Source organism: Lactuca sativa, chromosome 4 (assembly GCF_002870075.4).
Source record: "Lactuca sativa cultivar Salinas chromosome 4, Lsat_Salinas_v11, whole genome shotgun sequence".
Lineage (NCBI taxonomy): Eukaryota > Viridiplantae > Streptophyta > Magnoliopsida > Asterales > Asteraceae > Lactuca > Lactuca sativa.
In genome coordinates this window covers 39,336,797-39,408,885 of record NC_056626.2, presented here as the reverse complement: position 1 = coordinate 39,408,885, position 72,089 = coordinate 39,336,797, and the positions used below count along the sequence as shown (strand labels likewise).

The window sequence follows — 72,089 nt, the reverse complement described above, 5'->3', positions numbered from 1 at the left end:
ATGATTTACTAAAGGTTTAGTAAATATGATTATACTTATAAGATTAAGTGTAATTCTGAATTGATTGAAAAGGTTTAAATCAATAGCAGAACGAATAAGAAGAATCAAGTAGGCCGAAAGATAAAAGTTTCTCTATTCTAAGAAGAAGGGAGAGTACCTTTTATTATGTTTTATGATAGGTATTAATGATTAAGAACATATCTCAATTGATCCTCTAAGTGAGTCTTAGTACAATTGTATGTTTGAGAAGAGGAATCAAGAATTAAAGAAATGGTTAAATCAAAAGGTCAATCATACTTCGTTCCAAAACAAGTCTTATAGTTAAGATTGTGACATTGAGTGACAAGTCTTAAGAAGGTTTATAACATTCATCAAATGTAGAATTTGGAAAAAGGTTTCTTATTCTTGCACATTTGAAATTGGTAAGTTGTGATGTCTTGGATTAGACAAAGACCAACGAGGACCAATTTGTGAAGTGTTTCATCTTGATAAAAGCTACACTAACTCTTGAATATTTGTTTGTCAAGAAATGTTTATTGACAAGAGAATCTTATATGTCAAGGAGTTAGTGCGAGTCTTAATGGTCTCGAAAAGTTTCAAGAACTAATCAAGAATAAACCTTATCAATCATCACTAGCACACGACTTGAGGTTTACAACCCATCGTGTTGACACTATTTTTTTGTGCCGTTCCAATTGAGTTAATTATGCATGTGAGTTCTATGAGTTCTCACTTGAACGCATAAAAGGCAAGCACCTTGATCAATGGAAAGTACATTGATAGGAAAGGATGAGCTGCTTAACTGCTTGGAAGACATGGTGAGCACTCGTGTTACCATAAGGCAAGAAATCAAGATTGAGAAGGTTCGGTCCATATGAGTTTGAATTTGTCGTAAACTTTGGCTTTGACAAATTCACATGGATAGGAACACATACACCATTAAAATCTAAGTGTCATAAGATTCCCTCCTTCATGAAAATGACTGTGAGGAAATGCTTTCACTAAGAGAGATTTTAAGAAGGTAGTGATTGTGAAAATTGGATTCTCAAATTCGATTATGGTTACGGTATCCCTTTCCATGATTCGAATTGTGAGATTTGGTAATTAGTCTGAATTGTTTAGACACACATCTAAACTATCTAAGGCAAAGGTGTATAAGTTTGAGAAGCTTAGATAAAGGATTATCAAAGCATTAGAAATATGAACTTAAGAAATTCAATAGGAATTGTTTTCTGGAAGTTAAGCTGTTTCTGAATACATGTCAAAGCTAGTAAGAGCATAAGAGTTATGCTTATGTGATAATAATCATGATAGTGGGAGCATAAATGTTGTACTTGTATGATTATTATGGCAAGTATTGCAAGTTAGCAATATTAATTATAGAAAAGAAGAGTTACACCTTGCAAAGTCGTAATGGTTGAATAGTTGTTTTGCTATAATTAAGGGAGAGAATATTATGCTTCATTTCAAATCTAAAGGCTTAGGTTGTGGAATGTTAATAAATTTAGTCAAGGATACATAGTGCGTTCTCAAGTTTCGATTATGATTATGGCATCCCTCTTCATAGTTCGAACTGTGAGAACGTGACACATAAAATATTATGGCAAAATATTGATAAAGTATCGTATCTTTATGTAAGACATTATGCATCGTGTTCCATATGCTTCGAGTATAGGATCAATTGCAAGGGCTGTAATATTTAACCATTCTAAAATTTTCCAAATGTTTAACGCATTTAGAGGGAAAAAGGACAAGAATCGGTTTTGACTAAGATAATTAAACAACTATCAAAGGACGATCCAAAGCTCGTTGAGGATTGGTCGCTTGTGAGTAGCTAGAAGTATAGTATTGGATGGACCATATTGACATTATTATGAATAGAAAAGATTCTATTAAGAATGAGTTGTCATATAGCAAATATGGAAATGGTTCCATATTGGGAGTTGGATATTGAGAGTCTATGTCTAGATTAGAAAATTTTATGCAAAAGGATGTTCCAAGGAATGTACTTTGAGTGAGAGACATCACGTCTATGGAATTGTATTGTAACAATCTCAAATAGAGGACTTTGTAATTTCATTGGCAATAATCATTGTGACTTTTGCGCTATGACGTTATGAAAGGATCATTGCATAAAATGTTAGAATCTACCATATTCTATAAGTGGCAAGAATTTGATATTCTTTCACTTGTGAAAAGGATTGGGAGTTGTGAAATGAGTATGATTGGAAATGTATTCATTTGATCTATTTCACAAAGTAAGAACTGTAGGTAAACATTGTGTGCATGCTAAGAGCATGGGACAAGTGTAGTAATAATTCAAGTAAGAAGTTGATTACCCGAAACAACAAATAATGAGTAATCGATATGGTGATAAATAAAAGGTGTTTTATTTATATTCAAAGGTTTGAGGCCATATGGGATTAGTATTATTCTTGTGTTTCACTTTGCAAGTTTTGACTTTCTGAATAATTTAATTGGTTCAGAACTGTCAAATTATTTGAACGGGCCACAGTCGTTCATATGTTGGAAGTAGATATGAATGAAGACTGTTGTGAATTGGTGTGTGGATTTTCTAAAGAGTATTAGACATAAGCAAGTGTTTGCTGCAACGTTCATGAGTGCTTATGAATATGATTTGAGCATTGGATTAAACCCACGCTCACTTGGATCACTTCATGGATTTTATCACGAGTGATTGGTGAGACGATAACATCTTATATTCTTGAAACCAAGATGTGCCAGTTGTATCTTGCGAGGCGGTTACACATTGATAATATGTAAACGCACTAGTAACTTGGTGTCATAAAACATATTGTTGTGTGTGATTCGGTGAGTGAGTGCAAGCGAGCATTGAGTCAATGTTTAGCCGTTCCTTTTATCCAAAGTAGGATAAAAGCGATATCTTTGGGCCCCTCGATGATTTAGTGATGGCACCTAAGCGCTTGGCCAAGCCGAGACTAATTTGATGTGTTCAATTGTAGTCTGTTGTCATTCATCATAAATCGGAAGTCGGGAAATAGTATAAAGAGAATGATTAAGTTCATGTCTCATATCTATACGATACCTAGAATGGAGGAATATATGATCCCTTATCTAAAGGACACGCGTATCTGATAAGATCAGAGTTGACAGTGGCTTTGGAAAGCTACAATTGCAGATTAGGATCTGAAGTTATACGCAGAATAGTTGTTAGACTTATCTAAGTGGGAGACTGTTGGATTAGTGTCTAAGTCCATAACTATTTTGGTATGTACTTGACCCGATGGTGCATGGTCCTTTTGGGTTGCATTCACCAAAGCAACTTGATAGGATGAATTATGGAGTTGGAGGATTAATTATGATTTATTAATATATTCTGAGAATAATATATTAAAGGTGAAATCATATTGTTTAATTAATATTAGTCAAGAATTAATAAGAATTAAGTTTGTGGCTAAAAGACATTAATTAAACTTAAGGGGCTAGAACTGTCAATTGTGTGATAGTTGAATACTGGGCTAATGGACTCCCTATTAGAGGGGTGGACGAATTCTATGGGGGAAACCCATTAGAAATCGTCCTAGGCCTCTAAGGAAGGAGTCCATGGGTTGCTTAGTGCCTAAGCATCCAAATTAGGGTTTCCTTGTTAGATAACCCTAATAGCCTCACTATTTAAAGGACCATTGAGACTCAAAAACGTGGTGAACTTGTTCCTTAGGGTTTTTCACACGTTTTGGACAGCGTCCTTTCTCCTTATTCTTCATCCTCTTGCTCTTGGTGTTTGTGAACCATTAGAGGAGTGACATTTGTGACTCTAAGCTTTCTAAAGTCATTACAAGGAGGGTTTGAGATTGTTATTGCTACATAACAATCAAGGTAAGATCTAAACCCTATTCATAAGTTAATTTGATTAATTATATGCTAGATCTAGGGTTTAAAGTATTGGATGAATTGCATGTACAATAGAGAAACCTAGATCCAAGCATTAGGGTTTGTATGAGCACATAGGATGTTCTTATGGCCAAAACCCAACAACAAACATATTCCAAAGACGCAGTAACATCTGGTATGAACCAGTTGAAACATTGGAAAGAAACCAAGGTTGAAAAGAATCACCCTGTGTGCTATAAAAGGCCTCAAGTTTATGGAAGTAACACCTTTAAGCCCAAGAAATCCAAGAAGGCCCATATTGATGGATCTTGTTTCTACTATAGAGAAACCGGACACTGGAAGAGGATCTACTCCTCTTATCTGGAAAGAAAGTCTGGAAGAGACTAGTACTTCAGGTTTCTACTAGATAAAAATCTTACTTTTCATATAACATCAAAGTACTTGGTACTTAAATGTTAATCTAATATTTGTAAATGTCTTGCAGATATTTATTGAAGAGTAAGCGGTTGAGCGCAATCAAGTTGGAACTACACTCTCAGATTTTAGTTTATTAATTATGATAGGAACATGATGTACCTGTAATATGAAACAATATTTGTTTTGGAACAATGTATGTTTTAATTTTGCTTGTCTAAATATATGTCTCAATTATTTTAATTTATGATTGATTGACTATTTACATAAATCGTTTCTCATAACCATCAACTTCATATACAGAATTGATGAAAATTCTTTTTATGAGACTAGATCTCTTAATAAGAATTATGAAGTAAATATCAATGTTTTAAAAATAACAAGTTATATATTCAAAATACTTTTGACTTAAACTTGTTTTAAATCAAACTCATCTTTGACATTGTTATCTTTATTATATTAATAACATTCACATATTCCAAACTTCAAGAAAGGGATATTTGAAGGCAAATAATGTAATTTATTTGACATATGTAAATCTTGTATATATATATATATATATATATATATATATATATATATATATATATATATAAGATTCCTAATGATATTTTCACGAAGTAGTAGAGAAAATAAATTATTGAGGAACTATACATTGTGATGTATGACTTCCTTTCTAATAAATGTCTAAGATTAAACATAATATACAAAATCAACTTTATTAACAACTATAGTAGTTATAATTATATTTTATATGATAAAGGATAATTATGAAATCTTGGGTAAAGCTTTCAAATATAAAGTTAAGACATAAACCGATAAGAATTATCTAAGACCTTAATGATAATAAAGGATGAATTATATCTTACTTGGTTTGATTTACTTTCTAATCGGTAGAAACGTCCACCTTTTATTTCATTGGGATAAAACCTAGAACACTATCAATTATACCTTGAGTACAAATACCAACTAATAAGTAAATATAACATTTTGTTTATAAGATTTTGTATGTAAAGGCTTCATCCCTATCTTATTAAATGTTTTGTGGATTTGAAGCTTATGTTGGACTAAAGCTTCTAAACCTAAAATCTACCAAATACATATTTATATATAATACTCTAAATGTGGCTTAGATTATTATATGCAAACACACCAGGAATAAGTTTTCTTATTCCTTTGATATCTGAGTTAGTAGAAAGCAAGCTTCTAATGAAAAAGCAAGTGAGAGGTATATGGAACTTGAAGCGGCTCAAGAACCCTAACCTGATTTAGTTATAGTTGGCACTAGTTTTAACAAGGATTGTTAAACTTGAATAATAGCTATTCACAAACACAAATTGTTCGCATTAGTGGTAGAAATCATCAATGACTTCAGAAATGTGGAATCTCTCATTAATAAGCTTTTATTGATGGTTTCTGGCAAATCCATCAAATACGAAGTTGCTATGTTAGATCTCGAATCTGATAAATGACTTGGAGTCATGAACATGAGATGTAATCCATGTATAATAATCAAGTATGGTCTTGATTAACGTCCCTTTCACAAGTAGCTATAATTAGATCAACAAGGATATTATTTATTACAAATCATATTCTTAATATGACATATAACAAATAGATTCAAGAAAAACTGCTTTTATTAATAAACATCTAATTGAAGATATCTAGATAGATTAGCCTGGAGGTTTTCTTAATCCATGATTATCCTGGCGAAATTTGTAAAGCTTGAGATCCACTTGTGGATATAAAGCAAACATCTTAAGGTTACAATCACAATTTAATATAAAACCACAAGGTATGCTTTTATATGAAAATAAATAGAACATGTGTGTTTACTAAGAACTAGTGGGAGCATAGTGACATTCATAATCTTGTGCGAATGAGACATATTGAATCATGAGAAATTACATTTTGACCATGCCAGGCCTTTTCACATTGACATGGAATGTATTTCTAAAATGAAAGACTTAGGAAGAACAAGAAACATTATTGAAATGTAAAATCTATAGAAATAGATAAAATGAATTTTAAAAGTTTTATATCTTTATGCATGTATTGACAATGTCTTGAAAGAGATCAAGATAGAAGATTCCTTTGGAGGAATCTTGGCTTTGTCACATGGCACTAAGTTTGATCTAGCCTCAAAAGGGACCTAGCTCATAGGTTTGAACTAGCTGAAATGATTTATATTCGATTTGCTTGGCAAATGAATCCATCATTTATTACATAATATACATAAGACCTTGTATATGATCATGTGCTGTGAGCATATCATAATATACCAATTAGATACATGGTTAAGTCAGTGGATGATTGTAGGAACATTCTAAGAGTATTTTAGAAGAACCAAGAGAATGTATATGAGATAATTAGTTTAGAATAGAATCTTCATGTAAAGAGATACAAAAGCTTCTGATTTCTAAACAAATATATAAAATTACGAATTATAACTGGATTATGACTTCATAGTGGGATGAAGAGTAAGTTTAGTTGGAATTAGGTACAACAAAAACATAATGAAACAATATACTACAACATACTAATACACTATTTTAGAAGTAGAAATCTAATATGATTGGATTTATGAGTTCATTGAAAAACTATGTTGATTTCTACGATTCAAGGATCACATAGAAATCTTTATGACTTCGAGAGTATGCTTAATCGAGCTAAGAGACTCTATGTCATGAAAGAACACCAATCATATACTCCAAGATATATTACAACAAAGCTCCATCCTGAAGTCCTTAGATACATGGGGGAAAGAGGATGGTATCATGAAGTTAGTTCAAAATATATTAGACAATCCCGAGGTTGGGGCCATGGGACAGGGTGGAGGTATCCTTTAGAAGGAGTCTACATCAAGTAACACCAATATCAGGTAGTGTCTCCATAAGGTTGCAGATGGGCATTTTACCGTAGCTGTTAAAGTGTTATGCTCATCGGGTGTTGCGCCATATAATGGAGATACTATTAAAGCTTTGGAGGACAAACACCTTTTCAGGCCACCCCATCCATGCCGAGCCCCATAATTTCTGAACCTCCCCTTGTTGCAGACTTTGACTGTGTATTTGGTTGCATCAAATCCTTCCCTAAAGGAATTCTTGCGGGAAAGATGGCTTGAGGGCTTAACACTTACTGGATGCCCTTTGTGGAGAAGGGTCTGCTATAGCCACATATCTCATACGTGCTATCACTTCAATGGTTAATTTATGGTTAGTGGGAAGATGCCCAACCATTTTGGCAGAGTTGTTGCATCTGCTCCTCTCACGCCTATGCTTAAACCTGACACCGGGATTTGTCCAATTGCAGTAGGCACTATATGGAGACGTCTGGTTTCCAAGGTTACCATGAAAGGTGTGGGTAAAGAAATGGACAAGTACCTTAATAATTTTCAGTTCGGGGTTGGTGTGTTTGGGGGTGCTGAGGTTATGTTACACAATGCCAATAGGGTGTTGAGTGAACCCCATGTTGATGGGTCTCTTGTAGTGCTGACAGTAGATTTCTCGAACGCATTTAACCTGCTGGATAGATTAGCATTGCTCCACGAGGTTACGAGGATGTGCCCTTCCATTTCTTTGTGGGTGAATTTCTTGTACGGGCAAGCAGCGAGACTTTATATCGGAGACCAACATATATGGTCTGCCACTGGGGTGCAGCAAGGCGACCCCTTGGTCCCTCTTCTTTTTTCCCTCGTTTTGCACCCATTTATGCACAATATTAGAGACAATTGTAAGCTCCTTCTCCATGCTTGGTATCTGGATGATGGGACTGTCATTGAGGATTCAGAGGAGGTGGCTAGAGCGTTGAACATTATTCGGTTGAATGGTCCAGGCATGGGTCTTGAGTTGAACATCAAGAAAATGGATAGTTTTTTCCTTCCTGTGATGGTAGGAAGCTTCGTGCCAATTTATTCCCAACGGATATAGGGAGACCTTCTTTAGGGGTGAAGCTCCTTGGGGGGGGGGGGGGGGGGGGCTGTTAGTAGAGACACAAGGTTTATTAGCGGGTTGGCCATGAAGAGAGCGGTCAATGCTGTTGATTTGATGGGTGTTCTTCCACAACTATGTGACTCGCAGAGTGAGCTCCTTTTGCTTCGATCATATATGGGCATTGCAAAAATTTTCTTTGGTTTAAGGACTTACCAGCTGGTGGACATTGAAGAAGCAAGTTTGTTCTTTGACAAAGGATTGCACAAGTCTATCGAGGATATGGTGGTATGTGGAGGCCCCTTCTTTTGGAGACATTTAATGGCATCTGGCTTCCTTATCTATTCGTTTCGATGGTTTGGGTTTGTACTCAGCATATGAGGTTTCCTCCTATGCATTTGTTGCCTCAAGGGACCAATCTTAGGCATTACAAGACCACATCTTACGTGACGGTGACATGTGTGGTATGGAATCTGATTACCTATGTGCTATGACTCGTCTTTGCGATACGATTTCGGGATTCGACTGTAGTGGTTTCACTAATAAGGACACCGCCCCCTAAATCCAAAAAAGCATTGGCGTGTGCCCTTTCTAGAAAAATTGTCAAAGATATGGAAGTCGACCTCGTTATGACTGTTAGATAGAAAGAAATTTTTGAGTGTCTTTGGGCACCTCATGCTTAGGATTTTCTACTAACTATCCCCATTTATGGCCTTGACCAGCATATGTCTCCTGTGGAGTATCGAACCATCATTCGTTACCGCCTCATGATTCCTCTATTACCAATTGACGAGACATGGCCAGTTTGCCGCAAGGCATGTTTGGATACCTTTGGGGAACATGTGGTTCATTGTAGAGAGCTCCCTGGTTTCAAGTACAGACATGATGTGGTTAGGGATGTTCTCTTTGATGCTTTTCGGCATGCTAGTTTTTCTGCGAAGAAAGAAGCGCCAATGATTTTTTTGACGGACCCGCAGGATGGAAGATCCACACTTAGACCGGATGACATTTTACTGGGGTCTCTCCTCTCGTCGGTTTGAGGAGCAGGGATTTCACAGCAGGGCATGCCGCAGCGTGCAAAGTGGCAAAGCACGATAATGCATGTATATAAAATCAACATGTGTTTGTACCTTTTGCATTTGATACATTTGGTTTTCTCGCACCAGAGGTCGTGGGGCTCCTCAACAGAGTCCAATAGGTCATGCACTCTAATGTCATATCTCCTAGATCCACATATGTTATTTTTAAAAGGATTAGTTTTGCCATCCAGAAAGGGCTAGCGGTGTAGCTTGTTGCCTGTTTTCCTTCCATCTATATGTATTAAACTATATTATGCTTACCAAAAAAATAGTGAAATTGAATATATAATCTTAAGAAATTATTTTAATATGGAGATGATAGCATTCACAAAATTCACACAAATTAAGTTTAGTCAAACCCATTAATAAAGTCCTTTTGAGCTAAGTATGAATGGTCACACTTTGGCTATAAGACTTTATTATTCTAGAAATGAGATTTTGATTTGGATTTGGTATTTGGATATTGGAACATTGTGACAAAAACTATTATATAATGTTTTGATATATTGGGGTATGATCATAACATCAATACTTCTTGTGTTCTATATTAACATGTTTAATCCATGAATAATCTTATTATTCTAAAAGTTCATAGTTAGTTATAATTATGGGAGCAATTATAAAGTAAGACTAATATGAATTGGATTGGTTGGCTTTCACCAGATGAAGGTAGGCAATGGGTTGTAACCAAGTTTCATAGGTACTTGTTAGAGAACTAGTATTGAACTGAACCACATCAAGATCATCTCATGGATCACTATCATGAATGATACTTGATTAAAAGGTACTATCTTTGTATCCTTAACACCCGAGATACATAGTGGGACTTAAGTGTAAGGAGTGTTGTGTTTTGATATGGTTAAATGTTGGTCCTTAACCAAACAATTATAAAAGTCATTATATTGTATGGTGTGAACTATGCAAGAGGTTTATGTAGTCAAGATGAGATTTGTTCCTCTTATGTGTTGAGAGTTAGACATTTAAGGCACCTTACAAAAAGTTGAACACCTAATGAGATTGATCGCGATCCATATCTCGTGTTCAACATGATGTCCGTGACAAAGGGATAAATGATAAACTTACTTATACACCAATTGTAGCTTTAAGCTTATGGGGAATTGGGAGCTAAGCAGTTATCGCAGTCGAAATTTCAATAGCGGTCACATGCTGCTATTTGAAATTGCGGTTATTGCGGTGGTATAGCAGTGGTACAGCGGTTTTATAATATTATGTATAATTTATATTATATATTTATACAAAATTTATATATTAGATTATTAATACTATATAGAATTAATATCATAAATAATCATATAAAAACATAACATAATCTATATATAATATTCTCATATAGTAATATAGAAACTAAAAAGTGTCAAAATGTCATCGCAGCTCAAGTCATTCTTGGTTTCTATATACTAAAACAAATGATAAAGGGAAGTTGTCATTTGTTGCTTTGTAGTTTATAATTAATTATATTTATTATTTGGATTTATTAAGACAAAAAGTTTAGTGTACTAGTTAAAAACTAAAGATTTAATATTGAAATAACACACAATTGTTTTTTTCTTTGTCAAAGTAGCCTAATATGTACGAAATTGTAAAAGCGGATGTAACGTCGTTATAGCGCTGATGAGATTTGCAGTAAATAGCGGTCAATAGCGCCGCTAATAGCGCCACCACTATTTGTAAATGCTATTTCAAATTAGCGGTTCAGTAACACCGCAAAACGCTATAGCGAGCTATTGATAGCATAGATTGGGAGTTGATAGAATGACACAAAGTCAGATGTTGTTGGGGGTAATGAAATGTTGCTAGACATGTACCACCATTTATATCATTCTAATATGAGTTTTGTACAAGTGGGACATTGAAAGATCTAGTATACTCAAGAGTCATATTAAAGTGATGTTGGTAATTAACATATGATATTAATGGGTCACACTAACAACTTGATACAATTGATTATTTATTAGAAAGTGATTTTAATAAATATTCAATAAACTCTTATAATTAATTGGAAATTATTTATTTCATGGAAATATTAATCTTCATTAGCAAGTAACATAATATATCATATGGTATGATTTATTAAGTCATGTGCATTATTATGGAGTAGAAAGACACATTTTTCTTTTAGATAAAAGTTAAAGTTTATATCCTATATAGAGTTATAAGTATTTTATAAACTTCTTTTATGTTTTTATATAAAAAAGTGAGCTAGTTTCTAGAAAACAAGACATGGTCTTTTGAATATAATAAGGGAAAGTAAGCATGGATTAGGAGACATGGGAGACAAGTAGGTCTTAGGGTATGTGTAATATCCCGATGTCAAGGTAATTTCAATTTCAACCCTATGTTTGAATAATATTGCATTTTGACCCTTGGGTTTTAGGAAGATTGCTAGATTGGCCCATAGTGCCAATATAATAATTTTGACCTAGATTCGTATGCCGAGCGTACGTTGTGTATGCTAGGCGTACTAGAGAGCACACTAGTACGTTTGGCATACACCTTGTACACGGGACGCACATGAAGAAAGTGAAAAACCTAATTTTTAGGGTTTGCTCCATATATAAACACCATTATAGCCTCATTTCCCATTACTTCATTAGCCTCCTCTGTGAAAAAAACGACCCCACGCTAACCCTAAGTGAGAAGAATGCATTTTGAGCCAATTAGAGTTTTTTGGAGGTGTTGTTGAAGAAGAAAAAGGTGGTGATAAGTGCTTGGAGCTTGGAAGCATCTTGGATATGAGATTATCTTCTTGTTAGCAACCTCCAGGAGGTATAAAGTTCACAACTTGATCACTCCATCTTGTAGATCTAGACATTTCTCCCTTTAAGACAATTTTTGTCCCAAATATGGTGATTCTTGAGCATGACATGTTCTTGACCCAATAATTCGTCCTTTCAGACCTTAGGAGGGGTCTTATGTCATAAAAATGTGGTCTTGATGGTTAATTTTGCTCCATGCATGCTATAGAAGGTCTTAAGGTATTAAGATGTTGAGATTTTGTGTATTAAGCACTTAATGGGCATGCTAAGGTCATAAAGTTGGAAACTTTGTGACTTTTGAGGGTATTTTGGCTTTAAATCTGACTTTGGACGTAAAGATTGGAGTATTAAGCTCTTAACGAGGAAAGGGCAGAACAGGGCGCGTACGCTGGGCGTACCAAGTGCTATGTTGCGCATACGCGGTCAGCGTCTTGTAGTCTAGTCAACTACTGATTATGCCCCACATATAGAGGAGTATGCCCAGTATACTCGGTTGGTTCGACTCAGTCAGGTTTGCTCGATTGGGTGACTCGACTAGGTGTTGACTTGACTTCTGACATTAACCAAGAGCATTTTGGGGAAAATGTTATTGATGGATAATGTTTTGACATTTAGGATTTGGGTTGAGCTAGTATTTGGGAGCAGAATATTGATTAGCTATTATTCAGATTGTGAGGTGAGTTTTCCTCAATGTACTTACGGGTCGAAGACACCAAGGCTGGCCCATTGGATTGATATCATGTTATACATTGATTTATGATATGCTGAGTATAGGATAAATATGTATGATTATATGATAGTTGCAGATATACGTAGACCGGTAGATCTGTAGGACTACCTGTGATTTCTGGCAGCATGATTGTCTGCCTGTTGAATATGTTTGTCATTTGTTATATGTCGACATATTGTGTTGGGTTGAGACTTTACTGCTATGTGCTTGAGTCAATAGACCGGGGGTATTCCAGTCCGACGATTGAATGGACCTGAGGGTATTCTAGTCCGATGAATGAGTGGACCTGTTGTATGTTGGCATTCCAGTCCGATGACTGATTGGGCCAGGGGTAATCCAGCCCGATGGCTATGTACCCGTGGGTATTCTAGTCCGATGACTGATTGGACCCAACATGTTTGTTTGTATATGATATGGGTATTGTGTGGTGGTACTTTTGGGGAAACTCACTAAGCTTTGGCTTATAGTTTTTGGTTATGGTTCCAAGTACTTCAGAGGACCGTGGCAAGGCGAAGGTATGACCATACACATCTTGATTGTATGTTGTTGACTTAGGAGACTCTGATTTTGAATAATATTTTGGAAACAATGGTTTTGCAAACACTTTTATTTGTAAATGGGTTGTTTTGAGAAGTTTAAATTACTTGTATTTTTGAGATGTTACACGTTGGTATCAGAGCCTTGGTTTGAGCGAATTGGAGGAACATCCATGTGAATCCACTCTCAAAATAAGGAACTGCAAAAGTTTTAAAAATGATTTTCAAAATTGTTTTCGAAAAAAATAATCAAGAAAGGATGTGATGTGTACGACCAGCCGGAGCTAGTAAGTAGACCCCAAGTTACCATGTTGTTATTTGATATTATGTTATGTTAGAACATCATGCTAGTGATAAGCCATGGATATTCAGGAATTGTGTGATAGAATTCCCTGATTATATGATGCCTAATAGCCTAGGGTTCTTCCTTATATGAAATTGACATAATTACTCTAGTTGCTTAGTGTATGCATTAAAATTGTAGATAACTAAGATTTTATAGTCTGAGAATGTTTGATTTGGCCTTGTTTCCTGTTCCTTGTTTGGTTGTGGGCTTAAGGTAGAGTCAAGTATTCGACTATCTATAGGATCTAGTGTTATGTATGATTCGCATACACGAGTGTTGTAGGGTTGGTGGAAGTTTAATGGACGAGTTATGTGGGGCCAGTCGACCATTCGAGGGATATCTAGCCTTTCTCTAGGAAGTGAGAATAAGGTATATGTGTATTCTAGTGAGTGTTGTTAGGGTTGTTGTGATGATCTTATGAGACAAATACGGGTAGGTGCGAAAGGTAGTATGGGTTCGTACTACTGGAAGCACAGGATCCGTATGCATAGCAGAGAAGTTACAACCCCTAGGGTTTTGTTGGGGAATGGTTTCTATGGTAGGATATGCATTTTATCTGGTATCTCTCTGGTTTATTTTCACTATGGTGTTCACTAGGGGATCTGGATTAGAAGCGACTGGCCAGGATAGGCTAGGGTTAGCCGAGGATCAGGTAATGGAGATGATTCATGCTGAGGCTGTTTCTATTGTCCGGGGTAGATACCAGAGTTGTTTCGGTCTATCAAGACTGTCATGATGGATTTATTTGATGACCTATATGTTGCACTTTCAAAGGCTGTTGCTGTTGCAGCCGCCACGACCATTGCTGCTGTGGGGATTGGAGGGGGAGAGCCTTCCGGTATCGGGACTTCGACAATACGAAGCCCCGAGTGTTTGATGGGGTTTAGGATTTGATCATTTCCATGAGTTGGCTGTCAGATATTGAGGGATGTTTCTTTACTTGCTCCTGTCGAGCTGATTAGAGGATCAAGTGCACTCTAAAACTTCTTAGGTCCGGAGCAAAGGATTGGTGGAGACTGATTACTAGTTCTTACAGTTTAGAGCAGAGAGCTTCAATATCATGGGAGCAATTTTATGAGATGTTCTGCTCGAGATATGTTCTATTGCTGGAGCGAGAGATGTTGGCTCAGGAGTATTTATATTTGAAGTAGGGGACCGAGTCGGTGATGAAGATCACCAAGATGTTTACAGTGAGAGCTATGTTTTTCCCTGAGTTTGCTGCCTCTGAGCAAGATCAGATGACCCAGTACTTGAGCATGCTCAAGACAAAAATTCGCTAGTTTTTATCCACGCAGGTCTATGGTACACTGGTGGAGTTTCAGGAGGCCGCTAGGTGGCGGGAGATCAAGATGGAGCTCTAGAAGAGGGAGAAGAGGTAGACCCCGGTGTAGCCGCAGCTTGCGTCGAAGCAGTTTAAGGCCGCTGATGTGAGATCTGGGAGTCATAGGGGCCACACTTATGGCAAGTGCTTTGGGGTTCATTATGGTGCTTACTGATCTTCTTCTGGATGTCACAAATGTGGCAAGCAGGTGCATATTAAGAGGGAATGCCGTCAGTAGGCTCCAACACCCAACACTAGGATTTGCTATCACTGTAACCAGGTGGCCCATATGAAGGCGAACTGTCCTTTGCTTGATGCTACATCTGCGCCGGCTACTCTAAGGATCACTGATGGGAGCCAGGGCAGGGCGGAGCCACGAGGGCTCGAGGTCGCGCTTTTCAGCTCATGGCATAGGAGGCCAGGGCAGAGCCAGACTTCGTCACTGGTATGTTTCTATTTATATTTTCTTAAGTTCTTTATGATATGATTATGGTTGGTACCTTCCTAGTGAACTCTTTGCCTACTCTTGTGCTTTTTGACTCGGGTGCAAGTCGGTCTTTTGTATCCCAGACGTTCAGTAGGGAGTTTGATATGCCTATTGGGGAGTTAGAGTGTCTGTTGTGGTTTTCTATCGCCAACAAACATGAGGTTTCTACATCCAGAGTATATCAGGGTTGTGTATCGGAGATCTTCAGGGTGCCTTATCTGATAGATTTGATCTCTATCCCTATGAGGGATGCATGCGTGATAGTAGGGATGGATTGGATGAGTAGGTTTGGAGTCATGATTGATTGCAAGGGTCAGCGAGTGATAGTTCGAACACCAAGTGGGCGAGAACTGATTATCAATGGAGAGGGTACCAGGGTTGGATCAGGGTTTTGTTCGGAAACCAGGGCCCGACGGTATATTCAACATGGGTATGCGAGTTATCTTGCCTATGTGGTTGATATTCGGGTGGGGGAGCAGGTCTCAGTTTTAGATGTGCCAGTTGTTAGGGAGTTTGCCGATGTATTCCGGAGGAGTTACCCAGTGTGCCTCCCAAAAGGCAGGTTGAGTTCAGGATTGATCAAGTGACATGTTCCACTCTAATTGCCAAGGCACCACCCGAGATGCAAGATTTGTCCTCTCAGCTTTAGGAGCTGTTAGGCAAGCAGTTTATCAGACCGAGTAGTTGTTCATGGGGAGTGCCGATACTGTTTGTAAAGAAGAAGGATGGTTCACACCAGATTTACATTGATTACTGAGAGTTAAACAAGCTAGCGGTGATGAACCGTTATCCCTTTCTGTGGATTGATGATCTCTTTGATCAGTTGCAGGGTGCATCTTGGTTCTCCAAGATCGATCCGAGGTCTGGATATCATCAGGAAAGAATGGGAGGAGAGAATGTGGAGAATAGAACATTCTAGAATTTTTATGGACATTATGAGTTCGTGGTGATGCTATTTGGGCTCACCAATGAGCATGCGGTGTATATGGAGTTGATGAATTAGGTCTGCAGGCTGATGCTCGACCGATCTGTTATTGTGTTCATTGATGATATCTTGGTGTATTCCAAGACTAGAGAGCGGCACGAGGAGCACCTTTGAGAGCTTTTGTGAATATTGAGGCAGGAATGGTTGTATTCCTAGTTCTCAAAGTGTGAGTTTTGGTTGTGAGAGGTCTAGTTCCTGGGACATCTCATCAACCAAGATGGGATTTTGGTCGATCCGGCCAAGATCTTGGACGTGATGCAGTGCAAGGTTCCAAAATCTCCCTCAGAGATCAGGAGTTTCTTGGGTTTGGTGGGATATTATCATATATTTATCCAAGCGTTTAAACAATACATTCCTTCCATATCTCAAGTTTTACGCATTGAATTTAAAATTGTTTGGTTGGAATAATTGTGAATCCGTTCTTGTGCTTCATATAATTGTTCATTCGTGCTTGTCTAGTTGTGTTATCATTTTTTGGGCACCACCTGTTTGTCATAAATTCGGTTTGTCATCATGCCAAAACAAAAAAACCCACAACCAAAAGAACAATGGGAATCCAAATATGGTGTCACCACCATTATTCTCAACTCTCTTGAGCACCGTGAGCGATTTCTTCACCTCAAGGACCGCGAATATTCTCAACAACGGTTTGTAGATATTCCCACTCTCCAAGAACTAGGAGTTTATGATGGCGTCCATAGATTGTTTAGCAACATCAGTTGGGAGAGACTTCTCACTTTGGCACCAATGGAATCATATAAAAACACAACCATTGAATTCTTACAATCTTTGGAATTCAATGACAATGCCAAATGTCTCTCTTTCCGTCTCACGCGTTTGCAATTTAAACCGAGTCTAGACGATCTTAGTGGGTTTGTTGGGATTTCTAAATTCAATACATATGGTCCTAAATTAGGCTACATGCAAGAGAAGAATAATCGTTTTAAAGCCCAAGCCAAAGCCTATTGGAAGGAAATCACAGGACTTGATGTGTATGAGGCTCGATCCGCCAAAGCATCTCATATCATCCATCCAGTCTTAAGGGTGGCTCTCCGAATTATTGCTAACCTTGTCTTCCCCCAAGAAGACGTTAGCAGAGCCGGTAAGATGAAAAAAAAATATTTTTGTACATAATGAGGTTAATTGGATCGAATATGTTCGTTTGTTTTGTTCATTGCATTAATGAAAAAAAAATATTTTTGTACATATGTTGTTTTCATTAGTTCTTCTTTTATTGCATGCATGCACTCTTAATTCCATTTAGTCCTTTTCGTTCCTTCCATTCTTTTCATCTTAGTTTCTTTTTAGTCGCCTATCGTCTTCTCTAGGTTGATTCTTAATTTTGATCTTTCTTGAGGACAAGAAAGGTCTAAGCTTGGGGAGGTTTGATAGGTGCATTTTATGCACCTATTTTGCATGTTTATTTCCGTCTTTTTATAGCATTCCACTTCATAATTCTTGCATTTAGTTGATTATTAGGGTAATTGCATATTTCATTAAGAATGCCTGGTATTTCACTATTTTTGATTTATTTTGTAGTCATTATGGAGCATGGAACGTGGAGCTTGGATGCATGGATGCTTGGATGCTTGGAGCATAGAGCTTTGGAACATGAAGAGAAGATGAACCGGTCATTCCATGGCAGAAAACATGAAGATTGAGCCAACAGTGAAGACTTTTTTGGAATTTTAGCAAAAAGCAAGGGCCATGCCAAAAACACATGGTCAAGACAAATGGTCATTCCAAAAACACATGGGCAAAAGGCATGGCCATGCCAAAAACGCATGGCCTTATGGCAAGTCACGTGAACTTTAATTAAAAGAGCAGAAGAACGTCATTTGAAGGCAGAACGGTTTTGGGAGCAGTTTCTGGCGATCTAGGGCGATTTTGGGAGAATTCTTGGAGCTTTTGAGGAGACTTAATCATTGCAAACATTTGGATTTCATTTTTGTAAGGATTAAACATTCCAATTCCATCTTTATTCTTGTTTGATTTGTCTTAGCCATGTGTGGCTAAGAAACCCTAGTTTCTAGTTCTTGTTCAAAACATGTTGATTGCTTGACTTGAAGTATATGATTTGATGTTTGATTTGTGATTCTATTCTAGTGATTATGTTTTTGTTTAAACTAGAATCCTTGAATTTGATTTGTGTTTGATTGGCCACTTTCATGAATTGAATTTTTGTGCAGTTAATTAACTTTTAGGGCACCTAATTGTTCTATTGAGTTAATAATTGGTAACAAGCAATAAGTTTTCTTATTGTAAAACATACATCACATGTTTTCACACTTCCGAGCGTATGAGAAGAAATGAACACTGTTGGGAAGCTTGTACAAAACTTAATGCAGTTTTTCAATACAATCTAAGAGCATGTTTAGATTGAATTAGTAAAGCTAGGTCTAATCAAAGAGCGTGTTTTGGTTAGATAATTTGGCAAGCGAGAGGTATTAGAGCGTGTTAATATCTTTCAGTACCAACATAGAATAGCAATCTTGAATTACATCAAGTCATAATCAAGTTGAACAACATCATTGAGAACTAGAACTAGAACCATTCAATCAATTTGTTTACAAATCTATTTCATTTTGTGCATGCTTTTAAAGTAGATTGTTATTTAGTTATTTACTTTTGCAAACAACCCCCCCCCCCCCCTTTGTGACCAAAATACCTTGCGCAAAGAGGTATAGACTTTTGTCCCATGTCTCTGTGGTTCGACCCTGCTTGCCTTGTACTACTTTTTAGTGCATTAAAGCAGTGTATTTTGGAGTATATCGTACCCCTATTATTTGTTGGGTCTGACACGCCTAACAAATTGGCGCCGTTGCCGGGGACACGGTGTTACTAATTGTTTATGCCTAGATCTTTTTGTACAGGTACACCACTGCCAATTGACTCGGAGATAGAGAAGACTGCAAAGAAGTTAAGGAAGCAAGCCAAGCTTCGTAAGAGGCAACCGGTTTCCGGTACGTATTTACATCCAATCCCCCGATCATTAACATTTGGGAGGATATTCCCCTCTCAAGTGTGTCCGCATCCGAAACAGAAAGTCCATCACCTTCACCTCAACCATCCTCATCCAGAAATACCACCCCACCCTCTTCACCTACTCATTACAGCCCAAACACTACACCCATAGAAACTTCAACCACTACTCATACCATGGGAGACAACCATGGAGGGAATCCACCTCCAAATCCACCACCCGAACAAACCCTTCGCCAATGGGCGAGGCAAGAGGTTACTCAACAACCTCTTTGCATCACCTATCCGGCAGCCACAAACCTTGAATTGAAATCCGGTCTCATTCACTTACTCCCAACCTTTAGAGGCTTAGAAAATGAAGACCCCCACAAGTTCCTCACGGAGTTCCATGTTGTGTGTGTTGGCATTAAACTGCACAATGTCACTGAAGACCAAATCAAGCTTAGGGCATTCCCCTTTGCAGTGCAAGACTCAGCAAAAGATTGGCTTTATGACCTTCCACCCGGGACGGTCAACACATGGGTAGATCTTGCACGCCTCTTCTTAGACAAATACTTCCCATAAATGAAAGCCTCAGCCCTAAGAATAGAGATAATTAGGATCAAACAACACAAGAGACAAGCCTTTCATACATATTGGGAGAGGTTCAAAAAGCTTTGTGCCCGTTGCCCAAAGCATGGTATTAGTGAGTATCAAATCCTTCAATACTTCATTGAAGGCATGACTCCTTGGGAAAGAAGACTTCTTAATGCTTCAAGTGGAGGATCTTTGACTGACAAGACCCCAACGGAGATTCGGGATCTCATAAAAAACATGGCGGAGGATTCAAAGCATACTAGTCAAGATGAAGATTGGTACACAGATGCACCTCGAGGTGTAAAAGAGGTGCACACTCCTCAAATTGAAGCTTAACTATCTGAGTTGACTAAGGTGGTAATGATGCTTGCTAAGGACAAAGGTGTGCAATCCACACCCCGTCCCTGTGGCATTTGTACTCAAGTGGGACACCCGACTGATATGTGTCCTCAATTGCAAGAAGAAGAATATGAAGAAGCAAATGTTATAGGAGGCTATTCCGGGCAAAATCAAAGAACTTATGATCAGCCCCGAGGTAATCAAGGGTGGAACAACAACCAACACATGGGTTATCAACAAAGACCCCCACCCCATTACCAAGCAAGGCCTCCATTCCCACAAGAAAATTACTAACCGAGGCAACTACAACCTCCTCCTCAACAAGCCGGATCCTCAAGTATGTCCTTAGAAGACATAGTCAAAAGCCTTGCCACCAGTACCCAAAGTTTTCAGCAAGAGACCAAGGCAAGCATCAAGAATCTTGAGCAACAAATGGCACAACTTGCTCAATCGGTGAGCAAAATGGAGAATCAAGGAAAGCTACCTCCTCAAACTGAAAAGAACCCAAAGCACAATGCTTGTGCAATTAGCTTGAGGAGTGGAAAGAAATATGACGGCCCGAAGATGCCCGAAGAAGAAGAAGAGGAGTTGGTGATAGAAGAACCACCAAAGAAGGATCAAAAGAAAGAAGAAATGATGGAGAAAAAGAAGCCGGAAGAGAAAGAAGAAAAGATCACACCACCACCTTTTCCATCAAGATTGAGCAGCAACAAAAAAGAGAGAGAAGATAGTGAAATCATGGCAATGTTCCGGAAAGTTGAAGTCAACATCCCTCTATTAGATGCGATCAAACAGGTACCTAGATACGCTAAGTTCCTTAAGGAACTTTGCACATCTAAAAAGAAGCTGCGAGGTAATGAGACAGTGAAAGTAAGTGAAAATGTGTCTGCAGTTTTGTAGAAAAGGATGCCCCCAAAGTGCAAGGATCCAGGTGTTTTCACCGTTCCTTGCAAATTGGGAAACTTATATGTCCCCCATGCTATGCTAGATTTAGGAGCTTCAATTAATGTTTTACCATATTCTGTTTATAAATCTATTGGCATAGGCACTTTAACAAAAACAGGGGTGATCATCCAACTTGCAGATCGTTCTATAGTACACCCAAAAGGTGTATTAGAGGATGTTTTGGTGCAAGTTAATGAGATTGTCTTTCCTGCAGATTTTTATGTGCTTGATATAGGAGATGATGACCATCCATCCTCGAGTTCCATACTTTTAGGTAGACCATTCTTGAAAACAGCAAGAACAAAAATTGATGTCTACAATGGTACATTGTCCATGGAATTCGATGGGGAGGTCATCAACTTCAATATCTATGAAGTAATGAGGTACCAAAGTGATGTTCATTGCATAAATTTTGTTGATATAATCCAACCTTTGACTGAAAAGTGTTTTGAGTTGACTAACCATGATTTGTTGGAGTTAGTTTTGAGTAGGAATTTGATAGCAATTCAGTCAAAGAGATTGCAGAAAATTTCAAGTTAGATGAAGAGTTGTTGGAAATTGTGGAGAGCATGGAAGAAAAGAAGAAAATAAGGTATGATAATAGCAATGTGAAATTGCCCATTTCTGACACAAAACTTCTTCCTTCCGTTGTACGGGCACCTAAGCTAGAATTGAAGACTCTTCCAGACCATTTGAAGTATGCGTACCTTGGGGAAGAGAAGACTTTGCCTGTCATTATCTCCAACAAGCTGTCCATTGTAGAAGAAGATGAGTTGGTGACTTTGCTGAAAAAGTATAAGAAAGCTATTGGGTGGACAATTGCTGACATAAAAGGGTTAAGCCCTTCCTTGTGCATGCATAAGATCCTCATGTAGGAGGATTTCAAACCAACTCGAGAGGCACAAAGAAGACTGAATCCACCCATGATGGAGGTGGTAAAGAAAGAAATCATGAAGCTTTTGGATGCAGGTATGATTTACCCTATCTCAGATAGTAAATGGGTGAGCCCCGTTCAGGTAGTCCCGAAAAAAGCAGGGGTCACAGTTGTCAAGAATTCTGAGGGAGATTTGGTGCCAACCCGTGTGCAAAACAGGTGGAGGGTTTGTATTGACTATAGAAAGTTGAATGCCTCAATGAGAAAAGACCATTTTCCCTTGCCATTTATTCACCAAATGCTAGAGAGATTGGCGGGTAAATCTCATTACTGTTGCTTGGATGGTTTCTCGGGTTTTCATCAAATTCCGGTAGCCCCGGAAGACCAAGAGAAAACCACCTTCACTTGTCCTTTTGGCACATTTGCTTATAGGTGTATGCCTTTTGGTCTATGCAATGCGCCTGCAACATTTCAGAGATGCATGATGAGCATTTTTCTGAATATGTTGAAAATATCATTGAAGTTTTCATGGATGACTTCACAGTCTATGGAAACTCCTTTGATGAATGCTTGAGCAATCTAACAAAAATTTTGCAAAGGTGCATTGACACAGATCTTGTGCTTAACTATGAAAAATGCCATTTCATGGTGGACAAAGGATTGATTCTAGGTCATATTGTGTCCTGAAAAGGCTTGGAAGTTTACAAAGCCAAGATAGATGTTATCAAAAGTCTTCCTTACCCGACAAATGTTCGGGAAGTTCATTCGTTTCTTGGCCATGCAGGTTTCTATCGGCGGTTCATTAAAGATTTCTCAAAGATTACAGTGCCGATGTGTCAACTACTCCAAAAAGATGCTAAATTTGAGTTCACTCAGCCATGCAAGGATGCCTTCGATTGTTTGAAGGATTTACTCACCTCTGATCCAATCATCCAACCACCTAATTGGGATCTCCCATTCAAGATCATGTGTGATGCGAGCAACATGGCTGTAGGGGCAGTATTGGGTCAAAAGGTGGGTCGAGCACACCATGTCATCTACTATGCATCAAAGACCTTTGATAGTGCACAATGCAACTATACCACAACAGAAAAAGAGTTTCTCGCTATTGTTTTTGCACTAGAGAAGTTCCGGCAATACCTCCTTGGAACTAAAGTAATCATCTATTCGGACCATGCAGCCATAAAGCACTTACTTACCAAGAAATATTTGAAGCCAAGGTTAATACGGTGGATGTTTCTTTTGCAAGAGTTCGATATTGAGATCAAAGATAAGAGCGGGAAAGAGAACCTATCCGTCGACCATTTGAGCCGAATAGTTCAACCCGAAGATGCGACTCCCATCCATGACACATTCCCGGACGAGCATTTGTTTGCTATCCAAACACCACCTTGGTATGCGGATATATGCAACTTCATGGTCACGGGAAAGTTCCCACCCGACCTCACGAGGTCACAGAGAGATAAGATCAAGAAAGATGCGAGAAGGTACATTTGGGATGAACCGTACCTTTGGAAACATTGTGTAGATAAGGTAATAAGAAGATGTGTTAAAGAACATGAGGTACAATCTATTCTCAACTTTTGTCATAGTTATGCTTGTGGAGGGCATTTTGGTCCTCAAAGAACTGCCAGGAAAATTTTAGACTGTGGATTTTATTGGCCCCGACTTTTTCATGACTCTTACACTTTTTGTAAAAGTTGTGAGAGATGTCAAATGACCGGTTCTTTGAGTTCCCGAAACCAAATGCCCTTGACCCCCATCTTGGTTTGTGAAATATTTGATATATGGGGTATTGACTTTATGGGTCCTTTTCCTTCATCCTTTGGGAATTTATACATCCATTTGGCTGTTGACTATGTTTCCAAATGGGTAGAAGCAAAGGCAACAAGAACTGACGATGCAAAAGTTGTTGTAGATTTTGTCAAGGCTAACATTTTATGTAGGTTTGGAACTCCAAAAGCCTTGATCAGTGACAGGGGCACACACTTCTGCAACAAAACTCTTGGATCAGTTCTCAAGAAGTATGGAGTCCAACATCGGGTGTCCTCAACTTATCACCCGCAAACAAATGGACAAGTTGAAGTGTCAAACAGAGAAATCAAGTCCATACTTGAGAAAACAGTGAACACAAACCGCAAAGATTGGAGTTTTAGATTAGAAGATGCACTTTGGGCATACCGAACTACATATAAAACTCCAATTGGGATGTCACCTTATAGACTTGTGTTTGGCAAAGCTTGCCACCTCCCTGTTGAACTGGAACACAAAGCTTTCTAGGCTGTCAAAAAGCTAAACATGAAGATGGATGAAGAGGGTGTTCAACGAAAGTTAGAGATCCAAGAGCTGGAGGAGATAAGAAATGAAGCATTCGAGAGTTCACGCATTTACAAAGACAAGACCAAAGCATTCCATGATAAGTACCTCTCTCGTAAGACCTTTGAGATTGGTCAAAAGGTATTACTCTATGACTCTCGACTTAAATGGTTTTCTGGTAAGTTACGGTCCCAGTGGGTGGGACCGTTCAATGTTACTAATATATTTGATCATGGTGCAGTTGAGATTAAGAGTAATAAAACTGGAAAAGTATTTAAAGTTAATGGTCACAGGTTAAAGGTCTTCTATGAAGGTTTCCAAGAGAAAGACGTGGAGGTTGACAGCTTGGAATGCCCGGACTACATTGAGTAAATCTAAAGGGCAAAGTCGAGCCAAAGACTTGCAACAAGGGCGGCTAACCGAGAGGCAACTCGGGAGTATCTCTCTCTATCTTCTTAATTTTGATTTATTTCGTCCGTGTTGCAATGTTTTTGTGTTTTTTCGAGGTTTACATCCCAATAATTCTCCTATCTAATAGTTAAAGAAAATTTGGTTTTGAAAAAAAAAATCGTGAATTTCATGTTAACAGAAAGAAAACGCATGGGGTAAGCCAAAAACACACGGGCTCATGCTAAAACGCATGGTCATAATTTTTTGTCCGTGCTGCCACTTCGAGGTTTTTAATAAAAAAAAAGATTTTGGCATGGGCTGGCTTGAAATCGCATGGGTAAAGGACCAAAACGCATGGCCTAGGTTCTAGACCGTGCGTGTCATCGAGGATTGTAGCAAATAGAAAAAAACGCACAGACTCAACCCAAATCGCACGGTGCGTTTAAAACAAACACATGGTCCGTGCCTTCTTGGGAGCTTGTAATAGATACACATGGGTTAAGAGAAAAACTCACGGCCTACACAAGGCCCGTGCGTGTCATCGAGATTCCAAGCGAACAATTAGAAAACGCACGGCCTAAACACATGGCCCGTGCGAATTGATCAAGATCCTTAGAAAATGCACAACCTTCATTAGAAATTAGAAAAGGGCACGGCTAAAAAATCACAAACTCACGGACGCATATCACATCCTCGATCGACAGCTTGGGTCTGCGACTCGGTAAACATACGCTAATCGAATTCCACCTAGCCGTCCGTTACTCCTTCCTTCTTTCTTCTCACGATCGTGCTTGCTTCCCCTCCTCATCATTCTTGGCCGATACCACAAACCCTAGACTAGGGTTTGAATTTTTCTCCAATTAATCCAAAATTGAGGCACAAAGGATTCAAGACCAAGCTTGGGGAGGTGCTTTTGGAAGGAAGATTAGAAGCTTTCATCTCCAATTAGACATTCCACCATTGAAGAGTTCAAGCCTTCTTGGGGTTGAAGATGAAGTGAATAATACAAGCCAACACCTCAAATCCAAGCGTTTAAACGGTACATTCCTTCTATATCTCAAGTTTTACACATTGAATTTAAAATTGTTTGGTTGGAATAATTGTGAATCCGTTCTTGTGCTTCATATGTGAATCCGTTCGTGCTTGTCTAGTTGTGTTATCATTTTTTTGGCACCACTCGTTTGTCATAAATTCGGTTTGTCATCATGCCAAAACGAAAAAACCCACAACCAAAAGAACAATGGGAATCCAAATATGGTGTCACCACCATTATTCACAACTCTCTTGAGCACCGTGAGCGATTCCTTCACCTCAAGGACCGCGAATATTCTCAACAACGGTTTGTAGATATTCTCACTCTCCAAGAACTAGGAGTTTATGATGGCGTCCATAGATTGTTTAGCAACATCGGTTGGGAGAGACTTCTCACTTTGGCACCAATGGAATCGTATAAAAACACAACCATTGAATTCTTAAAATCTTTGGAATTCAATGACAATGCCAAATGTCTCTCTTTCCATCTCATGCGTTTGGAATTTAAACCGAGTCTAGACGATCTTAGTGGGTTTGTTGGGATTTCTAAATTCAATACATATGGGCCTAAATTAGGCTACATGCGAGAGAAGAATAATCTTTTTAAAGACCATGCCAAAGCCTTTTGGAAGGAAATCACAGGACTTGATGTGTATGAGGCTCGATCCGCCAAAGCATCTCATATCATCCATCCAGTCTTAAGGGTGGCTCTCCGAATTATTGCTAACCTTGTCTTCCCCCAAGAAGAAGTTAGCAGAGCCGGTAAGATGGAGTTAGAAATTCTTTGGTGCTTGGTCACCGGCTTGAAGAGACCTCATTTTGGCGCCTTCCTTGCTTCCAAACTTATTAAGGTCTCTACTAGCGATTCGGGCCCTATTCATTGTGGTGGGATTATCTCCTATCTTGCCACCCGCCTCGCTTGTGCCGAGCTTTTTGAGAGCAAGCGCCCGGACCTCGAGAAAATCACACAAGGCACTAATACCATCACCTCCAATGTCCTTGTAGCCTCATCTTTCTTCCATAAAGAAGGTGATGGTAGTATCACATGGTTGGTGCAAGGTGAGCCACACCTCCGAGTTCCTGCTGGGGATTTCAGCTCTCTCCAACTCCAGCAGGACATCACTCAGACTCGGTGGTGTCTACTAAAGAACACTTCTGCAAATTCCATCCCACGCGCTCCCGCGCCCATCCTGAGAGCTCCTGAGCGGCCAGTCGTCGACCATGAAGACGACATCCCTATTCCTCCCGCTCACTCCATTGCTCCCACTGCGAGGGGGTCCACTTCTGCTGCCCCAGTAGAGACTGCACGTTATTTCTACACCCGGCGGGCAACTTAGTACCACGACATATACATGAGGCGTTTTGATCACCTTGATCAAGCTGTTGCTGACATTTGCGCTAACGTTCAACAATTGACACAAACTGTACAACAAGCCATGCAGTTCATGCAGCGTTGGGCCCCTCGCAGCAAGTAGATTGCCCTACCCTCTCCAAGCATCGAGGACGATGCTAAATCTTAAGCTTGGAGAGGGGTCTTTGTACATTAGGTTTTAGTTTCAACATGCATTAAAAAAATAAATAGATAAATAATACGTATATATATAAAGATTTTACTTTTCTTATTTTTATTTTATTTTCTTTTTTATTTTCTTTTCATGCATTCATTTAAAAGCATTAAAAAAAACAAAAAAAATAAAAAGATTTTATGTTTTTAGCATTCTTATCTTTCCGCATCACAAAAAAAATCAATCTAAAGGAACCTAATCTTCTTAAATAAGTTGAAGTGGTAAATTTGTCGTGACTTGAGATTAGAACTTGTTTGTTTTTCAGTTAAAAGCTTGAAGCAACCCAATCTCACACGAACACGTCTCCCGAAGCTACCCGCGCAAAACAAAAACTGATAAGGTTATCAACACCGAATCATAAAGACAGATATAGTTTAGCCCTTGGAACGCACGATCGGTCTTATGAGTTATTGCTCATTCATATCCAAACTCCAATTTCAAAGAGTCATAAAATGAATATAAAATTTCAGTGACTCGAATTCCCCAGCGCTCTAAAAAGTCTATTCTACCTATTCCCTTCTAAATACCCTGCTTGGGGACATTGTTTCCGACTATACTTACGGGTCTTTGCGCGTTTACATCAGTCCCCCCTAAAAGAGTCATAATAAAAAAAATAAAAAATAAAAAAATAAAAATAATAATAATAATAAATAAATAAATAATAAAATAATAAAATAAAAAAAAATTAAATAAATAAAAATATTATTAAGTTAATCTGTGACCTTTATGATTCGAACAAGTAAACTCCGAGGGGTGTTTTACACCTAATTACCTAAAGCAAAATTGTTTGGGACTGATTGGGTTGAAAGTTTGCTACACGGGTTCCATAGAAAGTCATGAACTTAATAATAACAAATAAAGCTAATCTGTGGCCTTTGAGGTTCTGGCAAGTAAACCCAAGGGATCTCTTTAAATCTAGCACACTAAGGTCATCTGATTTGGATGTGTTGGTTGGAAGCCCATTACACGGATTTCAAAGGAAGCCATGAGCTTTATTTGCAGAAAAATATAATTAGATAGTTTGTATATATTTATGTTTATAGTTTAATTGAATAATGTGTTTGAAAAATTTTTGGTTGTAAACATTGGAACTGACTGTAAACTACTTTGACTGGTGTAAGTGGTTTGAAACATGTAACCAATCTGGGTAAATATTAGAGAATTTTTAGAAAATACTTTTTAGAAAAAGATTGTTGTTAGTCAACAAATAGCTGGAGTCGGTCATTGTCATGTTTTGAAAAATGAAAATGAGCATATTTTGCATCACATGTTTTCACGAGAGTAAGACCATAATTTGTTCCATGTGCTAACCCAATACCCATAAAAGTGAACAAGTGTTGTAACTTTTGATTTTGTTGAGCCGCGTTAGGGAATGGCTAAAAACCTTGTTTTACATGTTATATATCTTCGCATGGTTAATGTCAAGTTATCTCAAGGCTCGACATGTACACCTTCAACTGTATGACATAATGAGGTTAATTGGATCGAATATGTTCGTTTGTTTTGTTCATTGCATTAATGAAAAAAAATCTTTTTGTACATATGTTATTTTCATTAGTTCTTCTTTTATTGCATGCATGCACTCTTAATTCCATTTAGTCCTTTTCGTTCCTTCCATTCTTTTCATCTTAGTTTCTTTTTAGTCGCCTATCGTCTTCTCTAGGTTGATTCTTAATTTTGATCTTTCTTGAGGACAAGAAAGGTCTAAGCTTGGGGAGGTTTGATAGGTGCATTTTATGCACCTATTTTGCATGTTTATTTCCGTCTTTTTATAGCATTCCACTTCATAATTCTTGCATTTAGTTGATTATTAGGGTAATTGCATATTTCATTAAGAATGCCTGGTATTTCACTATTTTTGATTTATTTTGTAGTCATTATGGAGCATGGAACGTGGAGCTTGGATGCATGGATGCTTGGATGCTTGGAGCATAGAGCTTTGGAACATGAAGAGAAGATGAACCGGTCATTCCATGGCAGAAAACATGAAGATTGAGCCAACAGTGAAGACTTTTTTGGAATTTTAGCAAAAAGCAAGGGCCATGCCAAAAACACATGGTCAAGACAAATGGTCATTCCAAAAACACATGGGCAAAAGGCATGGCCATGCCAAAAACGCATGGCCTTATGGCAAGTCACGTGAACTTTAATTAAAAGAGCAGAAGAACGTCATTTGAAGGCAGAACGGTTTTGGGAGCAGTTTCTGGCGATCTAGGGCGATTTTGGGAGAATTCTTGGAGCTTTTGAGGAGACTTAATCATTGCAAACATTTGGATTTCATTTTTGTAAGGATTAAACATTCCAATTCCATCTTTATTCTTGTTTGATTTGTCTTAGCCATGTGTGGCTAAGAAACCCTAGTTTCTAGTTCTTGTTCAAAACATGTTGATTGCTTGACTTGAAGTATATGATTTGATGTTTGATTTGTGATTCTATTCTAGTGATTATGTTTTTGTTTAAACTAGAATCCTTGAATTTGATTTGTGTTTGATTGGCCACTTTCATGAATTGAATTTTTGTGCAGTTAATTAACTTTTAGGGCACCTAATTGTTCTATTGAGTTAATAATTGGTAACAAGCAATAAGTTTTCTTATTGTAAAACATACATCACATGTTTTCACACTTCCGAGCGTATGAGAAGAAATGAACACTGTTGGGAAGCTTGTACAAAACTTAATGCAGTTTTTCAATACAATCTAAGAGCGTGTTTAGATTGAATTAGTAAAGCTAGGTCTAATCAAAGAGCGTGTTTTGGTTAGATAATTTGGCAAGCGAGAGGTATTAGAGCGTGTTAATATCTTTCAGTACCAACATAGAATAGCAATCTTGAATTACATCAAGTCATAATCAAGTTGAACAACATCATTGAGAACTAGAACTAGAACCATTCAATCAATTTGTTTACAAATCTATTTCATTTTGTGCATGCTTTTAAAGTAGATTGTTATTTAGTTATTTACTTTTGCAAACAACCCCCCCCCCCCTTTTGTGACCAAAATACCCTGCGCAAAGAGGTATAAACTTTTGTCCCGTGTGTCTGTGGTTTGACCCTGCTTGCCTTGTACTACTTTTTAGTGCATTAAAACAGTGTATTTTGGAGTATATTGTACCCCTATTATTTGTTGGGTCTGACACACCTAACAGGGGCATACGTGAAGAAAGTGCAAACCCTAATTTTTAGGGTTTGGTCCATATATAAACACCATTATAGCCTCATTTCTCATAACTTCATCAACCTCCCTCTGTGAAAAACGAACCCAATCTAACCCTAAGTAAGAAGAGTGCATTTTGGGCCTATTGGAGTGTTTTGGAGGTGTTCTTGAAGAAGAAAAAGGTGGTGAGAAGAGCTTGGATCTTGGAATCATCTTGGATATGAGATTATCTTCTTGTTAGCTACCCCCAGGAAGTATAAAGTTCACAACTTGATCACTCCATCTTGTAGTTCTAGACATTTCTTCCTTTAAGACACTTTTTGTCCCAAATATGGTGATTCTTGATCATGGCATGTTCTTGACCCAATAAGTCATCCTTTTAGACCGTAGGAGGGGTCTTAAGTCACAAAATGTGGTTTCGATGGTTAATTTTTCTCCATATATGTTATAGAACGTCTTAAGGCCTTAAGATGTTGAGATTTTGTGCATTAACTACTTAATGGGCATGCAAAGTCATAAAGTTGGAAACTTTATGACTCTTGAGGGTATTTTGGTTTTGGATCTGACTTTGGACAGGAAGATTTGGAGTATTAAGCTCTTAATTGGGAAAAGGTTGAATAGGGCGCGTACGTTGGGTGTACAACATCCCGTAGTCTGGTCAACCACTGAGTACGCCCGGTGTACTCGGCTGGGTCGACTTGGTCAGGTTGGCTCGACTAGGTGTTGACTTGACTTCTAAACGTTGACCAAGTTGACCAAAGGGCATTTTGGGGAAAATATTATTAATGGATAATGTTTTGACATTTAGGATTTGGGTTGAGCTGGTATTTGGGAGCAGAGTAAATATCAGCTATTCGTCAGATTGTGAGGTGAGTTTTCCTCACTGTACTTACAGGTCATAGGAATTAAGGCCGGCCCATTGGATTGATATCTTGTTATACATTGATTTATGATATTCTGAGTATGGGATAGATCTATATGATTATATGATAGTTGCTGATATGCGTAGACCGGTAGATCTGTAGAACTACCTGTGATTTCTGGCTGCATGATTGTCTGTCTGTTGAATATGTCTGTTATCTATCATATGTCGACATACTATGTTGGGTTGAGACTTTACTACTATGTACATGAGTAAACAACCAGGGGTATTCCAGTCCTATGACCGAGTGGACCCGAGGGTATTCTAGTTCGATGAATGAGTAGGCCCACTGTGTAATTGTATTCCAGTCCGGTGACTGAGTGGACCTGTTGTATGTTGGCATTCCACTTCGATGAATGATTAGGACAGGGGTAATCCAACCCGATGGTTGTGGACCCGTGGGTATTCATGTCTGATGACTGATTAGACCCATCATGCTTGTTTGTATTGTGTGGTGGTACTTTGGGGGAAACTCACTAAGCTTTTGCTTACAGTTTTTGGTTATGGTTTCAGGTACTTTAGAGGACCTTGGCAAGGTGAAGGCGTGACTGTACACATCCTGATTTTATGTTGTTGATCTTAGGAGATTGTGATTTTGAATAATCTTTTGGAAATAATGGTTTTGTAAACACTTTTATTAGTAAATGGGTTGTTTTGAAAAGTTTAAATTGGTTGTAATTTTAGAGATGTTACATTGTGGAGTGCTTAAAGTGTTCGGAACTCTTGGGTAAAGTTTTAGCTTTATGAATGCTTTCATCCCTTCATTTTTTAATGAAAAAAATTGTAGCTTGCATGCCCTCCCTCATTTTCTCTAGTTTTTGTTAAACACTTGAAGTTACATGCTTGCATTTTGCTCTTTTTAAGTCATACTTTTATTATGCACTTAAAGCTTAAGAGCTTAAGAGTTTTATACAAAGAACTAGCATTCTACATCAAGTTGAGTCATTGTTGGTGTCTCTAAAGTTCCACATTCTTCATCAACTTCCAAGCCTCCCAAGAGGTCCCAAAGAACTACAAAGGTTATTATTTCTTCATATCTTCTTAGTTGGTGATTTAATCTTTCTATAACTTGCAACATGATCATTGGTGGATGTAATTTGTTATGTTATTTTCAAAATTCATAAGTCTTCTGTTTTCCATTTTACTAGTTTGTGAACTATTTTTGAAATAAAAACCCAATAGTGGCTATTCTTCTTAGGCATCACACTCCTTTCCCATCTCTTTTGGAGGCACGATCTATCTTGCTTTTGGAAGAACCACAACTTGTTTCAAATCATCCGGGTAATGCCTTATCTCCTACTGTTCTTGTTTGTTAACAAACTGGAAATTCTACTCCTTTTCGTGGTAGTTAATCAGGTCAAAATAACAGTTACCGTGGGGGCCAGAATGGTGGCTGTGGAAGAGCTCTTGATGGTGTTCGATCGTTCCAAGCTCCTCCGGGGTAGGGTTATGGTTGATTCCCTCTCCAACCCGCTTCTTCTCGATTTCACCCTTCTCCAAGCCTTTTTTCGAGCCCATCTTCTATCAATCAACAGTCCAACATCCACTAGCCCTCTCATCCTCAGTAGTCGACTCGACAATAGCAATGATCATATCAATAACCTTCATCTCCGCAAGCCTTTGTTGCCCCTTCAGACTCCCCACCTTCTTTGTGGGCCTGGTTCCAACATCCTACCTCTGCTGCTGATCAAGCGACAACCCTACTTGAGATGTTCAATACAATGAGTCTAAATTATCCGTCCAAGAACAAGTGGTTCATGGATACCGGGGGGCAATCACTCAGTCAAAAGGATTTATTGTTTCATCCAAATATCGAATATTCTGTGTTTACGGTCCAAGCTTACGACCGTAAACACCGAGTTCTTGGGCCGTAAACTCTATTTTGGAGCATTATTTGATCTTATTTTTAAAATATTTTTGCATTTTTGGATAGATCTCGCAAAATTAATGGGGGTTTGTTCTTCGTTTTTTTTCATAAAAAGGGGTTTTTGATTGAGTTTTGGACCTTCAAAGTCGAAAACTCGTTGTTTTTCACGTAATTGTTGAAGGGTTTTCGGCCGGAGCTTACTGCCGGAAAAAGTTCACGGCCGGAAACAGTTCACGGCCGGCGGCGGGATTCGGGTTTACGGCTAGGGTTTCCGGAGTTTACGGCTCGACTCGGCGGCTTGCGGATCGAACGCTTTCGGCTCGGCTCGAAGAACGGCTCGGATCAGGGTCTCTTGATCAGCGCCTCGCATTAAAATAGAATCGGGATTGGGGTTGCGAAGAATCGAACCCGCGACCTCCATATTATAAGTCAGCGCGCCTTGCTAACTCCTCCAACAGATCACTTGTAGATTTCATTCCGATACTTTAAACTTAACCATTCCCAGTCGCACCAATCTTTCGCATCTTTGTCATTTTCAGCCCAAATTCAATTTCATTTTATTTTAAAATTCCTTTTTCATCCAAAATTAAAATAATAATAATAAAAAAAAGAATAATAATAATAATAAATTGTTTTTATTTTTCCTTTATTTTTGACTTTTTATTTTAAATTTTGACTTTGACTTCCATGTTTGACCTTTGACTTTAAGCTTTGATTTTTTTTAATTTTCAAATTTAGCTTTTCGGTTTGACTTTTAAGTTTGACTTTTCAAGTTTGACTTTTGAGTTTGATTTTTTTTATTTTTTATTTGACTTAAAAAAAACGGCATTTTAAATTTGACGTTTAATTTTTATTTTAGCTTCTAGTTTTTTTTATTATTGATTTTAAGTCTACGAGGGAGTTGAAAACATGAAAGAAAGTCGTCAGGATATGTTAAGACAAAATTTCAACTTTTTCGATTATGTCCCTGGAGAAACGCTCGAAGCTCAGTTGCAGCGATTCACTACACTCACTACTGAGATGAATATAGTCGGGATCTTCTTGTCCAAATCAGAGATAAACAAAAAGCTGCTAAATTCACTTCCGAAATTCTGGGATATGAACGTAGCTGTCATCAAGAAGACAAAAGATCTCAATCGTCTTAGTATTGCTGAAGTAATTGAAGAGTTTGACGCTTTAAAGAGTTCTGTAAACCTTCCGATCAATGAAGTGTCATGTTCTCATTCATGTGAAGTTTCATGTTCTCAATCATGTGAAGATACGATTAAGTTTCTTCGAGAACAAATTGATGTATTTAAAAGAGAAGTTGAGGACCTGAGATGTGAAGGATATCAACTCAGGAAAGGACAGAAACCCCTGAAGGCTGAGTTGGAAGCAAAAACCAAGGACTTTAGGAAACTTCAGGAAGACTACAGTAACAAATGTGAAAACTATGATTATGTAGTCAAACAAAATGCTGAGCTAGTGGCTGAAGTTGAATCTTTGAAAGGAAAGTTTGAAACCGCCAAACTTGATGTTAGAAAATATGATTTCTCAAGTGAGGTGGTTGCAAATATGATAGACCAAAGCATGCAGTTTAAAAGGAATCAAAACAAGGGTCTAGGGTATGATAGTGTACCTCCTCCTTACAATGATAACTACACATCCATCCCTATGAAACAAGAAGAAATTGACAGGGAGGCACATCTTAAATATGGAAAACCAGCTGGATTTGTGTCAGGAGGAGTTATAAATATTGAAGATTCTAATGTTGCTACTTCTTGTGCAGGCAAAGTAACAGAGGATGAGAACAAGGAGAGTTCTTCTGAACAAACAAACGACCCCTTGAACTCTGAATCTGTTGTTTCTAATCAACCTCCCGTTGGTAAATACAGGCCACCATTTCAAGCTAAACAGAGTCCCTGTTGTAAGTGTGCATATAGGAACAACAAGAGACAAGGCAAGGATACGCCACCAGGGGCAGGAAGAAATAACTTCACAGTGAAGAAAAAGACATGTTTTCACTGTGGAACACCTGGACACATTGCCCGAAACTGTCCAAATCGCGCATACGTTCCCTACTATGCACAAGGGTGGCAAAACGTGCCAAGAGGGAGATACTCCAAAGGAAACCCCTCAAGGTCACGTTCAGACAATGCCGACTGGAATGCCATGAAGACCAAGAATTCAACTCCCAAAGCCAAGAATCAAACTCCAAATGACAAGCATCTGAATCCCAAAGTCAAGAAGGGAATGCCGGCCAAGAAGTCCAATCCAAGAGATGCTCCCGTGAAGCCAAAATCAAAGTCATCTCAACGGCCGACATCAAGTTCAAAAGCAAGTACTGAGCCACCCATCAGATCGAAAAAGGAATGGGTTAAACCCAACTACAAATGGGTTCCGAAGGCTCAATCTCCCAAATCAACTAACGATTCTAATATTTCTATGTCTTCTGTTTGTGATAAGCAGGACATGTAATGGGAGAGAGTACCGTGCAAGGATGACAAAGGTCGACCCAGTTTCAAAATGGATTAGGTTCCAAAGACCAACTAATCCCGCTCTGTATCGGAGCAGCTATGGAGGCATATCATCAGACTTCGGTTTGTTGGTAGTGGCTGTTCCTGGCACTTCATAGGGGACATCTCTCAACTGTACAACACTCAGAATATTGTTTGGGAGTATGTGTCCTTTGCGGGAAGAGAAGAAAGGAAGTGATCACTCACGGGGTTTGTGCTTAATGACATGAAGAATTTTCGGATCTGTTCTGAGATTACGCGTGCTATTCTCAGATCTTCTGGATGCAAATTCAATCGGTGTCTTACGGTTTGCGTTTTCTTCTCTAATACTCCTAAGTTTTTTCTTAACCTGATTCGCTTTAAAGACTAATTTTTGTTTTAGGATAGTTTAAATTTGCGCATTTACTTTCATTTCTCTCCTATGCACAAATTTAGGGGGAGAAATAAAAACAAAACAAAAATTAGAAAATTTAAAAAAAATCCAAAAACATTAGAAAATCAAAAAATCAAAAAAAAAAAAATTATGTTGGTTATGATATGTGCTTGAGGGAGATATATGGGAAGTGATATTATTAAGTGATAACAGGCAACCTGAGTCTGCGTAACGTACCCGAAATTGAAGGGTCTATGCTCTGGTTTGATGCGTCGGTAGGCACGAAATTTTTTAAATGGACATGACTAGGCAGAGTTGAACTTAGGAAATTTATAGACTTGACAAATCTTGACCTAGTTAGATACGTTCAGCCTGACAATACGACGCTCGGATAGGTTGAGCAGGGAGATATATATGGGAATCTACTCGTCACATTAATTGAACCCGTACTTGGAACCGTGGCTTAACTTTTCCTTGATGTGCGGATTTTGTCCTTAATTCCGGTTGGATGGGGCGACTGGTAAATTCCGATAAATTAGGTCTGTAGAATATCATTTTCTTTCTTTCCGTCTGTTAGTCATATGTTGTCTCCTTTACGCGACTTCTAATCCGACTTGGTACACAACATATGCAACTCTATTTCTCTGCAAGATATATATATGTGTGAAATACTTCTCATCTGTTAGCCATATGATGTCTCCTTTGCGCGACTTCTAATCCGACCTGGTACACAACATATGCAACCTTCTTCTTCTCAACCCCTCTGAAGTAGTTAGCAATAGAATTCTGAATCTCTCCTCTCTCTGAATCGTTGTCTGCTCACCCGGTGTAAGGAGTACTCTGGAAGTTCTTGATGGCTGGGGCATATCAGGAAGCGGGAAACACATTCCAGTACACTTAAAATTGAACACATACAGATTGTCTATAGATCTCGTTGCTCAATTTAGGTGGACAACAATATCCTTGGTCGTCGTTAGATGAGTGGTCCTTAAGATATAGTATTTAAGGAATTAGGATCAAATATAAGTTTTAGGAACTTAAGTTCACATTGTCTTGTAACAAATAGTATGTCCTAAATTTGTCACAATTTTTCGTGTTTAAGTGGACCACAATACCGACGATCGACCAGACAAAGATGTGAATATGGAAGGTACCGACAAGTGGATAAAGGCTGTCTAAAAACTTTGATCCCAAATCACTCTTAAAATTAGATATCAATTTTATTTTTGTTAAATTTGTCATAGTTTCTTCTAATTTAAATATTAGGGGAGAATTAAAAATTAAAAATAATAAAAAAAATTCAAAAATCAAAGAAAAATCAAAAAAATTAAAAATCCAAAAATAGTGTTATTTTTGTTTTATTTCTTGCTCAGAAAAATCAAAAATACAAAAATATTTTTGTTTCTATTTTAATTTGTGTGCTAAGTTTTCTTTTAGTTTTGTTTTTGTCTTGAATAGTGATTTCAGGTATAGATAAGACTCATGAAGTTTGAGTTGAAGATTTGTGAGCCAAAGCCTCGTCTGTGAGCATCGAAGAATTCACATTCGAAGGAGCAAGAAATGAAGATTATTCTTTCAACATTCAATCCTTCAACCCCAGAAGCAAGGTGAAGCTAAAATTGAAGATTATGTGACGGATTGCATTGAAGTCTCCTCAATCAGTCTGCTGCTATCTTTGTACCTGCTGAAGTGATCCAGAAGATTTGTTCTCTCTGATGTTCTCTCTGAAGATTCTCAAGCTGAAAGTGTTATCTTTCAAGAATCAGTACGTCAAGCCTCCTCACCTAATGTGCGATCAATGCCAAATTCTGAAGAAAAGTTCAAGTGCTCAAGATGAAGTCATTCATTGAAGATTCATATGTTCATCCTGATGCTGTGAAGAAATCGAAGATTAAAGCTGAAGCCAAGCTCTCATTGAAGATTAACAAGAAAAGCTAGCTAATTTTTAGGGGGAGCTTGTTGGGTCATTAAGAAAAGAAAGCTATAAACCAATGGGGAGATTGTTGGGTCAAAAATATGGTTTATACTTTACTTTTCTAGGCAATTATTTTTATGTAATATTTTATTAATTTATGGTCTAGTTTACAGATGAGTTTACGGCCGTAAAATCATTTACGGCCCATTTGTTTCTGGCCCATGTTCTCTTGTATAAATAGAGGTGTTAGGGTGAGGAGTAAAGATGATGAACTAGAAGGAGTTTACGGCTAGAGAGAATAAGGAGCATATGTGAGTGAATCTTTTGTATCTGGAGCTTTAATTCATATCAATACATACAAGATTCATATTTTTCTTCTTCTCATTCTCTTCTATTTGATCTGAAATAATCCGTTTGATTGGAATTCCGCACCATCAAACGGATCTGACTGATACACAGGCAAATTAGGGACTTACATCGGTTTTAGTCAGAAATGGATTTAAAATTCCTATAAGTACTTCGGGACATTCCGTTCTTCCCCATACTAACCCGTACCGGCCCCTTATCCTTAAAAACATTCTTATCACACCTCAAATCATCAAAAAATTGATATCGATTCGTCAATTCACTCGTGACAATAAATGTTCCATAGAATTCGATGCTTTTGGTTTTTCTGTGAAGGATTTTCAAACACGCAGAACTCTCATCCGTTGTGATAGCACTGGTGATATCTATCCTGTCACACTTACATCTCCTCAAGCTCTTGTGTCTGCCTTAAAATGGCATCAATTTCTTGGTCACCCTAATCATTATGTGTTCTAACATTTAATTTTGCAACATTTGATTCTTTGTAAAACAATAACTTATCTTCTTTATGCCAGTCTTGTCAGTTAGGCAAACATGTGGGTCTTCCGTTTAAAGGTTCTGATACTATTGCTACCTTTCCATTTCAAATTGTTCACTCGGATGTTTGGACATCTCCTATCAATAGTAATTATGGTTTTAAATATTATGTGCTATTTTTAGATCAATACTCTCATTTTCTTTGGGTGTACCTATTGAAAGCTAAATATGATGTTTACTCTAAGTTTGTTAATCTTTGATCTTATATTAAAAATCAATTTAATTGTGAAATTAAGTCGTTTAATTGTGATAATGGTGGTGAATATAACAATACCCAATTTCACACGTTATGTGAGTCTCATGGAATTCAGATGCATTTTTCATGTCTATACACTTCCCAACAAAATGGAAAGTCTAAAAGAATGATCTGTACCATAAACAACTCAATTCACTCTCTTTTGTTTCAAGCTCGCCTTCCTCCTATATATTGGGTTGAGGCTCTAAATATGGCTACTCACCTTCTCAATCTTCTCCCATCCACCACTCTCAACAACATCTCTCCATATTAAAAACTTTATAACCAAAACCTTCATCTTCTTATCTTAGAGTGTTCTAGTGCCTTTGTTTCCCGCACATCAATGCTCCAAACAAAACTTTCACCTCAATCCACCCGTGTACCTTCCTAGGATACCCTTCTAATCATAGAAGTTTCTGGTATGTTGATCATTATCACAACACTAATATCATATCTCGTAATGTGAAGTTCGATGAAATGATCTTTCCTATTAGTTCCATGATACTTGATACTACACCTTCTTATACCTTCCTTGACAATGAGGTTCACACCGCTCAAGAGTTTTTTCACTTTTTGATAACTAGTTCCACTACCAATGACTCTCTTAATCCTTCTACATCTCCCACAACAACCGACTCCATGTCTCCAACTCCATCTAATGCCTCATACTCTTCTCCTCTTATCTCGGCAGACGATTCGTCGGCTGTTTCGTCTTCCGCGACTCCTTACCTTCTTCTACTCATCCAATTATGACTCGTGCTCATCAAGGTATCATCAATCACATTCATAAAATTAGTCTACATACTCAATCTACTTCTCCTGTCCTTCGAAATTACTTACATGCCTTCAAAGATCCTAACTGGCTGCAAGCCATGCAAGATGAATTTCAAGCTCTTATTTCTAATAAAACATGGGTTCTTGTGCCTCGTCTTGCAAATTCTAATGTTATTAATTGCATATAGTTGTTTAAAAAGAGGGAACATTCAGACCTGTCGTTAAACCGACTACTATATGCACTATTCTCTCTGGTTGTATCTCAACATTGGTCGGTTCGTCAGCTTGTAACGTCCCATTTTCACAACCAAAGATTTGCATTTTATTAGAGTAAAACTTCCCAATTATTAAGAAAACTATTTTTTCCAACATACATTTATTGAAAATCAGTGTAATATTAAAGTGCATAATCTTCATTGCTGCTAATGAATGTGTACAGTTACACCTTCGCCTTCCCATGATAACCGATGATACCTGAAACAATAAACAACTAGGTAAGCACAAACCTTAGTGAGTTTTCCTGCAAAATACCCCATACTGTAAACCTACAATCATGCATAACGACCCACAATCATCAGACTTGAATGCCCCAAACCAATCAGTCTGCAGACACGAATTCCAACATGCAACGGGTCCAATCAACCATTAGGCTAGAATACCTAGGGTTTGTTAGCCTACCGCCTCAAACCAACCACTCTTTCTAATCCTTGGTACCTATGGCTTACAGTTGGCCCTCACCTCGTATCTTGGCCTACAACATAAAATAGAGGATCGCCTCAACCCACTAACGCCATATGTCGACATATAAACAATCAAGGATCAAGTAGGCATATAATACATGCAAACATCAATCATAAGCTCCTTAACACCTACTAGTCCTATCTCAACACACTATCCCAATACCGGCTAACTTCCATGAAATTCATAACCATAAGTAACCAGAGGTGAGATAGCCACCCAAACAATTGATCTTACTCTAGAGCCACAACCAAACAAGGAACAGGCAAGAAAGCCTAGATCAAGAGTTCTCAAGCTATCCTACATGATTACATACAACCCCTAGGGAATTTCATTAGTTGATAACCAGTATACCACTACTACAACATCCTATCATATAAGGATATATACATAGATCTAGCAGATCACTATAGCACAACAACTTCCTATATACCCGGATACAGATCTAACAGATTACTACAACATAACAACATCATATATACCAAGATACAGATCTAACATATCAATACAACGCAGTCACATCCTAAATACTAACAATCCAAGGAATGCATAATTGTATATACTTAGAGGTGAGATAGACACCCGAATAGGTGATCCTACTCTAGAGACACAACTAAACAAGGAATAGGCAAGAAATCCTAGATCAAGAGTCCCCAGTCTATCCTAGATGACTATATATAGTCTCTATGGTATCCCTCCACTAAAAGATAACCAAAAGTAGAGGGCTGGCATTGGTGCCTTCGAGCCACAGGTACAATGAGGAAAAACTCACCTGAATCGAAGAACCTTGAAACATTGCGATATGCTCTCGTCCGCACTGCTTGCTCCCACGAATCCGCTCCGCTAATCATCACAACCAGGTAAAACCTTAATCAACAGTCCAAAACCCCCAAGTGTGACCCAAAGTCAAACTTGGTCAAAAAGTCAACGGTCAACAAAAGTCAAAGTCCAAGGGTGCTGAGTATACCCAACGTACTCAACGTACACCCAACATACGTGACATGTCCTCACTCCTCCATTAAGAACTTTATCCATTAAGGCCTTTCGTCCAGAGCTCAAATCTAGACTCAGAACATCGACTTAAGCCATAAAGTTTCCACCTTTATGACTTTCAATGGCTAGAAAAGGTCTAAGAGCTAAAACCCTAACTTATTAATCCATTAAGACATCATAACTCTTGCATGGAAGGGATATAAGGACCAGTATCACATTTTTATGGTTCCTAATAGCTCCACAATGGATAAAGTTTCCAACTTATCCATTAGGATGGTCCAAACAACCAGGGTCTAGTCTTTAAGTCTCAAAGGGACCAAAAGTGCATCTCTCTCAACTTAATCCATTAAGTCCAGGTCTCCAACCTTCATATCTGAATCAATATGATGCTTAGATGGATAAAGTTTCCAACTTTATCCATAACAAGGTCACAAACTTTCAAGATATAAATTATATGCATTGAAGTGACCAAAAGCTCATAACACCCAAAACTAGCTAGATCTATCAAATGCATCATCAAGATTCAAGCTTTATACCTCCAAAAGAAAGATCAAGGTGAACAAGGTTTGGATCTATAAGCTCCAATGCAACCAACAATTCTCCACTGAGCTCCTTCTTTTCCAAGATGCACCAAGAACACTACAAAGCACATAAAAACACATTCTTTTACTGATAAGTCTCAAACTAGGGTTAGGGTTTTAAGGGAGGACGTTGGAGAGGTGGAGGCTGAGAAGGGAAAGGGTTTAGGAAAGTTAAGGAGCTTAAATAGGGCTCAAAAACCCGAAATTAGGGTTTAGGTTCTGATCGTGTGCGCCCAACATACTCCTGGTATGCCCAGGGTACCAAGTTGACTCTCTCCTATCATCCTTGCCTAGTACGCCCAACGTATAACCTGTACACCCAACGTATTAGGATAAATCCAAAACCCTCCTCACTTTCAACAATCATAACTTCTTCGTTTAAACTCCGTTTTTGACGATCTTTATATCCACAAAAAGGTATTGAAGAACCCCACAATATTATCTAAATATCTTGGGCTAAAAACTTCTCGAACAAAAATCCTTATTTCATACAAGAACCCGACCTATGAATTTTCCCTTTCTACCCTTCGGCCTAAAACACAACTCAAGGGTTAAATATCTTAACCATCATTACCTACTTCCACAAGGACTAAACTTTGCCTCCTTAAGATCCAAATCCTTTACACAATAGACTTCCAGCCCACGACTCTGAAATAAGAAACGACAGGAAACAGGATGTTACACAGTTGGATGTTAAAATGCATTTCTGCATGGGCATTTACATGAGATGATATATATGTACCAACCTCCCAATTTGTGAGACCCTAGTCACCCTAATCATGTATCTCTACTTCAACGTTCATTGTATGGCCTTAAGCAGGCTCATCGGACTTGGTTTCAGCGATTTACACAGTTTTTTCTTAGTCATGGTTTTCGTAAACAACCAATGTGACTCATCTTTATTTATTTATCAACAGGGAAAACATACGGCCTATTTATTATTATATGTGGATGATATTCTTCTCACTACCTCCTCGTTTGAGTTCCTTCATCAGATCATTACCACTCTCGGATCTGAGTTTGCTATGACTGGCCTTGAAGATTAATTTTTTTTCTTGGCATCTCTGTTAATAGAGATTTGCATGGAATGTTTTTATCTCAATGTAAGTATGCTCTTGACATACTTAAGCGTTCAAATATGTCTATCTGCAAACCCGCCAGTACTCATGTTGACACATGTGCCAAGCTTGACTTCTCTAGTCCATCGGTTGACGACCCTATTTTATATGGTAGCCTTGTTGGTGCGTTGCAGTACCTTATGTTTACCCGCCCAGACATCACCTATGTTGTCAACATATTTTCCTATTAATGCATGACCTACGAGAATCTCACTATATGACTCTTAAGCATATATTGAGATATTTGAAAGGTATAGTTGACCATTGATTACAGTTATTCTTGAATCTGGCTCGATTCCTTATTGCGTATTTTGATGTTGAATGGGTTGGGTGTCCGACCACTAGAAGATCCACATATGGTTACTATGTGTTCCTTAGTCACAACCTACTGTAATGGTCATCTAATAGACATGGTATGATCTGTCATTCTAGTGCAGAATCTGAATACCGAGGTGTTGCTAATGCAGTTGCTGAGATTTCTTGGATATGTAACTTATTGTGTGAACTTCGATGTCCTGCTACTCGTGTAACCATTGTGTATTATGATAATGTTTGTGTTGTTTATCTCTAATCCGTTTCAACACCAGCGTACGAACCATATTGAGATTGACATATGGTAGTTGTGAAGGTTATGAATTTAGAAAGTAAATAAAATATTTTAAAAATAGATATAAAACCCAACAAAATTAATTTACTATGTTTTGGTAATTATTTTCAAAACCGTTAGTATTTGGTAAATATTTTTGAAAAATACGTCTTAGAACAAAACTCTATTTGTATGTTAGATGCATATGCAAATGATACCAAAAAATCGAATTGGTCAACGAGAATATGGAATAAGAAACTCTTTTCTTTCATAGCTCTCGCCTATTCTTTTCATTTTTTAGTTTTTATTTTTAGTTCATGTTTTTTATTGAAAAAATCAAATACACAAAAATTCATGATTTTTTATCATCTTTAAATAAAGATCTATATTGATATATAAAAAACAAACTTTTTTCTTGTTTTTTTATTACTTTGTACATTTATATTAACATTTGAATATGAATTGTATCAATTTGTTATCAAAGATAAATCATATATAAATAATTATTGTACTTGCTTTTCCGGTAATTCAATAAGACAAAACTGCAAAATTGGTCCCTGTGGTATTCAAAAAACTGTGGATAAGGTCCAAAAAGTTTTCAACTTGCATGGATGGTCCAAAATCAAGATTTTCCATTGGTTTTGGTCATAAAAATTTGAAATGACTATTTTTCCCTTATTATTTCTTTTTTACATTTTATTTATTTCTTTTATATTTATTAGCTTAAAAAATAAAGGGAAAAAAATCCCCTACCCGACACCCTTTATCCGTACCATTCCCTTCTTTCTCCCTCTATCTCTTTGACAATTTAACTTTCTTATCTATCTTTGACTATTTCTTCTTTTCTCTTATGAGTTCGTTCAAGCTACCTTGAAGCAGAGCTCCAGGTCTTATGAAGTTGGGTTTGATTCTTTGAGGAAAATAAACCTTGTCACCCTCATCTTATGCTTTGCTTACTGTGCTTGCACAACTGTTGGCGCCATCTACATTGGTAGGAAACCCTAAACCTTAACCAGGTATCTCTTTTTATTTGCTTATTGTGTTCTCCATTGATGTTTATAACAAATAACTTTTTGCAGGGGATTCAAAGAAAGCACTTCTGAAGTGCAATTCCTTGACCGAAGTTGGAATAAACCGAGTTTTTGGATTTTTCAATGCGATTTTGATCATCTGTACGACTTACGGAAATGGAATCATCCCGGTAATACATGTATTTGTTTGTATATTCCTTTTTTCCATATATGCTTCTCATCAATCCCTACGATTTCAACACTAATAATTCATATTTTATGTTAGACCAGGCGACAATAGCAGCGCCAGAGAAGGGCAAAATGTTCAAAGGGCTACTGTTGTGTTACACGGTTGTGATCTCAAACTATTTCAGCGTTGGGATTTCTGGGTATTGGGCATTCCGTAAGATAGTACAGAGCTCTGTTCTTTAAAATTTTATAGTGGGTTCAAACCCATTGTTGCCCAAATGGTTTCTTCTTATGACAAACTCCTTCACTATTTTGCAAGTTGCAGCTTGTACATTGGTAAGTTCTCCATTAGACCTGTTGTTATGCTACAATCACTTGTACTTTTGAACAAAAAGTTAGATCTTAACAACTTCTGTTGATACAGGTTTACTTGCAACCATCAAACGTGGTTTTTGAACGTAAATTTGTAGATCTTGGAAAGGGTCAACTTTCTGTAAGAAACTTTGTGCCTTGATTGATATCAAGATCATTATCTGTGATTATTGCAACAACTTTGGATACAATTTTGCCGTTTTTTTGGAGATATAATGGCATTGTTTGGAGCATTTGGATGCATACTTTTGGATTTCATTTTGCCTATGTTGTTTTATAACTTGACGTTTAAACCTTCCAAATTAAAAAGGGGTAGTTTTTGGGTGAATACTGTGATTGGTGTTGCATCAACAGGGCCAACAACTGAAGGTGGGGGAGTTTATCGGAGAAGATGAAATGGTTGGTGTTTAGAGAGAGAGAGAGAGAGTGTGTGTGTGTGTGTGTGGATGGGTGAAGTTATGGGGTGGACCAACATAATTGCTTTTTTTTTTTTAAATTAATATTTACAAAATAGAAAGTGTTAAAAATAATACAAAAAAGAAATTTAAAAGGCAAAACAGTCAATTCAAGTGCTACATGGACCAAAACTACAAAAGTTTCTTAATTTCAGGACCAAAACCAAAGGAAAATCTTGATTTTGGACCATCCATACAAGTTGAAAACTTTTTGGACCTTATCCACAGTTTTTTGAATACCACAGGGACCAATTTTACAGTTTTGTCATTCAATAATTACTCGTTAACATGTAATATTCTTTTATGGTTAATATTGTATATGAATGGCCATTTGTACAAAATTTGTTAAAATCTATCTATTTCTTAGTCCATATTCACATTTTGATGATGAATATGAATTAATAATATCTATGTTAATTTGGATATATCAAATTTGCATGTGAATTTAAACAAAATCCACATTCTTCTGTAAGTTTTACTAAATTAAATTTGAATTTACTTAAATTTACATGTAAATGATAAAGGTTTGTAGGAAAAATCGAGTATAATAACATTCATATGTATATTTTTCTATAAAAATTCAATACACATAACATTCACATGTAAATTTGAACATAGATTTTGAAAAAGAATAATGTTTTTTTTGGTAGATCAAGATATGAATGTTTATCTCAAAAGTATCAAAAATTTTGAAGTTTGATATATTTTTTTATTTTTTTATTAGAAAATAAAGGTTATCTAAAAAAACAAAAAAACGAAATGGTTTTTTAAGTTCATTTTCTATACAAATATAGATATTTAAAGTGGATAAAAACTATGAATTTTGTTATATTCAGTTCTTTTTTTTTTTTCAATTAAAAACACGAACTAAAATTAAAAAAAAATAAAAAATAAAATAATTTTTTTTTGTTATGATTTAGTGAGTATATGACCTTTTATCTGACCATTGATCGTTTGGATTTTCGATCGTTCACTACTTTGATAGTTAATTTATTGAACTCAACCTTTGTGAGCAATAATAAAAATATTTCTCAGTTAAATATTTGAAACTTGTTTAAAATATATGTTTTAAATTAGATTTTATTTGTATGTATCAATAAATAAGTTATCAAAAGTACATTAATGATAAAAGACGCTATAAATTATAATCCCAAATTTCCCTACTACAAAAGAGTTGGTGGATTGTGAAATTTCTATGTGGCGCATAGTGACTGGTATGGAGTTTACGAGGAGACATGAAACAGTTGGTGAGTCCGTGTTTCACTCTTGTATTTATGTTTTTGTAACTTTTGACTTTTCCATATAGCATATAAAATATTCGTAAAAAAATTTGATATTTTTATTATATGTTGTCAAAACAAATATATAATTCATTATATTTAGATAAAGCTACAAAATGATCCATATGTTTATAAAAAGTTGCAACTTTTGTCTAAATTTGCATTTTGTGAGATGAGTCATCATTGTGTTTTCATTTTGTTGTACGATCTTTGTGTTGTTAACTCTAAAGAAAATTGCAAAAATATTCCATATGATTAGCTGTTTTCTTTGGATACCGTCCAATGAGTTTCAAAATTCATATTTGGTTAGTTTGGGCTAGTTTCGTCGTGGTATCCAATATTAGGGTTTAAACCACAACGAATACTTTATATATGTACATTCATCTGAGTGTACCATTTATCATTATTTATAAAAAATGAAGATAAAATCTCAAATTGTCATATTTGTTATTTTGTTAATGTTTATACTAAATATGTAAATAATATACAATCGAATATATTCTGTAGCAACTGGTAAATAGTTTTGATTTTAACAAACAAAAATAACAATACGCGTGTTTAAATTTTTATAATTACTAAAATTGTGTAATTAATTACGAAATAAAGTATCATTTATATATTTACATAATGGTTTGTAATGAACTGCTAAAGATAACGATTGGAAATTGAACAAAAACAACCATTTAAATGTGTTTAGCTAAGATACTTTCATCTTTATTAAAAGTGAAGAGGGCAAGTGGAATGTTAGGAAAAGTAACCTACTCTCTTCGTCTTATTACTAATAAAACTTTTGGAATTATTTGTCCATTAATCAATATAGAGATCTGTTCCTAAAAAGTTGCTCAAAGCTTGAAGAATCTGCAAAGAGAGTATCGAAAACATGAAGTGATTAATGTTTGTTGGGGAATCGTAGACATGGTAGTGCTTATAAGAACTTAATTGAATTGTGTGTATCTCTTTCTTTTAATACTTTAAAGCAATGTTGATCTTATTTAGGATCGTTTTTGGGGTTGCAAGATTGGGATCGGGATCCTAAGATCCCACTAAATAAAACATAATTTTAATTTATAATGTTAAAACATGAAAAATATTTCAAACATTCAATTTTTCGTTTAAAAGTTATAAAAGCTTCAAAATATTAGTCATAAGTCACAACACAAAATGATAAACGGTAAATTGGTAAAGGATAAAAGACATAAAGTGGTAAAAAAATTCATTTGTAAAAAAATAAATAAATAAGTCATGGGAATGTAGGATTGGATCAAATCCCGATCCTACGATCATTCCCAAAATACGATCCGTTTACGACCCCGACTCGTTTTGCATACCTAGTCCGATCATACGATCAGGATCACGATTTTGACAACTATGGTTTAAAGAGTTGGTGTATGTCCTTGTGTGGCACATTAATAAACTTGCAAATATAATTTTATTACAGAAAAATACTTTGAATCATATAATCGAGAACAAAGTTTTTTTAAAACAGTCTTTAAGCTAAAATCATTAAACAACGAACACACTTCTACGTAAAGAAAGATTACAAAGATAAAGTGTAACATCATGATTTCGTAAACCCTGAGAAGGTTTACATTGTGTAAACTTTGTCACTATGACGAAAGAACAAATAAGATCCTAGGGTATTTACGAAGATCATGACGATCCTCTAAAAAATAGAATTATCTTTTCCTAGTTTGGAAGTATGGTTCTTATCTTTTGTAATTTATGTATATTTATCTTTGTGTATATTTGTAGAATATAACGCTTCTTATCACCTTTTGGGATATGAATTATTATCCTCAGATAGATTTTATTAGATGACTATTAGTTTTTTCTCAAAACTCCATCCTCATGACTCTAGCCTCTGCTTCATCGAACACAACTTCATCCTAAACATCTATTGTCTCCTCTTATATATCAAACAATTTTCTTACTTTCAATAGTATGGTTCATCTTGTGAGTTCTCATAAACTTGATTTGACCAACTACTTGATCTGGTTCGATCCGGTCAAACCAATTTTTATTTGTTCCGACCTCTACAAGTTTTGTGATAGCATAACCTCGCCTCCCCTCAAAACCTTGGCATATCCCTTTAGATGCTACTATGTTCATCTCCAATCCTAATTATAAAGATTAGGTGTGATCTGATCAACATGTTTGAACCCCACTACATGCTTCTCTCACTCCTAACAACTGTAGTTGGTTGTCACACTTCTTATCAACTATGTTCTACCATTCAAGTCACCTTTAGTCATGCATTAAAAGACACATGAGATTCAAATAAAAAATGAACTTTAATCCCTTCGTCAAGCTGATCCATTTGTGCCTAATTACTCAAACAGGAAACTTGTGAAGTTACAAGTTACAATGTGAAGTTGTTATAAAACCCATTTACAAAGTGAAAGTCATATGAAATGAAATCTTACAAGACATTGAGGAAGCTACAATCTACTAGAGCTTGAAATAAGGGACTATTGGTATATTTTTTGGGTACCTTTGAATGTTAATAAAATAGACGAGTATTGTTAGGTCATAAATTGTGGCTTATGCTTTGCTTTTCATAAGCTATTAGAGTTCTCGGTCTACGACCTAAAACACCATGTTTTGGTGTGGTTTGGACCGAAATCACATGTGATTTTGGTTAGCCTTAATATTGTCTTGTTTGGGTTTTGGGATGGGCTTTGGTTATTAGGTCTAGGTATAAATAGTGTTATTTGAGCCTTGTAAAGTGAGTGGGACGTTTTTGGGGGCTACTATAATCCAAGAACGAGATCTAGAGAGAAACAGAGAGAAAAAAGTGTAATTGTGAATCTTATGTACCCGACTATTCATCTATAATAGTGTGCATTGAAGATTAATCATCATGTTCTTATTCATATTACATCTTACATCAATCACTAGATTGGGATTCCGCACCATCATAGTGAATCCGATTGATACATAGCGATTTCGGGACTTACAATTGGTATTAGAGCTTAGATCGGTATCAATCGAATTGACAAGATATTAAGAGTTTCTTGGATTTCTGGGCGTTTTTGAATTGTTTTTGACAGATTTTTGGCTATTTGTTCTTCGTGTTCTTCATATTTTTGGAGTTTTGATCAAGTTTGGCATTAAATATTTGAAAATCTCGTGTTTTTGGTGGAAATTTGCGAGATTTCAGCAAACCCTAGAGGTTCTCGGCAGCCAACGAAGTTTTTCAGTTAGCAGTGAAGGTTTTCGGTCAGCAGCGAGGGTTTTCGGTCAGCAACGAGGGTTCTCGGTCAACAGCGAGGGTTCTGAGTCCGCACATTTTCAGTTTGGTTCGCTTCCACGATTTCGGTCTCGCATACGCTAGTCAGCTCCTCTTCTCGGTTTTTCTTGATTTCGGTTCGAGATTTCGGCCTGTTCTCGGTTCGAATATTTAGACCCTCGCATCCTCGACTGTAATTTCGGACTTTCAATATTTTGGCTTGTTTTCAGTCCAAAAGCCACGTTTTCGATCAAATAACTTCGTTTTCGGTTCTAAAGCTTCGTATTTGGTCAAAAAGCCTCATTTTTGGTCAAATATCCTCGTTTTTGGTCTTAAAATTTCGTTCTCGATCTAGAATTTTTTTCTTGGTCAAGGTTATATTTTTGGACAAAAAGTTTGATTTTCATGTGTTGGGCTGAAGTTCTATTAGATGTTGCGTCTTTTGGGCTCGTTAGATTAGCCTTTTATTCTCCGGTTTGGGCCTGTCCAACCGAGAGCCTTTTATGTATAGTATTTAAGTTAATGCTTGCATGCATATTAGAAAAAGATTCTAGAGATTATCAATATAGCGATTAATCAAGAGTACAATATTTTCCAGTAATCGTTCTTGTAATCTTCCAATCCTTTACAGTTGATGTTCTTAATCGAGCTCTTCTAAGGATTTTATTTAATCATTCGACACGATTGATTCAAGCTGTTTTGTTCTTAATATTGCGTTCTGCTTTGTTTTTAATATTGTGTTCTTGCTGTTTCATATTCATATACTTATTCAAGATCTAATCGATCTTCATAGATTAAAAGTTGTTTTTTAATCCCATCAATTGGTATCAGAGCAGGAGGCTGTGTAATCGATACACATCTTTTCTGTGAAAAAGATTTCCATTAGGGTTTTCCGCAATCATCGATATTTATTGAGCCGTCATCTTAATTGACGTATCTTAGTATTTATTGTTTTGCCCTAATCTGCTTTATTACAAGTCTGATCTTTGAACAGGTTTTTACGATCATTATGGACGCTACGCAATCAAACCCTATTAATATTTCCAACAGCATCGGTTCCACGACAAAGATTCCAATCTTGTACACCCATGACTATGAAGTATGGGCGCATCATTTTGAAGATTACGTGATTGGATCGGAGGACAATGGTTTTCTCATATGGGAAGCCATCATCAATGGACCGTTTTCTCATTCTGCTACATCCAGAATCATTAAGACGCAAAAAGAGTACAACGATCTGCTTAAGGACGTGACGAATATTGCGCAAGATGAAAAAGATAAATTTCAGTGCAATATTAAGGCACTAAGGTTGATCAGATTCGCCCTTCAGTCCGATACATTCAGACTGGTCAGCTCATGCACTATGGCAAAGGAAGTGTGGGACAGACTTCGCGAATTGTATTCCACAGACGAAGATCTTGAACATTCCATCCAAACCTTGCTTCTATCTGAATTTGGTGAATTCAGGCAAGGGGCCGAAGAAACAGTGACCCAGACGTTTGATCGCTTCAATCATCTTCTCAGCAAGATGATCAAACACGACATTGAAAGGAAGCTCATCGAACAAAAGGTTACTTTCTTGAACGGATTGCGATCTGAATGGAGAGAAGTTGTTTCCACAGTCAAAGCCCATGAACAGTTTAAATCATATTCTTTGGCGAAACTGGTGGGTATTCTAAAGTCCCAAGAGAAGATTGTGGTTCAAGAGAAGAATGTTGTCTCCAGTCTTGGTTCGTTGGCCCTCCTATCTAAAAGTAAAGCTGTGGTGGAGGATGAAGAGCTCAACTTGGAAGAATATGACCTCTCAACTGAGGATTATGCCATGATGGTATCCAATCCTAAGAGGTTCATAAAGAAGAGATTCCCCAGCAACAAAAACCGAAACTGGCAGGGGAACTACAGCTCAGAAAAAGCAAACAATGAACCGAAAGCTGAGGAGCCCAAAAAGGAACCGAAAGCAGATGGCGATTCCGGAGTAAGCTGCTTCTACTGTGGTGGCAAGAACCACTATGCTAAGGACTGTGTTCTTAAGAAGATGGCTGAAAAGGACGATGGAAAGGATGAGGAAGCCGTGCTGCAGAAGAGATTGGATGAGTTGAGAAAGAAAAAGTCTACCGCTAACCCTTCTATTAATGCTCTTATTGTGCAGGGTTCGGTTAATGACGATGAGTTCGGTAGCACCGAAGTTTGGTCTACTGACTCAGAAGACGAAGAAGTGAGGAAGCCTACTCATGGAAAGGCTTATATGGCTAAGGAGGAAAGCAGTGGTGGAAAATGCTTCATGGTGTCTGGCGTATCTCAGATGAGGGGATACAATACCGATGGAGGAAGCAATGGACCGAAGGTGCAGGAAGATATGTGCTTTACGGCCAAACCACTCAGCCAACAGTTCAATGAGCTTGATGAACTGATAAAGAAGGTACAATCTGCTTTTATTTCATCTAAAGTACCATCATCCTCATATGAGAAAGAACTAAAAAACGTTAACACAAGAATTTCTCATTTAGATAGTAGCTTAACTCAAACTCGAGTCACCAATTCTAACCTGACTGATCAATTAAGCAGGGTGGCGTCGAAGAGCGAGGAGCGGCGTATGTGGATTGAGTTAAAAGAGTCGGAATTAGTTAAAGTTAAAGACGAAAACATTTATTTACAGAGAGACAATTTGAAATTGTTGAAACAACGAAATGTTTTTTGTTTAATAGCTAAACGTTTATATTCCAATATTACTCAACTTCACTTGGACTGTGAGATAGGCCAAAAGATCCATCGTATGATTTTGCCCTTCCTAGAATTTAAGGAGGATGAAATCGATGCCGAAGCTTACAATTGTGAGAGTGTGATATCGTCTGATGATGTCAACCCAACTTATAAAATTGGACTGGACAAAATTGAGTCCTTCATTAAATCCAAAGACCACAAGGTCATGCTCAAAAATCTTTTGGATGAAAATGACAGACTTAAACTGAGAACTGAAACCATACAAAAGTTTGACTCTCTAAACGCCAAAGTAAGCTCAGAAAATAAAATCGATGTTGAAAATGCATCTGAGCTTTACGAGGACGAAAACATGAGTGAAATTTCTGTAGAGGATACGGTTGACTGCTCAGAATTTGTTAAAAGCGAAACTGAAAACCACAAAAATCTTATTTCTGAAAATTCTGTGGAATTCGCTAGATTGTCCCAACAAAAGTCCCCGAAATTAGTAGAAAAGGTTGTTGTGTATCAAAAGGTCAGGACCACTCCAAATCAAGTATACAAGGTGACTGGAGTAACTGAACATCAAACAGCTGAACTCACAGCTATTGTTAACGAAGACAATGCTGATGGCTGTGATGAGTATTTCTGGGAAGCTCCTATTGATAATGGAAACGAAACCGTTGGTCTTTCTGAAAGAACCTCCTGGATGAAGAAAGGGAGGTACATACCTGAACCCTTGAACAAGCCTGATAATTTCAGTGAACCAAGTACAAGTGGTACAAAAGATATTCCTCAAGAGGTTGATAGTTCAGCAAAAGAAGACATTCCTTCATCAGATACTCCTTCCACTTCCTCAGGGCAAACTGAATCTTCTTCAGATATTCCCTCTGCTCCCTCGACTCAAAGAAAAACTCCTGAAGTTCAAAAGGAACCAGCCAAGGTGACAGCAAAAACAAGAGCGAACGTTCATCATCAACCTAAGCAGATGAGGGATAAGAAGATAGAGAGGAACCAAAGATACAGGAAAAATCTTTCTGAAAGGAAACAATTCTGGCACTCCCAGAACGCATACTATACACACAAGGACAAGAATCTGAAGTATGAAAACAATCCTGTACGAAAGCCTGAAAGTTCCACTAACCGAAAGCCAAGGTTCGGTTCGCAAGAAGATACCAACCGAAAGTCAAGGTTCGGTTCGCAAGAAGATACCAACCGAAAGTCAAGGTTCGGTTCGCAAGAAAACACCAACCGAAAGCCAAGGTTCGGTTCTGAAAAGGACTTCGACCGACACCAAAGGTTCGGTTCCAAGAACAACTCCAACCGAATGCAGAGGTTCGGCTCTAAAGTCAAAAGAGAACAAGACTCGAAGGTCCGCCCCTCTAATGATCAAAAGCAAAAGGGTCACCTAAAGTCATCAGCTAAGAAGTCCTCCCCATCCAACTTCTCTCGTTCTAATTCTTTTCGTTCTTCTACTTCCAACCATTCATCTCCATCTTGCTCTAACGCTAATTCCGTTGGTTCTCAAAAACCTCATCCATCTGCTGAACAGAAGGGAAAGCAAAAAGTCAATGAATCCAAACCTGAGTTCAAAGCAAACAAACCCAATCTTAACAAAATAAAAGTCTACACCATTAAAAAGAAAGATGAAACAACTCTAATTAAAAGAACATATCTAGTTGAAATCTCTCTTGCTATTCCCGTTCCCATGAAAATCTCACATGGACCCAAGAAACTTTGGGTTCCTAAATCTGCTTAATTTTTGTAGGTTATAAGTGACGAGCAGTTTGACGAAGAATGGTACATCGACAGTGGCTGCTCGCGTCACATGACAGGGAGGAAAGAGGAGCTCAGGGAATACTTTTTTTTTTTTTTGAATCAATCAAAAATCCAAAAATGCTTTTATTGTGTGCTCATTTGTTTATGGGAATGTATTCGATGCCTTATTTAAGTGTCCCTAGAAGCATGCTGCTGTATGTGTCCCAAGCCTCATAAGATTTTGAATAATAGCCTTCATGACCTGGTATACACAAACCTTGTCTTCCCAATAAGGCTAACTCATTTATTCTAATCGTGAGCTACCTCACTCTTTTCTCACATGAGTTCAGAGTCTCCTGCTTGGTCCTTTTGTTCGCAGCAGAGGTACTATGTCTTCTTTCACCATCCCCATTACACTTCTCTATAACATTCGTTTCATCACTGTAACCCTTGAGACTCTCAGAAACTACCACTGAGGTTTATAGTTACACAACATCTGTGTTAATGATCTTAGCTTCGTGCCACTACGAGCTGAGTGAAACCCAAAATTCAACACCAACGAATTGACGGTGACCAATTAACTTGATCAAGTTTTCACCAATGAATTGACGAATGTACCTTCATGAAATCTCAATTTCTCTTCTTTTTGCGTGGTTCCAATGAAATTGTTACACACCATAACATTTCTTCCCATGGGATCCAGTTTTAAATTTTTTTCTGAGATTTCATATTAATCCAAGCCACTTCAAAATCAACTCCAACCTACTTGTTCAACAGACTACACCGGTCTCACAAGTACTTTGTTCACGTTCGTTCTTATATCAAGAATTGAACTGTTGAATCAAAGCGAAACCACCCTTAATTTGCCTTATTAAAAGAAGCCTTTCAACATTTATTAATGAATGTTTGATCGTAATTCAACGGGATTCCACACTAACACTTTGAGGTCTTTCTTGACCTTGAAGGAAGAGATTCGTGCCCGGGATCATCAGTTTCGTGTCATTATTGACATCACAAATTATCCTAAAAAGAGTTGCTTTACTTCTTTATTTTTTTTTTACACTCTTTGCACGAAAATCCAAGATTTTCAAAAATTCCGTTACTAATTATTTTACAGGCTGGATATTTACTGGATGGTTACAAATGAAGTTGTGGTCAAAAATAAGCCACGTGGATCATTAATTGGAAACAGCCGTTTCAAAGGGGATAAGACAAAAAGTTGCTGACTCGGCGGGAGTTAAAAGGATAGAAATTCAAACGACGGTAAAAAGGAGGGCGCGTGGATTTGAAACGACCGCGCTTTTTCTGACACTTGAGGACGCGTGTACAATGTCGAAGCGTCATATCTCTGAAGTTACAGACGCGTGTGGAAATGGAAACGATTTCTTTCTCTGAACCGGCGCTTATTGGGCGGCGTGATCCTAGGAATCTGACACTCTCTCTCCTACGTGATCATCGCTCGTCCCAACTGTCACCAATCAGTCACTCCAAAAACACCCGTTTCGTATTTCCATAAGAGATTTGAAACGATCTTTCTCTCTCCTATCACCTACTATAAAAACCCATCAACACCACCTTTTACCTCTTTACTGCCCCATAATTTCCAAAGCAAAAATACTTCCAAACTCTCTCCCGGTTATCTTCTTCTCCAAACCTGCAACAATGGCTGAATCCTCTTCCGTCCATGCTACTTCTCAGATTCTTCCAATCCGTCCTCAGCAATGCCTCGTGATTGATCTCAACCCACTGGCGTATGATTCTTATATGTCGCCGGTCATCGAATGTCTCAAATACTCCCAACTTGCTCCTGCACTGTCACGGATTGAAACGGTGCCAATGGTGGCCTTATCTCAGGTCTACGCAACGGCTTACTACGACAAAGCCGTCGACAGGGTATTTTTCGAAGTGGCGGAACACAAGACGTCGATTTCTCGTCCCCGCTTCTGCACCATGCTTGGGTTTGCTGCTGACCCATCGCGTGTTCACCCGGAGACGATTCCGGTTGGTATGCTCTACAACATGTTCTACAACATGGGCTACACGGAAGTTCTTACCTCCGTCGCAAAGTTCAAGAAGTCCTGCCTACCGCCCCAGTGGAATGGGTTATTTACAGTTCTCTTCAAGGGACTGTCAGAGAGGAGCTCAGGATCGGACGGGGCCAGTCGTCTTTTCTTGTCAATTATGTATGGGGTGTACAACGGGATCAATCTGGACTATGGATTTGTCCTTTGGCAACAACTGATTCAGAGCCTCTCTTCCTCTTCCCGACACTCCGAGGTGTCGCTGGCTCGGTTCTGGATCTTGATCACCAGATGGGCTATGGACAAGTTTAACGTTCCCACAGCCGACGGTGCACCGATGTCTTCTATTGGTACCTTTCATACCAAGAAGATCATCGTATCCGATGCATCGAAATTCTCCTTCATTGGCTCTATCCCGGAGTCAATGTATGCTGATGTGCCAGCAGATAGCAGATTGATCAGAACGATTAAGGAGTTTCGCCAAACTGGTCCGAGGGACCTGACACCGGACATGCTGCGATCAATTCATGATGCCGACAAACCGGTGGCCAGGGGCAAAAAGGGTGACAAGGGAAAGCAAGTGTCCAAAGCTCCAAAGGGACCTTCTCCAAAGAAGCGTAAACAACAGAAACCTGCTTCATCCCCACAACCGAAAAGGAGGAAGACCCAACCGAAACGAAAGTTCCTCATACCCTCCTCTTCAAGCGAATCCGAAGGTGGGAGTTCGGACTCTGAGGGCTCACAAGGAGACGAATCTCCACAACGAGGCAACACACCCCCTCGGTCCCCAACCCCGGAGATGGAACTTCACCAATCCCCAGTTCCTTCCCCTCCACCCACAATACCTATTTCCATTCCCACCATAAACCCTTCTATACCACCAACCTCATTCCCTATACCACCACCCATATTCACCACATCAACCGAAACACCACCTGTAACCGAAACCCCTCCCATAACCGAACCTCCACAAACCGAAACCCATACACCACCACCACCCGAAACTAACCCCCCACCCACTCAACCTGAACCAACCAAACCCACAACACCCCCAGCTTCACCACCACCTCAATCTCCAGAAGACGCCTCCGATGGCGATGATCAATACCTTGGTGGTGATCACATGAACTTTGATTCGGTCTACTATAGTCCGTTTCAAGTTCAGAGTGATGAGGAGGATGATGCTCCAGTGACAAAGAAGCATCTCCGCGAACTTAACGAGAAGGTTGCTCAACTTCTCGCCTCCTCTTCCAACCAGCAGTGATCCTTATCTGAAGCTGCCCTTCAGAAGATAGTTGATGCCTTCTCCAGGGCTCAACATGACTCAGTGGCCTCAGCTACTGCTGCTATAGACGCCTCCACCCGAGCCTGTGAGGCAGCGACAGAAAAAGTCGATAAACTATTCTCCGACGCTTTTGACCTGCTGAAGTCTCTGCAGGAAAGCGCCAATGCCACAAAGACAACTCTGGAACCGATTGTTCAGCAATTGGCCAAGTTCGTCTCGACGGAGTTGACTTCGTTCGCTACCCTCCGACAAAATATAAGCGACGACAACTCGGCACTCCGTGCCTCCATCGATGCCCGTCTGGCAAAACTACAAGAGGATCTTGCGGCAGAGAACTCTCTGATGGACGTTCTGGCGAGTAAAACAACTGCCCTAAAGGTCAAGAGCACGCAGCTTTCCAACTCTCAAGAACAATTGGAAGCTCTTCGATCCGAGAGGGAAGTCATAAAGACGTGTGTTTCGGATGTCCACGCTGCTCTATCCAACATCCTGGAAGCACACGACCCCATCCTTAATCATTCGGTGAGGCGCACCCTCGCTGAAAAGCTCTCCCCGGCCATGGACCTCTTAAGCAAAATTGAAGGTCTGCCGAGTTTCGTGTCCATTCCGAAACAAGGGGGAGATGAGAAGAAAGGATCGAAACCACCTCCGTCCTCCAAAGCTACTCACACAACCGAACCACCCCCCAACTGGTCATGCCTCGGGTTCGGGTGTGAAGAACAAGGGCAAAAACATAGTAGAGGGAGGAGATGAAGATGAAGATGAAGATGAAGACAAGGAGACCATTGCCGACTTGTTGAAACGGAAAAACAGTCGCAATGCTGAAGGTGATGCCAGTCGTGTGGCGCGTGAGGCTGAAGAAGCCGAACGAAAGCAAAAAGAAGCCCACGATCTCCTTGAGAGCCGAAAGTTGCTCTTCCCTGCCTGGACCAGGGATCGTTTGATAAAAGAGGCCATAGAGACTCCAAGCATACTATGGCTCGAGCCGGTGATATCGTTCGACTGCAACAACACCATCGATTCGCAGTTCGATATGCCACTGACTCGAAAGGCGTTCATCTTCCACGCCTTCTCCAACATCTTTGAAGTCCCGCATCCGAACGATGAGCTTGACAGGGAGCTCATTGACTTCTACCTGGAGGCCGCTCGCCCTCAATACCTTACATGGAGCGCCCAGAAGATTGTCAATGTTCGGGTGATGAAGCCTTTTGCCGTGGGGAGATTCACAAACGTCAAGTTCAAGCTTATCCGAGGATCTGCAAGAACTGCTCACATGATCTCTCTGGCGGATCTGCCCAATCTGAACCCTCATGATTGGATAGTCTTGTACAATATCCTGCTGACAAACGAAGCCGAATATGGTCCCATCTTAGACCATGTCAAAAGGATGCTGGCATGCTATATCATGGAGGTGGCCCTAATGGATCAGGAGGTTGCCACAGTTTTTAAGAAGAAACCGAAAGTCAAGCCTGTGGGATCGACCAGTGATCTGAATCAAATGCAAATGGGCAAGATAGATTCGAGGCGAAACTCTGTGATGTTCACTAGAGCCGAAGGACAGAAATGTCTCTTCGCTTTAGCTGACAAACATCTTTACACTACAACTTGCTTGGAGCACATCTTATTCATCATCAAACAGTGTAAAGACAATTCGGCTGATGACATCAAGTACTTCAATGATATGATCAATTGGTACATCCGGTTTAGACAGACCATCCTCTCAATAACCAAGTGTCTGTTTAGCACCGTGAAGAAGAAGGTACCAGCTTCAGCCGCCGGCCCAAGTAGGAAGTGAAGGTCTCGCTCCAAATTGACGCAAAGGGGGAGATTGTTGGGCTGAAGTTCTATTAGATGTTGCGTCTTTTGGGCTCGTTAGATTAGCCTTTTATTCTCCGGTTTGGGCCTGTCCAACCGAGAGCCTTTTATGTATAGTATTTAAGTTAATGCTTGCATGCATATTAGAAAAAGATTCTAGAGATTATCAATATAGCGATTAATCAAGAGTACAATATTTTCCAGTAATCGTTCTTGTAATCTTCCAATCCTTTACAGTTGATGTTCTTAATCGAGCTCTTCTAAGGATTTTATTTAATCATTCAACACGATTGATTCAAGCTGTTTTGTTCTTAATATTGCGTTCTGCTTTGTTTTTAATATTGTGTTCTTGCTGTTTCATATTCATATACTTGTTCAAGATCTAATCGATCTTCATAGATTAAAAGTTGTTTTTTAATCCCATCATCATGTTTGACTTTCAAGTTTTCAAGTTTGACTTTCGAGTTTGACCTTCAAGTTTGACTTTCGAGGTTTCAAGTGAAAGGGCATTTTTCTTGGTTTCACAATCCGTTCTATTTTTGGTAAATTATTCTTTTTGGTGAATAATGAGTTCTTCAATCACCAAAGTAAGTGAAAACTCATGTTCTTAGTCTTGTGAAGCTAAAATTAAACATTATCATGATCAACATCAATTATTAATTAGGGAAATTGAGGACCTTAAATATGAATGTTATACTCTCAAAAAGGCCCAAAAACCTTTAAAAGAAAGATTAGAGGCCAAAACCAAGGACTTTAGAAAACTTCAAGAAGAATACAGCTAAAAATGTGAACACTATGATTATGCTAAAGAAAAGATTGCCAGTCTAACTGCCGAGCTTGACACGTTGAGAAATAAGTTTGAAAATGTAGACTTTAATTTTAAAAAAAATGATGAGTATGAAAGTTGAATCCATGATAGAAAAACAATTAAAATTTAAAGATAATCAGAATAAGGGTCTAGGGTATCATAGTGTTCCACCTCCCTTTAATGATAACTATACCCACCCCTTGAAACCAATGAGGAAGAAATAGAAATGGAAGCAGACCTACAATATGGTAAAACCTATTGTAGTTGAGACAGTAAATGATGATAATGTGAATGATTCTGATGCTTCTACGTCATGTACAGGTAAAGTAGTGGAAGATGAGAACAAGGAGAACATAAATAATTCTAGTTCTATTAATCCTGTTAATTGTCTAACCAATGTCTCTTTAAATTTTGAATCTGTTGGTTCTAATTCTGTTACTTCTAATAAACATGTTGTTGGTAAATACATGCCTCCAAAACAAGCGAAACAGACTACTTGTTGTAAGTGTGCTTGTGGGAACTATCAGAGACAAGGCATGGACACTGTAACAACCCGAAATTTCATGTCACTTCTTGTACCACAACTTGTAATTCAAATCCGATCAACCCGACGTCATTTTCAATTTCATTTCCAATTTCTCCATTTCATTAAGTCAATAGTTTATATTGACCTAAAATGACTTAATGGGTGTCTTAATACATTTAGAAATCATTTTAACACCCAACTTTAGTGATCGGAATATTTCTAGAAACTACCATATCGGGTTACGGTAACTCAATCGGGTACGACCAAAAACCTCAATTAACGTCGGTATCAGGTAGAATTCTATCGTGTACAATTTCCGAACACTATATAAACATAATTTAGACTCCATTTGAAGCCTTTGGCCAAATTCACACTAAACTCTTACAACCTCTCTCCTCAACTCAAAATCAAGGTCCAAAACAAAGAATTAAGGCTTGAAATCAAAGAGGTAACACCCCTAACTTGTTATTCAACCTCTTTAGCCTTCATTTTTGTGTTTAATTTGTGATTTGAGACCAATAACATGAGTTTACGGCCAAGGAACTAGCTTGGGCCGTAAACTCCTATCAATGGGGTTTTTAAGCCCTAAAACCCTCTCCTAAGCAATGTTAGACATTAGTAATGGCTTAATGACTTAATGGAAGGGACTTACAACAATTAAAACATTAATTTTAAGTGACAAAAGGGAGTTTACGGCCAAGACACATTCTTGGGCCGTAAACTCATATTCAAAGGGTTTTGAGCCAAATAACCCTTCCAAATCATAGTTGGGACTTAGATATGACCTTAAGGCTTGCTAAACTAGAATTGGAACACCTTAAACATGATTTATGGGGGACAAAAATGAGTTTACGGCCAAGTCATATTCTTGGGCCGTAAACTCCACTTAAAAGGGGGATTTAGTGCCTTTAAACATGTCCAAATGCCTTGAAACTCAACCAATGGCCTTGTGGTAAAATCTAGATGCATCTAAAAATAGTTTAAGGGTTTGAAACATATCAAAAGTGTTATTTATAGGAGTTTACGGCCTAGGAGCATACCCTTGGCCGTAAACTCATAAAAACCATGATTAATGATGCATCAAATACACTCAAATGGTTTGTATAAATTTCTAGAATCACATGTGATTGTTTTAAACATCAAAAACTATTTTTTTTCATGGGTAAAGGAGAGTTTACGGCTTTAGAACATACCTCTAGGCCGTAAACTCCAATAAATGTGTTAAATGATGTTCTAAATTCATAACAAAGCTTGGAAAATTAACTAGAATCACATGTGATTGTCCCTTGTAGCTTAAACTAACCATTCTTGGCCATGGGTGAGTTTACGGCCGTAAACTCTAAGAGTATGTCCGTAAACTCATGTTTAAATGTTGTAAATTCATTCCGAGTGTTCCAAGGCATTTTAGATAAATCATTCTAGCATTTCCCATGTCCATGTAAGCCAGTTAAGTCACTTAAATCATCAAAACCACACCAACATGAGTTTACGGCCCTAAACTCATGTGTGAGTGTATTTTATGGTTGTAAACTAATTTAAATGTTTACTTATGGAGAGTAAACCCAAGTCCCATGTCCCTAGTGCCTTTACATGTCCTTAAACGCCACCCGGGTCACTCCAAACGCTCATTTCGAGGTGTTTGACCTCATTGGAGTATAATGTTCCATATGATTAGTGAATTTATCCCTAATTGTATATATATGGACATTATTTCATTTTACATAGGGTCGTTGCGAGTAATCAAACCCCGAACCAACGTCTAGCATTCAAAACCGACACATTTCCGAGTCCGGTGAGTTCATACCCCTACCTTTTTCACTGTTTTCAGGGGGGAACACAAGCAAAGTACAAGGGTTTTCTTGTACTCAAAAACTTATTTTTCGTGTGTGTGTTTCACATTTCTTATGCTTTTAATACTGATATACGTAACTGATAACCAGTAGATCATACAATTCAATTAAACATTTATTTGTGAAATGGATTTTATAAACGGTTATGTTTTATATATTTCACAAATGGTTTCCACATTTTATCAGTTAAAAGCATGACATTATAACACATGAACAATATAATTCGTACCCTGTCTTGTCCTCGGTAACATTCCACAGAGATACGCGAATGGAGGATTATACTATTATTACTAGTAAATTTGTTATTCCGTATGATTGGAGACACGTCCTCGGCGAACACTCCACAGAGATACGCGAGTGGAGGACTACACCCGTAACCAGAATCTCTGGGATTTAGAGAGCGTGACTTGAGTGTATAGATCTATACGGGGCTGACTACCCCACACCTGGCTGCTAGCTACAGCCGAACCGAAATGGTTCAAGGGTGACGAAAGTCATAAGGATTGTGGACTACTTATTGCCACAAGGTTGTGGACTACTTATTGCCACAGGTTTAGTCTTTAGTATGGTTATGGAACTCGCAATTAGGATAACAGAGATTTACTAATAGTAATAATGAATCACCTACTACATTTTACAGATAACCAGGATTCAGTTTACATCTTTTACATCTTTTACATCTTTTACATCTTTTACATATGATAACCAACCTTCAGGAAGGTATGGGACCTTCCTGGGAAATCTTGTACACAACCAGGTCTATCAGAATACATCTTTTACATTGAAAACAAACATACAGGAAAGCATGGGGCATTCCTGGGTAACATTCACATAACCAGAAAAGAGTAACCAACTGATTATGATTACATCTTTTACAATAACTAACTATTCAGGAAAGTATGGGACTTTCCTGGGAATTCACTGATACATTTTCAGAAACAGAAAGGAAACATAAACATTTTCATAAAGCAAAACTACTTATGAACTCACCAGCTTTATGCTGATTTTCAAACCGCTTGTGTTCTCAGGTCAGCGTTAGAACAGGTACCCGAAGATTTCTTTTGATCAGAAGATGGAGTACATGAAGATCCGTTTCATTTTGTCTATATATACTATGTATCACAACTATACAAACTTTACTTTTGAATCAACTGTAAAACCTTATTATGTAATGTAATGGTTGTTCTACTTTACTTACTATGTGCATTGGATTTGATACTCAACGTGGAGTCAACCCCGGAAATGTTTCCGCCTTCGGTTTTCGGGGTGTGACAGATACGCTACCAGGGACAGACAGAAACAATTTCTACTTGAAGAAACATACATGTTTCCACTGTTGGAACACCTGGACAACTTGCTAGAAATTGTCCAAATCGTGCATATGTTCCCTACTATGCACAAGGTAGGCAGAACGTGCCAAGAGGGAGATTCTACAAAAGAAATCCTTTGAGGTCACATTCGCGCAATGGTGACTGGAATGCGAAAAAGGCCAAGAATCAAACTCCCAAGTACAAGAAGGGAATGTCGTACAAGAAGCCAAATTCAAGAGATGGTTCAGTTAAATGAAGATCCGTTAGTTCGAAGTCATCTCGTCGACCCATTTCAAGTTCTAAAGCAAGTGATAAGGCACCCATCCGATCAAACAAGAAATGGGTTAAACCCGACTACAGATGGGTACCAAAGGTTCACACTCCCAAGTCATCTAATGATTCTAACACTTCTTCATCTTTTGTGTCTGATAAAGAGGATATGTCATGGGAAAGATTACCTTGTGTAGATGATAAAGGTCAACCTAGTTTCAAAATTGAATGGGTTCCAAAGACCAACTAATCCCGCACTCTGTGCTGGAGCAGCTATGGAGGAATATCATAAGACTTCGGTAGGTTGATAGTGGCTGTTCCAGGCACATGATAAGAGACATCTCTCAACTGCACAACATTTAGAACTTTAAGTGATGGCGTGTGTCCTTTGTTGGAAAAGAAGAAAGAAAGGATCACAAATGGGGATCGTACTTAACGACGTGTTGGATTTTGAGTTTGTTAACTTTGTTCCAGAATTGAAGCATAGCTAAGGCTGAATTCGTTGTTGTATCTGCTTGCTATTATTAAGTTATCTGAATGCGTCTTCAATTGCTGAAATATGGTTTGAATTCTTTTGATACTCCTGAGTTTTATTCAAATGATTTGTTTCAAAGACAAATTTTTATTTTTGTTTGTTTAAATTTGCGCAGTTATTTTCTTTCTTCCCCATGCAAAATTTTAGGGGGAGAAATTAAAAAAAAAAAAACTTAAAAAAAAAAGTCAGAAAAAAAAAACAAAAATGTGTTTTTTTTTGTTAGTGTTATTGGAAAGTGATATAAAGTTTAGTGTTAAAGGGAAATCTGAAATTTGTGTAATGCACTGAAACTAAATTGTTTAGACTTTGCGTTTAATGTGCTGATAGGCACGAAAGATTCAAAAGGACTAGACATAGCTGAAGGACTTGACAATGTTAACTCATCTGGACTTAGATAGTTACATTTGGACTGACCATACGATGCTTGGGTATATTGAACAGTGAGATAAACAAGGGAGCCTACAAGATACATTAAAGTTACCTATCATTTAGAACCGTGGCTCAATATTTCTTCGATGTACGAACTTATGTCCTTAATTCTGGTGCTGATAGGGTGACTGGGGGGTTCTGATAAAGTAGGTCGGTGTGAAATTGTTTTTCTTTCTTATCCTCTCTATCAGTCATATATTGCCCCCTTTACATGATCGGAAGATCCGACCTGGGATACAACATTTGCTCCTCTATTTCTATACATCTCTATCTATGCTTCTCTTTATCTATGTCAGTCATATGTTGTCCCCTTTGCGTGATCGGAAGATCCGACCTGGGACACAACATATGCACCTTTCTATCCCTCTATCTGTGTTAGTCATATGTTGTCCCCTCTACGTGATTGGAAGAGATCTGACCTGGGGCACAACATATGCATCTCTATATCTATCTTCTCTCTTAAATAATTGAGCACTCACCTAAAGTAAAGAGTTCTTTGGAATTCCTTGATTACTAAGGTATGTCGTGAAATGGGGAACACATTCTAGTGAACTTAAAATTGAATTAACTAAAGGTTGACTATAGATCTCATTGTTGAATTTAAGTGGACAACAATATCATTGGTCGTCGTGAGCAAAATGGTCCATTTTGGAATATTATTTAAGGAATATAATCGCAATGTCTTGTCATTTATAATTTATCCAACTTGTCAACATCGTTTGTGTTTAAGTAGACCACAATATTGGTGGTTGACCAGAGCTAAACATGTAGGTGTGTGCTGATAAACGATATTGAATTGCTTGACAACTTTGATCCCAAAAAGTTTTGAATTTAGTTATTATTTTTGTTCTTGTTAAATATTTTCATATTTTTCCTTTATGCACAAATTTAGGGGGATAATTAAAAAATCAAATAAATTCATAAAATTTAAAAATCCAAAGATATGTTTATTTATGTTTTTATTTTTGTTCAGAAAAATCAAAAATCCAAAAATATGTTTATTTCTATTTTTATTTTTTTTAGAAAAATCAAAAATCCAAAATATTGTTTTTGAGCGTATTTTAATTTTAATATTTATTCTTAGTTACTTTATTTGTGTGCTAAGTTTATTTTTTATTTTGCTTTTATCACAAAAATTTCTTTTGTCTTGAAACATGAATTCAAAAGAAGCAGAGACTCAAGGAGACTGTATCAGAATTTTCTGAGCAAGGAGAAGAAACTTGGAAAGGAATTGACAGCGGATTCAAATGCGAATGATAGAATCTTCCATATTGAGACATATACCAGTCTTAATAGGAGTCCTCACATCAAATGTTAATGATCAAAAGTCATTTTCACCATGACTAATGTGAAACACCCAACCATTTTTCACCCATATCTAAACTTTCTCCATTAAATCAATTCCACGTACCGGTACCCCTTGAGGTTCGAGTATAAAACAAATCGGCTGACGGTTACCAAAAATTATGTGTTTATGATCTTGGAAGTCATTGTCACCATGAATCTAAGTGAAACCCAAAATCCAAAATCCATCCATTTCTTAATTGACGGTGAACATTTTAATGTTCTAGATATTTTCACCCATGAAATTGATGGATAATGGTTCATACCTGGTGTGACACTGTACAAAATGTTAGTTAGGCGGTTTCTTTCTAAGAACTGTCGTATTTAAAGAATTGGAAGTCTAAAATTGTACGAATTGCCAAATTGGTTTTGTCAACTTTCTTTAACTAAGAACTATCATGGCACCAAGGCAATTCACCCAACAGGGAAACAAATATCGTTGAACGTCTCGCCAAGGGTCAAGTTAACTTGTTAACTTGAAAAACTGCATTGAGGTCTTTGATCTAGGATATGCAGGGGATAACGTCAAAATAGCCATGAGTAGTTCTTCGATACTGAACAAATCACATTACGTTCCTCCGTGCTCACACATATATTGCGAGTAGTCTCCATTTGAGCCAATGTTAGGTCCTTGAACAATTGTGATGAGAAGAGTCTTTATAATTCTATGATCCACAGGTACTTTTTAGTCATGGTTACTTTTCAAGATGCATCAGTGATCGTTGAAGAACATTGATTCGAAGGAACTGGAAGTGAAGATTATTTTTCAACACTCAACCTTCCAACCCCAGAAACAAGGTGAAGTTGTAATTGAAGTTATGTGACAAGTTGAATTGAAGTCTTCTCAATCAATTTGATGCTATTTATGAACCTGCTGAAGTGATCCCGAAGAATTGGTCTCTCTGTTTTTTTCTTTGAAGTATTTCAAAGCTGCAAGTGCTGATTTTCAAGAATCCTTACAAGAAACCTTTACACCTAATGTGCATTCAAGGTCAAATCTTTGAAGGAAGTCTGACTGTTCAAGATAAAGTCATTCATGTAGAAATTCATATGTTCATCTTGAATTTATGAAGAAATCGAAGATTAAAAGCTGAAGTCAAGAACGAAGCAAGGATTGAAAAGAAAAGAAAGCTACAAACCCAGGGGGATTATTAGGACATAAGAAAAGAAAGCTATAAACCAAGGGGGAGATTGTTAGGTCATAAATTGTGGTTTATAATTTGCTTTTCATAAGCTATTAGAGTTCTTGGTCTACGGGCGAAAACACCATTTGGTGTTGTTTGGACCAAATCACATGTGATTTTGGTTAGACTTAATATTGTCTTGTTTGGGTTTTGGGATGGGCTTTGGTTATTAGGCCTAGGTATAAATAGTGTTATTTGAGCCTTGTAAAGTGAGTGGGACGTTTTTGGGGGCTGCCATAAGGCAAGAACAAGATCTAGAGAGAAACAAAGAGAAAACAAAGTATAATCATGAATCTTATGTACTCGACTATTCATCTATAATAGTGTGCATTGAAGATTAATCATCTTGTTCTTATTCATATTACATCTTGCATCATTCACTAAATTGGGATTCCACACCATCATAGTGAATCCGACTGATACATAGCGATTTCGGGACTTACATGTATTATCTTTTTTTGAACAGTTCAATTATTATTAAGAAAGTTAACAATTTGCTAACAAATAATTACAATGGAATACTTAAAATTGGATTTATAAGGCATGCTACTCGACTCATACTAAACATCCTATTCCTATTAACAACACAATTATATGAATAGTCAGTTAATCTATCAACCAACAAATTCTTTTTGACATTTTGACCACTAAAAAGAACACAATTCCTAAAATTCCATAGGAGCCACCACATTACCATAACAATCGATTCTAACACCATTTGTTTTGTCTTGGATAGTTGAATTGAATCCACCCATTAAATTACATCTTCAATTTGACTGAAATCAGGGACCTTAAAACAACACCATTTTCCAAAATATCGCTATAATTCGACCACTAATTAGTAAGAGATAAAAAGATGTGAAATTTCCTCTATATCTTCATTACATATACCACAAACAATGGAAGGTATGTCAATACATTTATCATCTAGAGTGATTCGCATTGTTAACCTGTTTAGTCTTGTTTGGCAATTAAAAATATTCATTTTTCTAGGCAGATATATACTCCACCTTGTAGACACCACACCATCCGAAAGAATATTATCATAAATAGACTTTCGAACTTTCGAAATAGTAAATTCAGTATGTCCACCTAAGTTCCGCACCCAACTATCATGTAATGTGGATATATTAACGACGTGAAGTACTTCCTCTAGTTATTGTACATGACGAATAAAGTACCTTATGTAATTGGCCTACTCCAAACGATATAAATGTAGCTCACTTCCAACATTGAGTAATTGTACAATATTTGTCCATCTCCATAATAAACAATCTTGGAACCGAACCATCAAAGTATTTTATCCAACCCATTGATCATTCCATACAAAAGTGGAAGCCCCATCACCAATCACCTTTTGAATAGTATTCTATGGAATAATACCCTAATCATGTAATTAGTTAATTGTACTGATTATCTTGACCCACACCCCTTTTGTTAAAACCGAACTTTCATCACTCCACCCAAACCCCACATCATTACCATGAAACATCTTTATCACCTTGAACCAAAGATCATTTGTATTATTCAAAAAACACCACTTTGATTTATACAATAAAGCTCTATTAATCATATCTAATGATCCAATGTCAAGTCCTCATTTTCCGTTATTCGCCAAAATAGATTCTTGTTGATCCAGTGTAATATTTGATCACCTTCTTCTTCTCCTTAGAAAAAAGAAGCTTTCAACTTCTCTAAGGACTTGTTTACAACTCCTGGAATACAAAACATTGACATGTAATAAATGCCAAGAGAACCTAAAACTAACTTCAATAACATGGACCGACCCCAATTCACATGAGTTTTATTTTCTATGATGCAAGCTTATTTTGGAACTTGTCAAAGATATTCTTCCATCCCAAGGATCTCGACATAATCCCACCTACCGGAAGACCAAGATAGAAAAATGGTAGTTTGGCAGCCTTACAACATGTTAAAACCGCAAACTATTCTACCAAGGGGAACAAAATATTAATACGAAATAAATTTGATTTTTTGCAGGTTTACCTTGAGACCAGAAACCAAATAGAAGCACCCGCGGATAACAATCAAGTTGAGAATATTTTCCCGATTCGAGTCGCCAAAAAAGATAGCGTCGTAGGCATAAAATAAGTGGGACAAATGTAACTCTCCATCACCAATCACCATTCCACGGTAAAGCCTTTCCTGAACCACATCTTCCATTGCAACACGCAAACTCTCCATTGCTAGTATAAATAGAAATGAAGACAATGAATCACCTTGTCTTAAATCCATATGTAGAGATATTTTTTTTTGTTTTTTTATTGAATGTTTTAGATAAAACTTATGTGTTTGTTTGTTGTTGTTTTTTTGGTTGCATATATGTATATGATCTATATATGTGCATATCCATATGCAATTATGCACATACGAAAAAAGTTTTTTTTATTATTTTTTCATAAATCTCTTAGAAGCATATGCACAAAATTTTTGATGCTTTTTATTTTTTGAAAAAATATTCTGTAGAAAAAAATTTCTCATGTTCTTATAGATAGTAAATTCTAAATATTAGAAACCATTTATGAACCCTTTTCATTGAAGGTATTTTTGTCAATTATAATGTGTTGCCGCCCACCTCCTTCTCTACCACCTATTGCCGCTGCAAAAACCACCATTGTGTCAAGACATGTAACTGATGTGTGATATATATATATATATATATATATATATATATATATATATATTGCTCAAGTTTTAAATTTATAAAACTGAATTTATCGCAACCAGACTAACACACACTCACACACACACACACACACTAGGCAGTGAACCTAATTGTGTAATAGCATAGCTGTGGTAAGAACAGGTGTCGGACATAAGGGGAATGGTGGTAAATTAATTTGGAGTTTTTGATTATAGGTTACACTAATCACAAGAAAGCAATAAAGAAATGTTTTATTAAATACTCAAATACCACTTAACATCAACTATCAATAAACTGACTGGAGAAAAATCTCTTTAGGTACTTTGGTTTAGATAAATTACTTCTCAAACTAATGGTTAACTACCAATATAATGGATATTTATTAATTATTCATTGATTCCTAATATGACTAGTGTCATGGTCACGACTACTAATCCTTTGATTTCAACACAGCTATTAATTCTTTGATAAGGTGAACAAACAATCATGCAAATTAGTATTTGGTTCGTATTAAGTAATATTTGATCTTATTTAACCCTAATGGTCATAGGAGTTAAATCATACAGAGAATGGTCATTCTACACATGCACACACATTAGAGTTCACAACTTTATTTCCTAACCCTAGGTTTTAGTCAAAACACTAGTCATAATCACCAATGGTCACTGGATAACTATGCTTCAAATTAACACAGTCAGATGGTCATCTAAACTCTATCAATTTAGCAATAGGGAACAAAGTAACAATCTTTAACACATATGGATCTTCAATCAAACTTGACAAAATAAATTAAGTAAGACTAAATAATCCAAATAGCAATTAAACCATAAATTCAAAGGTTCATTCAATCATAAACACAAAGTAAAAGGTTTTTACACCTAAATCAGAAAGTAAACAGATAGTGGCAT

General features: G+C 37.5%; 2 protein-coding genes and 1 pseudogene across 2 annotated transcripts; all 3 read left to right on the top strand.

Annotated features, from left to right (window-relative positions):
- Nucleotides 1-20,713: 20,713 nt before the first annotated feature.
- On the top strand, nt 20,714-22,194 carry LOC111917753 (uncharacterized). The gene is made up of 3 exons (XM_052770831.1): nt 20,714-21,169; nt 21,275-21,694; nt 21,811-22,194. Exons 1-3 carry the CDS (start codon nt 20,714-20,716, stop codon nt 22,192-22,194), a joined length of 1,260 nt encoding a protein of 419 aa, XP_052626791.1.
- Nucleotides 22,195-24,491: 2,297 nt separating this feature from the next.
- LOC111917754 (uncharacterized) lies at nt 24,492-24,881 on the top strand. The gene is made up of 2 exons (XM_023913413.1): nt 24,492-24,687; nt 24,751-24,881. The coding sequence occupies exons 1-2, from the start codon at nt 24,492-24,494 to the stop codon at nt 24,879-24,881; spliced, it is 327 nt and encodes a 108-aa protein (XP_023769181.1).
- Nucleotides 24,882-44,992: 20,111 nt separating this feature from the next.
- Nucleotides 44,993-46,115, top strand: LOC111917755 (GABA transporter 1-like; annotated as a pseudogene).
- Nucleotides 46,116-72,089: the final 25,974 nt, after the last annotated feature.

What these genes read in the sequence shown, in the direction of transcription:
- LOC111917754 (XM_023913413.1), top strand. Translation starts at nt 24,492, where the DNA reads ATGAAGATGGATGAAGAGGGTGTTCAACGAAAGTTAGAGATCCAAGAG. An exon ending in TCGACTTAAATGGTTTTCTG is followed by an intron (nt 24,688 to 24,750) that starts GTAAGTTACGGT and finishes ATCATGGTGCAG; the next exon opens with TTGAGATTAAGAGTAATAAA.
- LOC111917753 (XM_052770831.1), top strand. Translation starts at nt 20,714, where the DNA reads ATGTCCTTAGAAGACATAGTCAAAAGCCTTGCCACCAGTACCCAAAGT. An exon ending in TATTAGATGCGATCAAACAG is followed by an intron (nt 21,170 to 21,274) that starts GTACCTAGATAC and finishes GCAGTTTTGTAG; the next exon opens with AAAAGGATGCCCCCAAAGTG. An exon ending in TCAACTTCAATATCTATGAA is followed by an intron (nt 21,695 to 21,810) that starts GTAATGAGGTAC and finishes AGTTTTGAGTAG; the next exon opens with GAATTTGATAGCAATTCAGT.